The sequence below is a fragment of the Trichosurus vulpecula genome, chromosome 2 (genome assembly GCF_011100635.1).
Source record: "Trichosurus vulpecula isolate mTriVul1 chromosome 2, mTriVul1.pri, whole genome shotgun sequence".
NCBI classification, from domain to species: Eukaryota; Metazoa; Chordata; class Mammalia; order Diprotodontia; family Phalangeridae; genus Trichosurus; species Trichosurus vulpecula.
This window is the reverse complement of record NC_050574.1, coordinates 431,749,569-431,810,516: the sequence shown is the minus strand read 5'-3', so window position 1 is coordinate 431,810,516 and position 60,948 is coordinate 431,749,569. Positions and strand designations below refer to the sequence as shown.

Sequence of the window (60,948 nt, the reverse complement as noted above, 5' to 3'; positions counted from 1 at the left end):
GGAGGCTGCCAAGATGTCTGGGTTTTTTCTGTCATAAACATAATACAAACAACAAGGAAAGAGAAGTTCCATTATTCAAGCTAGTGCTTAAACAAGGGAGTCATAAAACAATAAGATAATGACAAGGTCCGGTGGGCCTGGTCCTTATTAGAAGAATGTTCCCAGTCAGCTAAACCCGGAAGGAGAGCTTCGAGTTCACTCAGAGAACATGCAAAGCATGTCTATTACGCCAACCAGGGTGCCTTTTCTGATTGGTTAGAACAGTTTTTGGCTCTCTTTGAGCATTGGAGGGGCTCAAATGATCCTCAGTAGTTACATGGATTTTATTTTAGGTAAATGCATATAAATTTCTCATGAAAATTCAGCATCTATCAGAAGATAGATATTAGTACAATTCTGTATCATGGACGTGGTATTTTTTTTGCAGTTTTCTATAGGTAATTTGAAACATTTAATTAGAATTTAAATATGTAGTTCAAAAGCTAAGAAAAGTCACCAAATCCTGTCTATATGACTTTTTAAAATCAGACTCCTTAAATATATGGTTATTTTATGGCACTATATGCAGAAATTACAAAAGTGTTTTTTTTATTTCAAAACTGCTGAATGGAAGATAAGCACTTAAGATGTGTTATAATTCCTTAAGGAAGATTAGAGGTATATGACTTTTTAAAAAAACTGTGAATATTGAGTAACAGTTTTAGCAATTTTTGTGTAGTTCCAAAATGGAAAAGATGTCTGAAATGTTCATGCAATTTCATGCATTACAGCTTTCTATAGAGTAGACAAAAGACTACCTTCTGCTAAGAAAGAAAAGAAAGAATGAAAGAGAAAAAGAAAGGAAGGAAGGAAATAAGGAAGGAAGAAAAAGAAAGAACAAAGAATAGGCTTGCCTTACTTTAAAGAAACTGATATAAAAATGTGGATTAAAAAACATTAGGTGATACCTCCTTTACAAAAAGATTTGCTATAGAATTTCTATAAATTATAAGCCCCTCTAATGCATTTTAGATGATTTGGTATACAAACTCTGATATGAACATAATTTTTAGGAAAGCACTTGACATTTGTGCCATAACACAGAAAACAACATTTAATGCAAAAGTGAGATATAGTTAATAATTAGAGGTATCAACACACTACTAATGTTCTATTTATCAGCAAATTAGAGGTATCAACAAACAACATTCTGTTCACTCCTTTTTATCTATATAACATCAGAGCCAGATCTGGCACTGAAAAATTCAGTCAGCTGAGTTAGTGGTTGATTCATACCCCTCCACACACACTGGACTGATGACTTCACTTGCCTCCCACAGAGTTCCACTGCAGAAAGGATTCTTGGCACATCTGGATGACCTGATTTGTCCTATCAGCAACAGGCTAAAAGTAAGACTCTCAAATCCATGCCCCGCTTTTTTTTGCTCCATCGAATAGAGTGACAATAGCAACAGGCACAAAGCTCCATCATTCAGGGAACACAGGGCTGAAAACTAAAGGAGCATCTGCTTAGAACATCAAGGCTGAAACTTGACCTTGAGTCTCCATAAAGGGAGACCATAGTCTCCATAAATCAAGAAACAAATATTAGGGAATTTGTTCATCACAGGACTATGTGTCATTGTTTTGCGAAAGACAACCATTTATCACCTCCAATAAAGTCTTTTGCTTTCCAAAGAGTTGTCATTCTCTGAAAATATTGACTGAGGGTGGGGCCTCCACTTGGCAGTGTGCAACTCTAGCATATTCTCTCTAACTCAAGGGCAGTAAGGACAAAATGAATTAGCGATCACAATTTAGTGATTGCAATAAAAAGAGACATTAATGCTCTTGGTGATTAACTCCTGTTGTGTATTCACACAATATTTTCAAAAGTAGTAAAGTAAAACAAAGGATTTTTATTGCTGGTTTTGGCTGTCAAAATTCATCACTGCTAAAATCTAAAGAAGTGTGGAGAATTTAGGTACTTTCAAACAAACTCACAAATTATGGCAATCCATACTGGAGTTTACAAGGAAAAGATCAATGAATGATGAAATGGAAAAGCATTTACTGAACAATTACTACTTGCCTAGCATTGTACTAAACTCTGTGGGTACAAAAAGAAAAGTGAGTCAGTCTCTTCTCTCAAGGAGCTCTCATTCTAATTAGGAGAGACAACACACAAAGGGCTGAGAGAAAGGCTGGCTAGTACTTACAGTCTAGTGGGCAAAACACCAGAATAATCATAAGCTTTGGAAATAATTACTTGGAAATTATGTTATTGATACCAGGAAAATACAAATAAGGGATAAAGAAAAAAACTTATTGTTGCGAGAGAGAAAGAGAGGAAGAGAGGGAGGGAGAGAGAGAAGGAGGGAGGGAGAGAGAAAGAGAGAGAGAGAGAGAGAGAGAGAGAGAGAGAGAGAGAGAGAGAGAGAGAGAGAGAGAGAGAGAGAGAGAGAGAGAGAGAGAGAGAGAATTAGCAGACTGTTATTGTTTGAAAGAAAATGAGTGAGGAAGAGATTAAATTCTTGGATGACAGATTCAGAATAGGTTACAAATGTAGTTAGATACAGCCAGGTACATTCATAATAGCTGAGAATCATGTTATAGTTCTCACCCACCACCAGCTCCCACAAACATCTTGGGGTGGATTCCCCACCGGGTAAGGCATTGTAACATGTGGGAAAAGGATTGGACTTGAAGTAAAAAAAATAAATCTCTGACACTGTTGCCTTTAAATGTGCATGTAAATGCGCTGTGCCTCAGTGTAGATGTAGATGAGAGTAGGAGTGCTTATGTCATGGACCTGTAAGAATCTATGGATAGAATATACACAAGGCACCACGAAAACACCAAAATGTTGTGTAAATGTTAACCCTTTATTTGGTTGGAGCAATTATTGTTGGAAATAACTTCTAAGACTCTTTTGTACTATTTCAATAAGATTAATTTTACAAGAGATTCAGATTAAAGATATATGTTGAATATGGATCACTTCCAAAAAATTGAAATGCTTCAAGAACTTAAATTAAAATGTAAAAATTACGTTTCCGTACTGTGTTTCTAGAACCCGGCGCAGTGACTGACACGTTTTTGTTGTTCAGGTGTTTTTCAGTCATCTTTTCTGACTCTTCATGACCCCATTTGGGGTTTTCTTGGCAGAGATACTTGATTCGTTTGCCATTTCCTTCTCTAAATCATTTTACCAATGAGGAAACTGAGGCAAACAGGGGCAAGCGACTTGCCCAAGGTCACATAGCTGGTAAGGCCAGATGTGAACTCAGGAAGAGGAATCTTCCTGACTCCAGGCCCAGCACTCTACTGCACCACCTAGCTGCCCCTAGTGAACATCTCAGAAATGCTTTTAGATTGATTCGTGGTATATGCTTTCTTATGTTTTCAAGCTTTATTCGTATGAGGAGAAATCAATTATGATCTTCCAACAAGGCTCAATGGAACATAAAACTATATATCCAAGTAATATCTTTGACTTTCAATTTCAACTATCTTCAATTATTTTTAAGTGCCACTTTACGTCATTGCTCTATCGGAAAATAGCTAACATGACTGGCTTCTTGAAAGGCCTTTACACCTACAGGAAGATAGAATTACTGCCTGCTAAGCACTGTCAAAAAATGAAAAGCTTGTAAATTTAGATGACATGTTCTTCCATTTCACATGCGCCCACCGCAGCCTAGAAATAGTACACTTGGAGTGCTCATAACATTTCCACCCACCTCAACTATTCTTCATTTAATGCCTATGCCTCTCAAATTCTTGGAATTAATATTATAAAACCAAGCAAGGTTGAGAATGAGGGAGTTCCATTCAGCAAATGTCTCTCAAGTGTTTGCTCAGCACAAGACAGTATACTAGGCACTACTGATGTGAAGCAAGATGCCCTACAGACCATGCTACTCAGGAACTTATCAGATGAACATATTATATGGTTAAGCTTTCATAATAAACAGCAAGTGTTAAAATTAAATAAACAGTGTTATTGAGGAAAGTATAATTTCAAAAAAATTTAAAGGATAAAATTTGGCATCTTTACCTCCCAATATCAAAGGGGTGGTACTCCAGAATAATATTCAAGAAACAGCCTCAAAATTTTCTTTTTTCCACTTAATAGTATTTTACTTTTTCTAATTACATGTAAAGATAGTTTTTAACATTCACTTTTATAAGATTTTAAATTCCAAATTTTTTCCCCTCCCCAAGACAGCAAGCAACACGATATAGCCTACACATGTACAATGTAGACCAAGCTGCCTGAACAGGGACCTAGCTAGTTGGGTAACTCAGCTCGTGCTCTCTCTCTCCCTCCCTTTCCCTCTCCTTCTCCTCCCCAAAGGAAGGCAAGTTTTGATGGCCAGAAGCGGTCCGCTTAACTTGAGGTTTATTGGCTAGATTTCTTCCTTCCTTCCTTTCTTTCTTTTTTTTCCTTCCTTCCTTTCTTTTTCTCTTTCTCTCTCTTCCTTCTTTCCTTTTTCTTCTTTAACAAAACCTTAAACCCAGTTCTCCCTGAAGCTTATAGATTGGACCACAATCAGTCCCTACCCAAGCTCCACTTAATGGCTGTGTTTTGGGCCCCTCTGCCTTGGAGTGAATGTCAGCAGTAACTGTTTCTCTTTGGAACAGCAACCCTGAAGGCTTTCCCCTCCCAGCTGGATTTTTTTTCTTTTTTCTAAAGACTCATTTCTTAAAGAGGCCTATTCACTGAATGGGCGTTACCTCACTCTAAGTGAGTATATGAAAAGGCCTTAACCTAAAAGCACCAGGGTCTCTCATTGCCTCCTGGGTCATTTCCAGTCATCCTGATGAATATCTGGTCACTGAACCCAGATGGCTCTGGAGGAGAAAGTAAGGCTGGTGACCTTGCACAGCCCTCTGTCACTCAAATCAAAGTCAACTGCAAGTCATGTCATCATTTCCCTGATGCCATGGTCCTCTTCAAAAATGAAGGACAAACACATGTTAAAAATATTTACATATTAGTCATGTCATGAATGAAGAATCAGAACAAAAGAGCAAAACCACAAAAAAGAAAAAGAAAATATTATGCTTTGACCTACATTCAAACTCCATAATTCTTTCTCTGGCTGTGGATAACATTTTCCATCATGAGTTTTTTGGAATTGTCTGATCATTGTATTACTGAGAAGAGCTAAGTCTATCGAAGTCGGTCATTGTACCATGTTGCTGTTGCTTTGTACAATGTTATCCTGGTTCTGCTCACTTCACTCAGGATCAGTCCATGTAAGTCTTTCCAGGTTTTTCTGAAACCTACCTGGTCATCTTATTTCTTATAACACAATAGTATTCCATTACATTCATAAACCACAACTTGTTCAGCCGTTCCCCAATTGATGGGCATCCCCTCAATTTCCAATTCTTTGACACCACAATAAGAGTTGCTATAAATACTTTTGTACATGTGGGTCCTTTTCCCTTTTTTATGATCTCTTTGGGATACAGACTTAGTAGTGGTATTGCTGGATCAAAGTGTATGCAGTTTTATAGCCCTTTGGGCATAGATCCAAATTGTTCTCCAGAATGGTTGGATCAGTTTACAACTCCACCAACAATGCATTAGTGTTCCAATTTTCCCACATCTTCTCCAACATTTATCATGTTCCTTTTTTGTCATATTAGCCAATTGGATAGGTGTGAGGTGGTACCTCAGAGTTGTTTTAATTTGCATTTGGAAGAATCCATTTAAACCATACAGGAATGTATGGGAGTGTATCTATACAGAGGAAGCTGGTAGATCTGATTGCTGAGCTGCCATTGGTGACATATGAAAGATTGTGGAGAATGGAAGGAAGGAAAGAAACCACTATTAATTGAATGTCGACTATGCACCAAGCATTGTGCTAAGCACTTTTCAAATACCATCTCATTTTATTCTCACAACAATTCTGGGCAGTAAGTGCTATTGTATAAGGTCTGCACTTTAAAAATGAAGTTAGGTAGACAAAGCTTAAGTGATTTGCCCAGAGTCTCACAGCTATTAAGCATCTAAGGTCATATTTGAGCTCAGAACTTCCTGGCTCTGGACCCAGCACTATCTCCACTGTTCCACCTAGCTACCTGATTGGGAGAGGTACCACAAAACGAAGCACAAACCTGGTCTTGATTTTCAAAAGATGAAAGAGAATGGAATCGACAATAAGTCTGATTTTGATTGTACCCCTGATACTTGCTACCTGTGAGGCCTTAGTCAAATCACTTAATAAGCTGCCTAGGGTTCAGTTTCTTTCTCTATAAAGTGAATGGTTTGGAATAGATGATCTTCCGGTTGTAGCTTTAAGATTCTTGGAATCCTAATAAAATTTTATAACATATTATTAAAGATATGTTTAGTGAATATTTAAAAGAAAAATGGTGAGCAAAGAAAGGGAATCAAGAAAGCAATAAAAAGGAGGACCCATTTGAGATTAGATAACAGTGACCTACCTCATAAACAAATTAATGAAACAAGGAAGAAATTACATATCAAATATATGGATAGGGGAAGAGTTCCATGACCAAACAAGGGATAGAAAGGCTCACAGAAGAAAAATATAACTTCGATTATGTGACATTTTAAAAGTTTTTTAGCAGAAACAACTCTAATATAGCTAAAATTAGAAGAGGAATAATTAATTGGAGGAATAATATTTGCAGCAAGTTTCTCTGATAAAGTTCTCATAAAAGGAGCTGATTCAAATTTAAGAGCCACTTCTCAAAGGATAAATGCTCTAAGGATATGAACAGGAAGTTCTCAAGGGAGAAACTCAGGCTATCTATAGCCATATGGAAAAAAATGCTCTAAAACACAAAGAATTAGAAAAATGCAAATTAAAACAATCCTGGGGTTCTATCTCACACACATCACCTTGCCAAAGATGACATTTAAAAAAGAAAAGAAAATGAGGAGTGTTGTAGCTGCCCTAAAACAGATTTATTGATACCCTCTTAGTGGAGTTGTGACAGAGTCCAACCATTCTGGATGACACTTTGGAATTATACACAAAAAGATGCTGCATAGGACATGTCACTATTTATACTGCTACTAAGCCTATACCCCAATATCAAAGAAAGAGGAAAAGGTCCTATATGCACAAAAAGAATTTATAGCAGCTCTTTTTGTAGTAGCAAAAAAAAAAACACTGGAAACTAAGGGGATGCCCCTCAACTGGGGAATAGCTGAACAAATATTGGGATAGAAATGTAATGGAATACTATTGTGCTATAAGAAATGCAGAAAAAGAATTTCTAAGAGATGGGGAAGGACTTGTATAAATGTATGCAAATGAAATTGAGCTGGACTAGAAGAATTTATAATATAACATCAATATTAAAACAATTTTGAAAGACTTGATAACTGATCAACAAAATGACGAACCATAGTGCGCACAAATGAAAAATGAACTAAAGGGTAAACCTGCATGAGGGGTACCTAGAGCTACCGGGTTCAAAGGGAGAAAGAGGACAAGAGTAGAGAAGGAGGAACAGATGTTGTCACGTGGCAAATCCTGAGCTGCTCCTTAAAGGATGAGTAAAATTTCAACTGGTAGAAACGTTCCATGCTCAGGAAACAACGTGAGTTATCTGAGGCTCTTTCCAGGATGACAGAAGAACAGATTTAAAGTGAGCAGCAATCAGATGCCTTCCAGTCCAGCCCCCTCATTTTAAAAATGAGGAAACTGAAGTCCACAGAACTGAAGTGACTGCTAGAGGAGCGAGTGATAGAGGTGGTATTGGAAGCCAAGTCTCCTGATTCCAAATTCAGTGTTCTTTCCATGCTACCTTTCATTCTCCAACATCTGATCTATTTTTAATTCCTCATTTTATATCAGAGATTCTCAGACATCTTTTTTGGTCCCGGTACCCCTTGGCTTCCAATATACCTTACCATACACCTTATTCTACATGAAAGGAAATAAACTGTAGAGTTTGCTGTGCATATGCACATAAGAAATAAAATAAATTTAATTATTATTTAATTAATAATCTTTCATAGGGGCAGCTAGGTGGCACAGTAGATAGAACGCTGGACCTGGCATCAGGAAGACTCATCTTCCTGAGTTCAAATCTGGCCTCAGACACTTACTAGCTGTGTGACCCCTGAAAAGTCACTTAACCCTGATGGCCTCAGTTCCTCATCTGTGAAATGGGCTGGAGAAGGAAATGGCAAGCCCCTCTAGTGTCTTTGCCAAGAAAATCCTAAATGAGGTCACGAAGAGCCAGACACAACTGAAACTATTCAACAACAAAAAATTTTCACAAAGAAAACTTTATTTGATGCACAGTACTTTTTAGTGATAAAGTTGTAAAATGTCTGTCAGAACACAGTCAAATAAATTAATGAGATCCTTAATTCTTTTTCTTGTCAAGTAAAAGTTTTATTCTTGGTATACTTTTTGAAAGAGATACCCCTACTTTATTTTTACTTTGGATGTGATTAAGAACAGAGCTAAAAATACTGATTCACAGAGAGCCAAAGCAACAAGACAGCCTAAGGGAGAGACAGGAGGTGGCAGATTAAGCTATATCTACTATCATCTCTGCTCAGAACCTGTTTGAAACAGCCTGAACCCCAGAGCCCCAGGAATGGCATTGCTCCTCAAAACCAGCTTCCAGCTGCCTGCTTCCAGCTCAGCTCTTACACCCATCATTATGGGGAGCAACCCCTGAGAGAAAGGGGCCCGCCATTACCGCTACTACTAACAGACAACTATAGATGAACTGCAGTGAATCTTGAGGATAGCCCCCCCTCAACATACACCCAGACCACATCAGTCCTGCTTCTACCCTGGCCCTGCACAGCCAAGTTCCTGAGAAGCAAGTCCTGTGGGTATGAGACCTGCCCATTTCCTTTCTACAGACCTAGAAAGGAAAGTTTTCATCATTAAAATCAAATGGCTCAACATTAGAAACCAATGTGGTTTTATATTAATGAAAGTGACATTAAAAGATACATTACTATCTGTTTTGCTTCTGCATCGGGCAGAATATGGAGACTTTCTTTTCGACTTGTAGCTGAAACCTCTTTGTTTTTCCCCTTCATTTGAGAATTTTGAGAGCAAGGATTATCTTGCTTTTCTATTTGTATCACCCGAATTTAGCCCGGTGCTTTGCACAAAATAAATCCTTTACATTCATTAATTGAAGCAGGAAAAATGAAAGACTTGTGAACACACTTATCCCATTCTTATGGATGAGATTTGTTTCTCCAAGGGTTCACCCAAATTTTGTAACTTCGTTGATAAGAAATCAATTTGAAGTTTCTCATTGCTGCAAAGACCAATTAGCTCATCTTTCACTGAGTATTTGTTACTGAACTTTTGTATCTCAATATGAAAATGGTCTCATTATCCAAATGTCATTCATTTGGGTTTGGTCAATAGGAATTATTCCTTAAACTATTTTAATTTTTTCAGATGCTCTATAATGTTCCCTCTCTTGCCCACTTTGCTTCAAACTCCTCCCCATCCCCTCTGCAATTCACTTTTTTTCAGTAATTCTACCATTTTTTGGATAATATAGGTGGATTTTTTGTTGGTTTTTTTTTAGTATTTAATGTGACCCCTTGACAACTTTCTTATATCCCTGGGGGTACATTTACTCCTGGTTAGAGCCCTCTATTTTACATCTTCTATAACTTCTCATGGGTTTATTACTTTTCCATTCCCATAAAGTGATCATGGTTCAAGTATTTGTCTTACTTATATTGCTATCACATTCCTTTTGCTGAAATGTCTGCTGCCATTTTTTTTTGCATTTTTAGTCAGCTCTGAGAAGCTACCTTGATGATTTTAATTTACTCACCATTTTGAACAAGTTCCTTCAACTCTGGCATCACTTTAAGTGGTCTATCCCAGATTATATTTACTTTTTCATCTACCCTTGCTTAAAGCTGTGCGAGTAGGCAAAAGAATTGACGTTGGAATTTAAATCTTTTGATGTAAAACCCAGTGCTTGTTCAACAAGATCACTGGAGTCTTTCTTTAAACCAAACACATCAATCTTATGTTAAGACTCCTGACTCATTGCCACTTTGAATAGTTTCATATCCTGGTTTCTCAGGTTACCTAAATCAATATGTAAAGTAGTGTGTCTTTCTGATTTGGAAATTGTTAATAACAGAAAAGGACAGAAATCATAACAGCTGTGAAACACTAAGAAAGCAGTTCACAGAGAAAAGATGTTTAGAATAAATATGACTGGTGTTCCACTTCCCTGAATCAAACTGGTATATGACTGATATGAGGCCTTTGATGTTGATATCTGGGAAATTCTAATATCTAGAACTACTTGGTAACTATGGGACAAATATATACTGCCTAATTGTTGCTTGGCTGGAAGAAATATGGTTTTTGGTTTCTCACTTTGAGATAGCCCAAAGAGATCACAATGAGCTTCTTGAGAGCAGGGACAGTTTTTTGCCTCTTTCTGTATCCCCAAAACTTAGCACAGAATCTGGCATATAGTAGGCACTCAATAAATGCTTATTGACTGACAAGAAACCTTGTTTTGAAGAAGTAGAGTTGTCTAAGACCAGACCTGCACATAGGTCAGAACAGATCTCAGAGCTGAGTCTGAGAAGAATCTTCACAGATAGGATGAAGAAGGAGCCTCAGAATTGGGTCACAGAAAGATCTCAGAGCCTATACTGCCAATAGGTGCCCAGAAAACTTGGCTGAAATTGGAAAGGCTTTGCCCTGGAACGTTATAGAGTTGCCAGAAGGAATAAAACGTCTCTATGACACTGTTCTCTCCTGGTTTTCCTTCTTTCTGTACTGGTTTTTAATCCATGTGAGGACCACTAAACATTGGTATGCCCCAAGGTTTTGGGCCCTTTTCTCCCTCACTTTTAGAGATTCTTAAACTTTTTCTTCTTCTGTGGACTCCTCTGGAATTCTGGTGAACCCTACTGACCTTTTCTCAGGATTACATTTTTTAATAATTGAACGAAATTATCAATTTCAGTTAAAAGTTAGTGAAAATAAAGATGTGATTTTTCTAATCCACTTTCTGGACCGCCTAAGGGACCAGGTTAAGAGCCCCTGCTCTGTAACACTATATCATTTGGTGATCTTATCAGTTCCCATGGGCTCAGTTATCACTTTATGCAGATGATTTTCAGATCTATATATCCAGCCCTAACCTCTCTCCAGAGCTACAGTCCCAAATCACCAGTTTCTTTTGGACATCTCAAATTGAATATGCATCTCAAACTCTACATGTCCAAAACAGAACTCATTATCATCTCCCCCCAAAAGTTTCCCCCCTCTAAATTTCCCCACTACAGTTGAGTACACTATTACATTCACAAATTACCTTGGTTCATCATCTTAGCGTCATTCTTGACTTCTTATTCTCACTCACATCACACAATCAATATATTGTCAAGCCTTCCTCCGGAGACCTGGTTCAAGTTCCACTCACAAGAATACTGAGGCTATGTGACCCTGGTCACATTACTTAATATCTCAGCTCCCCCAGGCAACTCTCTAAGACTTGCAAAAACAGTTACAGACCTGAATTAGCATAAAGGAATTCCCTATACCAATGAAATCACCAGTCTGGAGAAAAACAAAAAGAAAACACAAAAACTACTAAAAATTTTCAAGGAAGGTAAGAAATAGAAGTAGAACCCCATTTGAGGTAGCCTCCTAACTTGTACTCACACTCGTGGGCTGGGTATCCAGAAGAGCAACTACACACTATGGGTCTGGGCCCTTAAAAATTGGGTTCATGAGCCTTCTTAGTGTGCTTTGCATGAATAGTCAGTGAACAGACAAAATTAGCTTTTAAAAAGCCATTTTTAAAGATGGTTTAGCAAGAATGGTAGCTATGAAACATTCTCCCACATAAACCTGGAGGATACTTACCCACAAATGCAAATGATAAGAGTGGGCACCAAACTAAAGTACAATAGTGGTAGAGTACATTGTAGGAAAACATCTATGACCGAGGCTACTCATTTCTCTGGCACTTTAGGGCCTCTAAGAGCTTTACCTCCTGGTTGAGTTGTCACGAAAGGTAATTCTCAATTGTCAGAGGTCATATTCCTTGAAGTTGCTTCTTACTTAGAATGACTGCTTCTTCGCTTTCTCTCTCAACTGTACCTTGAACTCTCTTGAAGCAACAAATTCTCAAAGTTCTAGAATAAGTTCTCCTTTTGGGTGAGTAGTTACAGTGCTAGATGCTCCAGATGACTGTGGCAGGGAAGAGGAAAGGAAAATCCCCTCTCCCTCCCAAACTAATGATTCTCTTTTGAGGACTAGGTTCTTCCTCCACTTTTGACTCCCAACCTGGATGCTCCTGGACCAACAAACTCTAAAACTCTGAATGTGTGACAACCTTTTGGGCCATAATGCTAGATGCTATAACAGATGCAGAGAGTGGGGGAAAGAGGGCAAATCTACTTCTCCTTCCTCAAAAGGGAAAGAATTGGGTTCTGCCAACTGCTGATTCATTCTGAAACTGACTGTATTTTTAAGGGTAGGTTGAAGGGGGTTATAGCAAATCATTACTTGCCCAACGATAATGTTCCTTTATGACAGAGAGAGAGAGAGAGACAGAGAGAGAGAGAGAGACAGAGAGAGAGAGAGAAATGTTTAGACTTCCTAAAGAAATAAGAGGTTAACACATTAACCTCATCATTTGTGATTACTTCCTGTGAATGCATCAACTCAGTTTGGAAGGTGGAAGGAGACAGCATATAGTGCTACTATATGAGTATTAAATAGAGTAATGTTCCCTCCTTAAACATGTAAAAATTACAGTTCTCACAAAGCCACAGACTCCACGCAGCCAGGAGCACTACTCCTGGGAGGCTCTGCATGTCCTAGAACCTGAGGGTTTCATGAAGCTTCAATCTAGCAATCATATCAATTAAAGCACTCTGCTTTGTACACAGTAGAACTGAATAATTTTTGTTTAATGAACAGTAGTACTTGTGGCAGGGTTTGTAGAAGAAGGAAACTTTGAGCTAGGCCTAAAAAGATGAATGCATTAGAAAAAAAAAGTATAAGAATTATAGGATTGCAGCTAGGAGGAATGTTAGAAGGTATCCAGTCCAACCTTCTTATGCTATAAATGAAAAAAAATTAGGTCTGAACAAGGTAAAGTGACTCTTTTAGTCACACATACAGAAATGACAGAAACAGGCTTTGAACCTGTTCCTCTGATCTCAAATCCAAGACTCTTTTCACTGCACCACTTCATTTTAGGAAAAGTTGAGGGAAGCTGCAGGAGCAACCTGAAACTAGAATCAAAGGCTGAATTAATAAGGCATGCATGGACAACAATAAGAAGCCAGTCTAGCTAGAGCTGGAAAATGGCATGGTATAACAGAAACAAACCACAGAACAACTGGATTCTAACGTCAGCTTCCTTGCCTTCAGATTCTTCAAATAGCAGTTCCTGGATGACTTCACAATTTTATCTCCTCTATACACACTTGGTCAATTCTGGCTGCGGTCTCCTATTCCTTTTTTATCAAATGCCAAGATTTCAACATGTATTTGTCTGTAGAGGCAAGATGGATTCCAGAGTTGAATAGTAGGGTTGACAAAGGAGATTGGGCTGGATTACTTTTCAGAAATTTCTGTGAAGGCAAAGGTCCATATATTCTGTTACTGATAAGTGACAGCAAGACACAGAATGCAACAACCCCTGAAGAATGAAAAATGAGTGTCACTCTGAGGAAAATAGAGAGGTAGATGATGGGTTTAAGCACTCTGGCTGTAACATATAACCAATGAGGAATTCCAAAGACCAGAAGTAAAACATGTGATTGAGGAAAGGTATAATAGGAAGATTAGGTGGGTTGGTCATGTGGTAAGATTGAAGGATGACAGACAGAATCCTAGAGTGATACCCTCCTAGTGTCAAGGAAAAGCAAGGAAAGCCTCTGGCACATTGGATAAACCTCCTAGGATGAACTTTGGGGAGTTTACAAGAGTTCCACATGGGCAAGCATGGATAGGCTGTGACCTGAATCACTGGAGGGAACCCCTGAATCAGCCGGATTTGAACATAACTATGACAAAATAGCCATTGGCCAGTGAGTGATTTCCAGGTAGTTTTGGAGGTTGGAGTCAGGAAGATTTGAGTTCAAATAGCACCTCAGATACTTCCTGGTTCTGTGACCCTGGGAAAATCACTGAACTTATGTGAGTAATAATAGCATCTGCCTCATGGAGTGGTTGTTTCAGGATTAAATGAGATAATATTTGTAAAATGCTTAGCACATAGTAAGTTTCTCATAATTGTTTTTCCTCTCCCTTCTTTTCCTTTCCCCATGCATAGCGATCTTAATTTGCTTTGGAGACTACCCAGTATTTGAGGGGGGAGGAGTGGGGCTGAGTTATCTCTAAAATTCAATAGGGATATAAATTCCATAGCATCCTAGAGAAATCATTGATTTGCTAATGGTTCAGCTCTTTGAACATGGATGTTAACAACAATCACGGAGGCGTGGACGCTTCTCCTCATATCTACACTCATATCATGACAATCGATGACAGTTTCCAGTGCAGAGGATATAATTATTCATCATTCTTAGCACTTAGAGTGAGGTATCTCAAAAAAGTTTCAGATAAATTATCTAGATGATGATAAACCATTCACAAATTTAGGCAACGATTTCTGCCTTGCTTAAAAATTTTCTTGAACATAAAACCTAAGAGAAAAAAAACCTACCCATGTTTTTATGTTTTTCAGTGACCTTACAGTTTGATAAAAGAAAGGAAGAAATACTGTACATCATTTTTCACCTGCCTAAATGATTCATAGCAGGTATTACAAGTCTGTTCTCCTACCTAATGCCTGAAAATCCAAGCTCTGTAATTCTTCCCTGTAGCTCTTTTCACCTATATTGGGTCATCAGAAAATACCATTCACGACCAAGTCATTCAGTAAGAGACTCAGTCAAAACTAAATTGCATGCAAAAGAAGACTAAGATAAAAACCTTTGCTCTTAAGAAGCTTCAGATTTTTTAGATTTGACTGACAGCATATTAGTCAGGTACTGACTAGTACAATATACCCTATAAGTGTTCTGGGAGCTCAGAGAAGGAAGAGAAAGATCAACAAGGCCTGGAACCCCATGCAAAAGGGAGTGTTGAGAATCAGGTCCATGGAAATTAAATCTAAAATGCCGGAAGGGGTATTCCTCAACTACCTTAAAGTTAATTTTTAAGTTTTTTTAGAAAAAAATGTACTGGATTCATTTTTTCAGAAGAAACCATGCTATAAATGGTGGTTAGGTTCTCAGGCCAGGACAGAAAAGGATATTTAACTCATAACGTGTCTTAAGTATAGAACTGTAATAATGCCTAACAACCCTATGGGATAGTGTTTCTATGAGGAAAGACATTGAGTGATAGCTTGAGATGACAAGGAACAGATCATCCCTCCATGGTGGTGGGAATGGGAACTTGCCCAGCTCCGAGTCACTGATAGTGGCCTTGGTGAATTGGGGCATGGCCTTCCAATAGGAAGGGAGTAAGTGGAGCAAAGCCAAGGAAAATAGGATTCAGAACACTGAAGGTGGGAGTGGGGTGGGGGGGGGGTGGGGGGGGAGGGTGACCCCTTTGACTGTTAGGGTTTACAGTGGACAGAATGCTAGACCTAAAGTCAGGAAGATCCAAGTTCACATCCTACTTCAGACACTTATGAACTAAGTGACTCTGGGCAAGTCACTTAACCCCCATCTGCCTCACTTGGTATCTTCATCTGTACAATAGGGTAACAATAGAACCTACCACCAGGGTTGCTATGAGTATTAAATGAGATGATGCACGTAAAGTGTTTTTCAGACCATACAATTTGCTACCTATCATTATCATTATTATTATTGTTGTTGTTATTATTATTATTATTATTTTTATTATTAGGCAGCTAGATGGCACAATGGACAGAGCACCAGACCTGGAATCAGGGAGACCCAAGTTCAAATCCAGCTTCACTTACTAGCTGTGTGACTCCGGGCAAGTCACTTAACCCTGTTTGCCTCCATTTCTTCATTTGTAAAATGAGCTGGAGAAGGAAATGGCAAATCACTCCAGTATCTTTGCAAAGAAAATCCCAAATGGGGTCACGAAGAGTTGGACGCAACTGAGATGACTAAACAACATTATTATTGGTTCAAAAGTGACTTCTCCCTAATAGACTCCTTTAAATCCTCTATTTTCATTGCGTAGGAGTCAGTGATCATTTGTGTGTTTGCACTAAGCTAAAAATTTCCCCCAAGAGTCCATGGGTTTGATAGCCTCCATTCTTTGTCTTTTTTCCTCATTCATTTCTTTTCTGGAACATTGTGTGTTGATTCCAATCTTCCAAGCACTGTCGTGGCCATTTCCAGAAAAGATTTCCATCTGGAAAAAGTACTGGCTGGCCCTTCAGAGATTTGGAGTAAAATCTCATGAACAGTGGAAGGAAGCAGTCACAGAGTTAAAAAACTAGATCTTCTTTTAAGGACCCTGAATCTTAGGAGAAGAATATGGGCAGCTTTCTTTCCCCTGAAAATCTGTGGGATTTAGCACCCAGAACAAATAATTGGTGGAAGAATGGTGCCACTCCATCTCTTGAAGGACCATTATTAGATAACTGGTGATATAGGAGGTTGTTTTGTTCGATTATGAAAACTTTTTAATAAGGTTTTGGCTTTTTTTCCCTTTCTCATTGGTGAAGAAGAGGGGAGGGAGAAAAAATGCTAGTTAATTGAAAAATAAAATTTACTTTAAAATACATAATAGGTATAGAAAATGGGAAAATCTTAGCAATTATAATATATTCAAAACCAGATTGTAACTACACCCTGGATGTGGCTATCCCACACCTATCTCCGAGGAAACCTTCTCCTCACCATAGTTAAAGAAAAGAGTGTCTGACCAATCACTCAATAGTTCCTGGGGTGACCTCTACTCTCTGCCCTTTCACTTCTTCCCTTAAACTTCTGTAATCTGAATTTTGCTCCACTGGGGATGTACTTTCCATTTATATCATCATTTCTAAGGAATTAACTGCTGCCTAAAACACTGTTTTGTCTCATGTGGTTTTTGGGGAGAACCAATTAATGATGCCCAGTGGGGTATCCCTGTGTTAACTCCCAAAGACATTTGTATGTCTCAACCAACTGCCTAATCACTCACTTTCCTGTTTTTTTCAGGTACCAGGGATCAACTCATTTGTTTTCATGCTTCAAACACCTGTTGCTTCTGAGTAGGCTTTTTCTCATCCCCACCCTGTCCCCCCCGAACAGAATGCATTCTTGCCCACAGCCCTTTTCATATTTTCTTGCTAGCAGCCCAGAGTAAAATGTCAAAAAATAAAAAGACTCCTTCCTATACCCTACTTCCTTTTTATTTTCTCCTTAGCAAAAGAAAGCCAAAGTAATACATAGGTATAACATGTGGGGTTTCTTTGTAAGCAGTAGACCAAACACTGATTTTATTCTGATATTTCTTGTCTCATTGAATTACCGAATTCTGTTTGCTTCACTCTAAGGTTTTCCATCTTCTGTTCTAATCTCTTTATTCTCTTTCCAAGTGCTTGAAATTAATTCTTTACCCTGCTGCACCTTGAGGTGCTAGATGAGGATGAGGATGACCTGGAGGTGTTCATCAAGGATGCCTTCCTGATGGACATGAATTCTTATTGTCCTTTGATGTCAACATTCTCTTTGGCTGTGATAAACCAATCCAAGTTTGAAGATGAGCCAGACTTGAAGGGTATTTTCATTACAGTTGATGGTCCCAAAAGCCACATTACTACAATTGAAACTTTCATCAATGACAGTTACAACTAAGACATCTTGGGGTGAATTGGATCCTAGTGAATCTGAAGTTTGAAGATATTATCAAGATTTCCTTTGGTTAAAGGGAAAACTTAAAGAAGTACATCCCACCCTCATTATTCCTCCTTTGCCAGAAAAATTCATAATGAAAGGCATGGTTGAAGGGTTTAATGATGACTTCATTGAGACTTGAAGAAAGGCATTACATAAATTCTTAAATAGAATTGCTGATCACCCAATTAACTTTTAATGAAGATTCAAAGTTTTTCCAAGGCTAGGAACTCTCTTTACACAAGAAACAAGGTCCTGGATTGCTTAGCAGGATGGGGCAGACAGTCAGAGCTGTAGCATCCTCAGTGAGAGGAGTTAAAAACCACCCAGATGAGTTGACTGAAATGAATGATTATGTGGGAACATTTAGCCAGGGGATACATTTCATAGACAAAATATCTCATAGGATTTGTAAGGAAGAAAAGGAGAATTTTGAGGAAATGAAGAAATATGGACCAATCTACACCTGATGGTCAGCATCAGAAAAGGATCTGGCTGACACCCTGGAAGGTGTGGCCAGCTGCATTGACAAGTGTTGTGAGACACTGCTTACAATTTCTGAGACACTGCTTACAATTGTACATGAATATGTTCTTTATAGTGAAATGTTAATGGGAGTTATGGAAAGAGGAGCCCAAATTCAAGCTGAACTGGATTCCAGAGTTGAAGCTTTGACCTACAAAAAGGCTGAAAGGAGTTGCTTACAGAAGAGATGGGAAAATTTGTTGTTGTTGTTGTGTTTGTCCTTCAGTTTTGAAGAGGACCATGGCATCAGGGAAATGATGACATGATTTGCAGTTGACTTTGATTTGAGTGAGGGAGGGCTGTGCAAGGCTGTGCAAGCCTCACTTTTTCCTCCACAGCCATCTAGGTCCAGTGACCTGATATTCATCAGGATGACTGGAGATGACCCAGGATGCATTGGGAGACCCTGGCCCTTTTAGGCTCAGGCCTTTTCATGTACTCACTTAGAGTGAGGTAGCATCCATTAAGTGAACAGGCCTCTTTAAGAAGTGAGTCAAGAGATGGCCCTTTCGATTAGAAAAAAGAAAAAAAAATCAAGCTGGGAGGAGAGACCCTCAGGGTTGCTGTTTCAAAGAGAAGCAGTTACCATTGACATTCACTCTAAGCCAGGAGGGCCCAAAATACCACCATTAAGTGAAGCTTGGGCAGGGACCTATTGCGGTCCAATCTTTGTCATCATTTTCCTGATGTCATGCTCCTCTTCGAAAATGAAGGACAAACACAACCTGTGAGTAGACCCAGCTGCCCGAATGGGGACCCAGCTACTTATGTTACTCAGCTTGTTCTTTCCCTAGCCTTCTCTTTCTCTTCTCCAAAGGAAGGTAAATTTTGATGGCCAGAAGCTGCCTACTTAACTTAGGGTTTACTGGCTAGATTTCTTTCCATCTTTCCTCCCTTCCTCCCTTCTTCCCTTCCTCCCTCTCTCTCTCTCTCTCTCTCTCTCTCTCTCTCTCTCTCTCTCTCTCTCTCTCTCTTTCTCTCTCCCTCCCTCCCTCCTTCCCTCTCCCTCTCTCACAAAACCTTGAACCCAGCTCATTGGGAAAACTAGAAGATAAGGTGGAATGTGCTAATAATGCTTTGAAAGCTGATGGGGACAAATGGAAACAAAACATACAAAATGATATGAAGTTGGCATTTACAGATATGGCTGAGAAAAATATCATCTACTATGAACAGTGCCTTGCCACTGGGAGTCTTTCCTTACAGCTCAAACCAACTTTCATCTGGAAGAAATATCTGAAGATAAACCTTGAGCATACTTAAGGATTTCTGCCTAACCTTTGGTAATGTAGCGCCTACCAACCAAAGACATTCTTTATGGAGTGGGGTGCCTTTATTATAACTAGGTGAAAATGTAGTCACTGTATCTGCAAAGTTAATCTGAAAACTCAGATACTCCAGGGTTCTCACTTGCATTTTGATCATGGAATACATACATACATACATGCATGCATGCATACATATGTATGTGTGTACCTATGTGTGTATCTGTCTATCTAGCTTAGTTTTAATTAATTTATTCCAACATTTTTGTCTGTAAGTACTTGTATATGCTAATTGTTTTCTCAAAATTCTGCAATTAGAATGTGACATTTTTAAAAAGGTTGTAAAGGATCCAATGAATAAAAAAGTTTAATGAGAAAAAAAATGCCAGCTTCAAACTGTTTCTTCCTGAAAAAAGGTTCCCCAGGGGCAGCTAGGTGGCGCAGCGAGTAGAGCACTGGCCCTGGAATCAGGAGGACCTGAGTTCAAATGTGAACTCAGACACTTGACACACTTACTAGCTGTGTGACCTTGGGCAAGTCACTTAACCCTAATTGCCCTGCCCTCCTCGCTACAAAAATAAAAAAAAAATAAACAAATTTATAAAAAAGAGAAAAACCTTTATTTTTTATCGGTGAGTTTTTTATTTAATTTATTTAATATTTTTAGTTTTCAGCATTGATTTTCAACAAGTTTGAATTACAAATATTCTCCCCATTTCTACCCTCCCCCCCACTCCAAGATGGCATATATTGCAGTTGCTCCGTTCCCCAGTCAGCCCTCCCTTCTGTCACCCCACTTCCCCCTCACCCCATCCTCTTTTCCCTTACTTTCTTGTAGGGCAAGATAAATTTCTATGTGCCAGTGCCTGTATATCTTATTTCCTAGTTGCATGCAAAAACTTTTTTTTTCAACATCTATTTTAAAACTTTGAGTTCGGAATTCTCTCCCCTCTTCCCTCCCCACCCACCCTCCCTAAGAAGGCAAGCAATTCAACATAGGCCACATGTGTAACGTTACTCATGTTGTGAAAGACTAACTATATTTTGCTCCTTCCTATCCCATCCCCCTTTATTCAATTTTCTCCCTTGACCCTGTCGCTTTTTAAAAGTGTTTGCTTTTGATTACCTCCTCTCCCTATCTGCCCTCCCTTCTATCATCCCCCCTTTTTTATCTCCTTCCTCCTTCTTTCCTATAGGGTAAGATACCCAGTTGAGTGCGTATGTTATTCCCTCCTCAGGTCAAATCTTATGAGAGCAAGATTCACTCATTCCCCCTCACCTGCCCCCTCTTCCCTTCCTACAGAACTGCTTTTTCTTGCCACTTTTATGTGAGATAATTTACCCCATTCTATCTCTCCCTTTTTCCCTCTCTCAATATATTCCCCTCTCATCCCTTAATTTGATTTTATTTTTTATATATCATCCCTTCATATTCAACTCACCCTGCACCCTCTGTCTATACACACACACAAACACACACACGCATATATATATATACACACACACATACATTTATATATATATGTATGTATGTATGTATGTATGTATGTATATTCCCTTCAGCTACCCTAATACTGAGGTCTCATAAATTATACATATCATCTTTCCACATAGGAATGTAAACAAAACAGTTCAGCTTTAGTAAGTCCCTTATTGATTTCTCTTTGTTGTTTACCTTCTCATGCTTCTCTTGATTCTTGTGTTTGAAAGTCACATTTTCCATTCAGTTCTGGTGTTTTTCACTGAGAAAGCTGGAAAGTCCTCTATTTTATTGAAAATCCATATTTTGCCTTGGAGCATGATACTCAGTTTTGCTGGGTAGGTAATTCTTGGTTTTAATCCTAACTCTGTTGACCTCCAGAATATCGCATTCCAAGCCCTTCGATCTCTTAATGTAGAAGTTGCCAGATCTTGGATTATTCTGATTGTGTTTCCACAATACTCAAATTGTTTCTTTCTGGCTACTTGCAGTACTTTCTCCTTGATCTAGGAGCTCTGGAATTTGGTGACAATATTCCTAGGAGTTTTCTTTTTGGGATCTTTTCAGGAGGCAATTGGTGGATTCTTTCAATTTCTATTTTACCCTCTGGCTGTAGAATATCAGGGCAGTTCTCCTTGATAATTTCTTGAAAGATGATATCTAGGTTGTTTTTTTGATCATGGCTTTCCAGTAGTCCAAGAATTTTTACATTATCTCTCCCGGATCTATTTTCCAGGTCAGTGGTTTTTCCAGTGAAATATTTCACATTGTCTTCCATTTTTTTCATTCCTTTGGTTCTGTTTTATAATATCCTGATTTCTCATAAAGTCACTAGCTTCCACTTGCTCCAATCTCATTTTTAAGGTAGTATTTTCTTCAGTGGTCTTTTGGACCTCCTTTTCCTTTTGGCTAGTTTTGCCTTTCAAGGCATTCTTCTCCTCATTGGCTTTGGAGCTCTTCTGCCATTTGAGTTAGTCTATTTTTTAAGCTGTTATTTTCTTCAGTATTTTTTGGGTCTCCTTTAGCAAGTCATTGACTTGTTTTTCATGGTTTTCTTGCATCCTTCTCATTTCTCTTCCCAATTTTTTCTCTACTTTTCTAACTTGCTTTGCCAAATCCTTTTTGAGCTCTTCCATGGCCTGAAAGCAGTTCATGTTTTTCTTGGAGGCTTTTGATGTAGGCTCTTTGAGGTTGTTGACTTCTTCTGGCTATATGTTTTGGTCTTCTTTGTCACCAAAGAAAGATTCCAAAGTCTGAGTCTGAATCTGAGTCCATCTTGGCTGCCTGGCCATGCTCCCAGCCACCTTACTTGAGCCTTGAATTTTTCATCAGGGTATGACTGCTCGTAGAATATAGAGTACTTTGTTCCAAGCTTGAGGGGCTGTGCTGTTGTTTTCAGAGCTATTTCTGCACAGCAAGCTCTGCCACACCAGTGCTCCTCTTCCCCCAAGAACCCCCAACTCAGACTGGACTGAGATCTAAGCTGGCTCTGCACTCCTGCTCAGATCTGCCACTTAATTCCTCCCACCAGGTGGGCCTGGGGCTGGAAGCTACTGCAGCTGTAGTTCTGTAAGCAGAATTGCATCACCTCTGCTGCCCATGGGGTGGTGGTGGAACCATGAACTCCTTTCACTCTGCCCCCCACAGTTTTTCCCACTAACCTTCTCTGTTGTCTTTGGAATTTGTGGGTTGAGAAGTCTGGTAACTGCCACAGCTCACTGATTCAGGGTGCTAGGGCCTGTTCCACCCGGCTCCCGGTCTGGTTGGTCCAGGCGTGGCCCATGATGGTCTGTGCTCCGCTCTGCTCCCAGTTCCATGTGACAGACCCTTCCCAGTGACCATCCAGGCTGTCCTGGGCTAGAGCCCTCCTTCCCTCTGCTATTTTGCGGGTTCTGCAGTTCTAGAATTTGTTCAGAGCCATTTTATAGGTGTTTGGAGGGACCTGGGGGCGGAGCTCACACAAGTCCCTACTTTCCAGCCACCATCTTGGCTCTGCCCCCTGAAAAACCTTTATTTAAAAGAAAGGTTCCCCAAGTCTTCAAAGTTACTACAGCATCATCCTGGACCAGAGAATATCTGTTCTTGCTCCAAGAATTGGCAAGGTTGGAAAGGAAAAGCCCCATTATACCCTCATAATCCAGGGATGCTCTAGAATTCACAGAACTGTTAAGGGGACTGAGACCCAACCACAGGCTAGAGGTTTTGATTTGGTGAACACCAAAGCCAGAGGAGTAAAAGAAGTCACAAAAAAACAAAGAAAAGGAAAGATTGTAGAGAGCAAACAGAAGAGTTTGAAAAAGCCATTTATTTATTATTATTATTATTTTAGATCGCAATGTATTGTATAATTGATAATAAACAACATAAATCTTGCTTTATTTTTAAAATAACCTGTACTTTTGAGTACTTTCAAGAATATATTTGGGAAACTAGGATAAGGAGGTGAAGAAGAACCAGAAAAATGCTTAAAGGCATCCCTAAATTGTCATTTCAACTCCCAGGCTAACAGATTGATAGGAATCTGCCATTTCCTCTGGTGAGTAAGAAATAAATAACAAGGAGAAACAAGCAGCTATAGTAATAATAAATCAAAATTAATATAAAATCTGAGACATTTCATAAATGTCTGAATGAATCATTCCTTTTCCTCCCAGTTTTTTTGAAGATGTAAGCAGAATATTCCTGACCTTCAAGCTTTCTAGTGTTTACTGTTTGCTTTTGTTACTCTACCTTACATTTATAAAATATTTTTGTTTAATCCTATAAAATGGAGGCAGGCAGTGTTTTAATTGATGCAAATGCTGTAGTCTCACTATCCTGTCGTCTGAGCTTATAGGCACTCTGTGACCGGCGTCAAAAGATGGACAGATTAATGTAACAGATGTAACAGATTAATGAAGGCCATTTAATGATAATAATAAATGTATTGAGATCTAGCAGTTATTGGCTTTAAGAGAAAGGGGAAGGAATAACATAATCTCTTCCTCAAAAAAATTCTTTTATATTGGTCTCAGAAGGATGATGTGAGTCATTGAGTATCACTTCCTCCTCCCAATCTAAAACTAATAAAAAGGTTGGGACATCACTATGACACAGACTATCTCTTAGTCATCAACTGCATAAACCTGGCAACTCTGAAACTCAGAATATTGAAAGGTTTGAGCCCCAAAACATTGTTACCCCAGCTCCAGTAGAATATATAGGTCCATTGTATGGTAGGTCACAGGCATAATGAAAAGAGGGTACTTCTTTCCATTCCATGAACCAAATAATTAAAATCTCAGAGTGGTGCATTATTTTTTTAAATTTTATTTAGCATTTTATTTTTCCTCAATTACATTTAAAAACAATTTTTAACATTTGTTTTAAAAACAAATTCTCTCTCTTCCTTCATCTGCATCCTTCCTCACTGAGAAGGCAAGCAATTGGAAATAGGTGTTTAGTCACATAAAACATAATTCGTAATAGTCATGTTCTAAAAGAAAAAAACAGACAAAAAACTCAAGAAAAATAAAGAAAGTAAAAAAATTATGCTTCAATATGTATTCAGACATCATGAGTTCTTTCTCTGCGGATGGATAGCATTTTTCTTCATAAGTCATTCAGAGTTGCATTGGCTCATTGTATTACTGAGAATAGCTAAGTCATTCACAGCTGATCATTGCGCAATATTGCTGTTACTTTGTACACAGGACATTTCACTTTGCATCAGCTTGTGTAAATCTTTTCAGGTTTTTCTGACAGCATTCTGCTCATCATTTCCTATAGCACAATAGTGTTCCATCCCAATCACATACCACAATTTGTTCAGCCATTCCCAAATTTCCAATTCTTTGCCACCAGAAAAGAGCTGCTAGAAATATTTCTGTATATATAGGTCCTTTTCCTTTTTGTTTTTTATTTCTTTTTGGATACAAATCTAGTAGTGGTATTGCTAGGTCAAAGGGTGTGTCTGCAGGGTTTTATTGTCCTTTGGGTATAGTTCCAAATTGCTCTAAAGAATGGTTGAATCAATTCACAACTAGAGTTACAGAATAGAGTTCTGTAAGAATAGAGTTACTATTCTTACAGAAACAGAGAAAATCCATTACCCCCACCCCAAACCTCCAGTAAAGAAAGACATGGGACTACGTTAGTTTTCAAATAACTGTTTTGTGTCATAAATAGGCACCACAATTAAATGCAGCAAGTGATTATGCAGAGAAAGATAAGCTAGAATGGTGTTATAACAGAAGAGAGAATAGCAAATTCCATATCTCTAAACTCTATGATGATCTGGCTTCCAACTTCATCACTGAACTGATAACTGCTGTCTTTAAACTCAACAACAAAAGTTTAATTACCCTATTTAATGGTCTTTTTTCAGTCCTCAACCTTCTTGATCTCTCCACTGTATTAGACATTACTGAGGAAGCCAGGTAGCAGAGTGGCTAGAGCACTAGACCAAGTCAGGGAAGACTTTAATTCAAATCTGGCCTCAGAAATTTATTGGCTGTGTGACCCTGGGCAAGTCACTTTACCTCTGTCTATTTCAGTCTCTTCATTGGTAAAATAAAAATAATAATAGGACCTACTTTCAAGGATTATTGTGAGAATAAAAATGAGTTATGTGTAAAGTACTTTGTAAACTTTAACACACTATAAAATTATTATTATTAATTATTGACTACTTTCTTCTTTTGGTTATTCTCACCTTTCTGAATTTTTATGTACTGCTCACTTCTAGTTCTTCTCCAACCACTCTGATCTCTCATTTTCACTCTAGTATATTGTCCACATTACATTCCCTAATGGGGTGTTCCCTAAGACCCTGTTCTGAACCTTTTTTCTCTTCTTTCTCTACAATCTCTCATCAGCACAGCACCAAAAGTGCCTATTGGACATTTCAGGTTGGTTGTCCCAAAGAGATTTCAAACTCAGTATTTCCAAAATAATACCCATTATCTTTCTCCACAAACCTATCCCTCTTCCAAATTTCCCCATTTCTGTCAAAAGTAGCGCCATTCCTCCAGTCTCCCAGTTTTGTAACTTTGGTATTATATTCTCAACTGCTCACTCACCCTCTCCCCACTTGCCAGATTTTGCTGTTTCTATCTTTACATCTCTCACATCTCACTCTTTAGTCTGAGCCCTCGTTACTTTTTGCATAGACAATTACAATGTAATCCTCCTTCAAATGGTCTCTCTGCCTCATACCTCAACACTCCACTCCATTCTCCACACTTCTGCCATCTGATTTTCCTTTGTCACAGATCTGTCTGTCACTCCCCTCCTCAAACTGTAGGGTTTCCCTAGTGCCTCTAGGATAAAATATAAACTCCTTTTGCTTTTAACGCTCTTCAAAGTCTGGCACCAATCTATCTTTACAGCCTCCATCATACATTACTCTCCCTTCCATACTCTACAGTCCAGACAAACCGGTCTTCCTTTTGTTCCTCACACATGATACTCTGTCTCTGTACTTTTTCGTCATCCCTCATGCCTATGATACAATCCCTACTCACCTCTACAAGAAACAACTTAAGTACTACTTTATCTCATATGAGATAAGATTTTTAAAGTCCCAGTACCTGGGCATAGCAGACACTCAGTAAATGCATATTTCCTTTCCTTCCTCTTCTCTTTCCCTTCCCCTTCTACAACTTTCCTGACCCCGCCCCCAGCTACTTGTGCCCTCCTTCCCTAATTACCCTGTATTCATTCTGAATTTATTCTATATATGTATATATATTGATATTAATATTCTCATATATGTACATGTTGTCTCCCCAATAGAAAGTTAGTTCCTTGAGACCAGGAATTGTTTCTTTTTTTGTATCCACTTTGTATATCACATAGTAGGTGCTTAATAAATACTTGTTGGCTGATTGATCATAATTGAGAGAGAGTTTGGTATAGGGGAAGAATTTCTGAACTTGGAGCCAAATGACCTGGGTAAAAATCCTGTCTGTGACACGTGCTAACTGATGCAGGTCATTGAACAAGTCATAGGAGTTTAGGATTATAAATTTCGGGTTGGAAGGACCTTAGAGGTCACCTAGTTCAATCTCTTTATTTTACCTGCTGCCCATGATCACACTAGTAGCAAGAGGCAGAGCCAGGATCTGAACCATAATAACCTGACTTCTTTGATTCTATAACCAATGCTTCTTCTACTATGCTACTCTTAACCTTTCTGAATTCCAGTTTTCTCATATGTAAAATGATGATAATTCTTAATCAGTTATACCTCACAGGGTTGTAATGAGGTATATGCTTTGTAAACCTTAAAAATCATGTAAAAATAGAGATTAATATTATTGCAAGTACTAGTAAATATTTGTGCCTACTATGTGTAAGACACTAGATACCAAGTTCTAGGTACTAAGGCTACAAAAAGGAATAAAATAGGATCCAATCAGTTCTGGGCATTCAGTCACCATAGTGCCCAGGAACTTTATTACCATGCCTTGTATTTTATATTCAACCTTACCTGAATCAGAGAACTTTGTATCTCTCTCAGCTAGTGTGGAGCTCTGCATGTACTTCATAAATGGTTATGACATATTATACCACATGACTCCCGCTAGACTATAAATTCCTTGAGGACAAGGACAATGTTTTTTTTACCATCTTTGTCTCCATAACATTTAGCATAATACTTTGCGTGTAGTAGGCACTTTAAAAATGTTTGCCTAATAACGTTGAATAGTGGGTAAGGTATAAGGTTGGGAAGATATGTTGGATAGAACAGCCAACTCTGCCAGAGTCTGAGTCTTAACTGAATGAAGTGTGAACCTCCTCTTGCTGTTTTCAAGCCTAGAAATAAATAAGTTTCCAGAAAAGCTGAGAATTTCTAAAAACTACAGAAATAAGAAACTACAACTAAATCTGGATTGGCCATGGGCTGGCTAATTATGCCATTTCTAGATTTTCATTGACACACATGAGGAGGAGGTGTAGCGACACAATACCAACAATAACACAGAGCCATATGGACCAAGTACTATGCTGGCAAAACATCTGATTTGCTTTTGATCCTATGTTTTAGTTATGTCACCAATGTTTGATCTCATAAGCGACCATATGCTTTTTTGGAGAGCTACATTATGTTGAATTTTTATTAGTTTACTCTTGCTTTCACTTGTTCCCAAACAAGCACTCAAAAATAAGTTTACTATTCTAACACTTCATTTTTTTCACCCAAAACTAAAAATGTCCCCTCAAAATCATATATGACTGTCATGGTTACCAGCATTTGAGGAATGTTAATATCAGCCAACCTGAGCAAAAGTCCAAATTCAGTACATGAATGTAGTATGGAGGGGACTCTGGTTTCTCAAAAACACCAACATCTACCCTGGAAAGGCTTTAAAATAGGCCTATTGTCTAAGGAACAGTCTAGCTAACTATAGAGAATGAATGAAAGAATGAATGAATGAATAAGTGAAAAAAACTTCTATTAAGCATTTGCTGATTCTATTAAGCACTTAATCAGCTGTAGTATACAAGGGACTAGGGAGAGAGAGAGAGGAATAGAGAAGGAGAGAAAAGGAGAGAAAGAGAGAGACAGACAGAGAAGAGAAAGACAGAGAGAGAGAGAGAGAGTGAGAGAGAGAGAGAGAGAGAGAGAGAGAGATTGTCTGTCCCAGCAAGGAACTGACATTCTGAAAGAGGACAACGGACAATGGCACATATAGAGGAGTGGGGGCCAGGGGAGGGTAAAGCAGCAGAAATGGTAAAGTGGTTAAAGGGAAGTTTATTATCACACTCTTTCTAAAGCGATGGTAGCACTGATTTGATGACTGTTCTCAGAACAAGAGGTAGAAAGGGATAAGGAAAGTGGACAACATGACTGCACAGCAGGATTGTAGAATGATTAGATAGCTGGGCATGGCTAGATGTAGTGAGCTCTTCTCCTCAATTGAGGAAGGGGAAGGAAGGAAGGAAGGAAGGAAGGAAGGAAGGAAGGAAGGAAGGAAGGAAGGAAGGAAGGAAGAACTGCATTGCTCAACTGGAACTGGACAGTTGGGTCTCCAGTGGGGCAGCTTGGACTACTCACAGGTTGTTGTTTGTCCTTCATTCTCGAAGAGACCATGACATCAGGAAAATGATGCCATGACTTAGAAGTGAATTGGATTTAAGTGAGGCACAGCTGTGCAAAGTCACCAGCCTTACTTTCTTCTCTGGAGCCCTCTACGTCCAGTGGCAAGATATAGATCAGGATGATTGGAGATGGTCCCACTGTAACTCCTATAGGGAGGGTGCAGGAGGCAGGCATGGTAGCCTAGATACCATAGCAAGAAAATGGTATAGTTGGATGACTGAAGCTGTCTAAGTGTTGAAGTTTTTAGCCATGGCAACCCACAATATAGGCAAAAACACAAAGCAGACTTCTATCTTATACAACTCGGCTAATTTCTATATGGACAGTAGCAGAGCAGTAGAAAACAGGGAAAAGGACATTGACAATTATATAGTTCTAGACAGAAACATATTTTAACTGTTGATACTTTGTTAAACATCCAACAAGTTGACACACTACTAGAAACTAAATCACCTCCAGATTTATATCATCAGAATTAATTTCCTCATGCACCCAAAGTTAACAAGAAAAATCAGCTTAAAGGTTATTTTGTCATCTTGCCCCACACAACTCATAATAAGCATAAACAGACCAACATGAAGATATATGTCAAAATCCACTGAAAAGGATGATAACATAGAGAAATTCTATGATAAATTTGACAAGATTCTCTAAACTAAATCAACATATGCCCTAACATTGAGACATCTGAAAGTAATAATGGTCCAGGATAGATAAACTAACCAACAAACAGACAGATAGATAACATATAGATTTACGGATAGATAAATAAAAGCATTTATATAGTGCTTTCCCAATAATCATAATGATAAAGTAAGGATGTATACTTCATTATTATTTGATGTTGATCTACAAGAGCAATAAGACAGGAGAAAGAGAGTTAATGTGTAAAAATTGGTGAAAAGGATATAAAACTATCCCTAATTGATGGTGATTTTACTTAGAAGATTTCAGGGAATCAGCAAAGATACTGAGATAATTAATAGCTTCGGCAAAGTTATACACCACAAAATAATACCACAAAATTATCAGCATTTTTGTATAATAACAATTAAATTCAAAATGAAATAATAGAAAGGGAAATATCATTTAAAATGACTCTGTAATACATGAAATATTTATGGCAACTCCATAATACATAAAAAATTTGTGGCCTAATCAGCCAAGCATACAAAATTTTTGTATAGATTCAATTTAGAAGTGTTCCTTAAAGAAATAAAGATCAACTTTAATAGCTAGAGTAATATTCAGTGCTCATGGTTTGACCATGCCAACATAATAAAAATAACAATACTACAAAAGTTAATTTATAATTTTAATATTCTTCCAATCAAACTGTCAAGGCAACACTATTCAGAACTTGATAAAATAATAACAAAATTCATTTAAGAAACCAAAGATCTAGAATATCAGGGAAATAATGAAAAAGGTAGAAATGAAGGGGGAATAGGAATTCAAGGCCTCAAACCATATTATACAGCAGGAATCATCAAGCAATTTTGCATTAGTTTAAAAATAGAGAAGTAGACCAGTAGAAAAGATGAGCAATGGGAGAATAAGAAGTGATGAAATTCAATAACTCAGTGTTCACTAAATATGAAGCTTTGCTTAGTAAAGAACTCACTATCTAATAAGAATTGCTGGGAAAAATACAAAGTCATCTGGAAGAAATTAGGCTTAAACCAACATTTTATACTATACTCCATAATCTTTTCAAAATAGATATTCTAAATGGTTATTAAAGTTCATATCATAAAAATTTAGAAGTTCATCATATGCCTTCCACAACTATAAATAGGAGATTATTCTTATTCAAATGAGGAATAGAGTCGTTTATGAAAGATAAAATAAATAATTTTCATTCCTGAAATTGAAAAGTTTCTACAGAAACAAAATTACTATACTTTATCCTAATAAGAAGAGAAGTTGTCAAATGTGGAAAAAATCTTTGTCAAATTCCTTAGTTAAGAGTTTAGACTCTAAGACATACAGAGAACATATGCATACACATATATGAAAAATATTTATAACACATATATAATGTGTACATTTATACAATGTTTAAATGTGTACATATGTCTATATAAAACCAAAAGCCATTCCCCAATAGACAAGTGACCAAAGGATATGAACAAATAGCTCTCAAAAGAATTAGAAACTCTTAACTATTATATGAAAAATTCCTTCAAATCACTAATAAGAAAAGAAACCCAAATCAAAACAACCCTGAGATTTCACCTTACAAATGGGCAAAGATAGTACCATTAACACTGAAGAAGTCGTTGCAAGAGAGGCACAGTAGTACAGTGTTGACTTAACACAACCATTTTGGACATCGGTTTGGAGTTATGCAAATAATGGGACTGAAACAATCTGTACCCTTTGACTCAGATATTTCACTTCTAGGTCCACATCCAAAGGAAGTCATTTATTAAAAAAAGTTCCTATATACACCAAAATATTTATAGCAGTACCTTTTGTGGTAGCAAAAAATTGAAAATAAAGTAGATGCTCACCTACTGGGGAATAGCTAAACACAAGCATAACAGAATACTATTATGCTATAATAAATGACAAATATGATGAATGCAGAAAAGTATGGAAATATTTAAATGAACTAAAGCAGAGTATACGGAATTTTTAAAACATATATGTGTATATGTATATATATATATATATATATATATATATACACACACACACACATACATACATAATGATTATAACCATGTAAACAACCACCACAAAATGATCAAAAGTGAACGCTAAAAACTTACAAGAAACAAGCATGGCCCCAAAGAAGGGCCATTAGAAGATACCTATCTCCACTCCTTTGTGGATGTGGGAGGTTCACAATTGTGGGATATTGCATATATTCTCAGAGGATTTTTTGATACATTGTTTAGTTTTGCTGATTAGTTTTTTTTTCTCTTCTTCCTTTTTCTTTTAAAAATATTCTTAGTTATATGGAATGGCTTTCTGGGAGAGGAAGGGGAGATGGGGGAAATTTAGGCAACATAAAAGAAAATATACCAATAAAATTCACTTTTTTTAAAAAAAAGAATCAGTTTTTTGTGCTTTGTCAGATCATTAATTGGCCATAATAAGATAAAAAATAAATACTATTTTTTTAAAGAAAAGATAAATATAAAAGGCAACACTACATGTAATTAATTACAGAACACTCAACCTAAGCTATCTTTAAATTTTATTTTTTTTTAGTTTTGCAAGCTTAAAGATAACAGCTGTATCAACATCCAAACATCAAATCTCCTTATCCAGCAGAAGTATGTGGCAAAGACTGCGAGTTCCTCGATGAGGGAAGGGATTGTTGTTTGCCTTTCTTTGTATCCCCAGTGTTCAGCACACTGCCTGGCACATAGTAGGTCCTTAACAAAAGCTTAATGACTGACCTACTGACAGAGACGGGCAACATTAGCTGAGGCAACAAGCAGCATCACCTCACAAAGCAGCAAAAAGCAGTTGAGAAGAAAAATGAAGTTGCTAAAAGGTAAGTCCCATTCTTCTGAGTTCATTTGTAGATGAAACTGGAAATGAAACAATAGACTTGGATTGAGATATACCTGCTGGCATTTTTATATTGATCTTTTTCATCAGAAACATCAATAAAACCACTAGACTTGAACTTTCTCATTCCAGGAAGTCCCTATATATAGTATAAGGACTTGAAATAATCCCTAGCTCCAAATAAATATATACAGAAGAAATCCGTGCTAGAAGCAACACAATTTTAATGGCATTTAGGTATCTAAAAGAATGAAAGATTCCTAAAGAAAGGAAAATAAAGTAGAAAGTATTTCTAAAAAAATGAGTGGGTGGGAGAGGGGGCACCCAAAAGGGTATCAGCAACTAATAACCCATATGGTGGAGGTATTCTTTCCAGTGATGCACATCACATCCTATCTAATTCTTTCTTATTATTTGGCATTTTTGTCTATACCCTCCCAAGAATGGGCAGTGAGGTGGTACAGTGGATAGAGTGCCAGGCCTGGAGTCAGGAAAATTTATCTTCCTGAATTCAAATCTGGCCTCAGACACTTACTAGCTATGTGACCCTGGGAAAGTCACTTAACCATGTTTGCCTCAGTTTCCTCATCTGTAAAATGAGTTGGAGAAGAAAATAGCAAACCACCCCAACATCTTTGCCAAGAAAACCCCAAATGGGGTCATGAAGAGTCAGACACAACTGAAACAACTGAACAAAAACTCCCCAAAACTGGGCACCTGGCAATGCTTAGCTTGGAGAACAGAAAACTGTGGCAAGGTATGAGAGCTATCTTCAGGTTTTTGAAAGACAGTCAAGTGGAAAGGGAATTAGATTTGTTTTTGTACTTGTCCTTTTTTTGGCCTCCAGAGGGTCAAACCAGAGGTGATGGCTGGAAATTGCAAAGAGGTAAATTTAAGCTTGATCAAATGAGATAATACATGTAAAGTGCTTTGCAAACCTTAAAGTCTTATATAAATATAAAGTCTTAAATTATGTCAGCGCAAACTATTTTTTAAAAAAATTGGAATATTTTTATTGTGGATTTTCCTGTTTTCCCAGATTTTAACCATATAGTACAATTTATTTTTGTGTGTGAAGTTTAGATTCAGTCAAAGGGGTGCACTTGAACACCTAGAGGGCCACATGTGGCCTCGAGGTCACAGATTCCCCACACCTGGTTCCCAAGGGAAAAGAATATGGCTTTTGCCATTGCCTTGCTCCTCCCCTCATGAAGAGATTTTGTCTTTTTACTACCTTTGCTGCACCTTTCCCTCTCTCATGCCACGCCCTTTTAGGTAGATTAGTGTTTTCTCCTCCTTTTCTTTGTCCTACTGTCATAAACATGCAAGCTTCCATATGGAACTCTTTGGGTTCCACAGGCATGTTCATTTCTCTTGTAATAAACCTAGTTTTACCTAAGTTTCACGAAGCTGCGATTGCCTGTTGGCAATATCACCCTTATTGATGTTTTGTAGAGATAAGAACATACCCTGGATAGACACATCAATATTTTTCTGGTGATGCTACATGGATGAGAATTATGGAATCCAGTAGTCTCCGAATGATCAAAATTGTTGATGACCCGGAGGGTAATGGAGAGTCAGAAGTAGACTGTGGTATACATTTCAAATAATAAGTGACAGGGTAATGGACATAAAAGTGACCATTCAGGAAATGTATGAGCAGAATAGAAGGTGGGCTGGCCAGGAAGCAAGCAACAAAAGTTGTAAATAAGAAACTGAGCCTATAAATATGTATAAACAGAAGAATACAATAAATGCAAGGGATAAATACTGTGGATTAAGAGAGAAACCAAGAAGAAGTAAGTTTACAACATACACAAGCAGAACCTCAGTTTTTTTTCCTAATGGCTTGCCATAAAGGCACTGAAAATGGTGGAAGAAATCAAAGAAGAGACAAAAAATGAAATTGTTAGTGAAATAGGAACTCTGGAGGAGAAAAATAAAAATTAAAAACTCAGAATTGATGGTAGAAAATCCTACCCAAGTAGTGAGCTCCCTAAAAAAAATAGAAGAGAGCAAACAGAACTCAATAACTCCAACAGACAAGAAATATTAGAACAAAGTCAGAAGACTGGGAAAAGGAAAGAAGAGAAAAGAAAAGAAAAAAAAGAAAATGTAATGTATCTACTATTTTAAAAACTGATCTGGAAAACAGATTAAGAAGAGATGATTTGACAATCCTCAGACTCCCTAGAAACCATGACTAAAGAGATTACAACCTACCTTTAACTCAGTCTTAGAAAGTTGCCTGAGGTTCAGAGGAGCTAAGGGCCTTATCCATAGTCATGCAACCAGAATCAATTCTAGCCTTTTATCCACCACACTAGCCCTTTAAAAGGCAAAAAAAGAGAAACATTTAACCAAACCAAACAACATGAAACAAAACCAGAAAACCCTGATAAATGTTTCTGCAAAACCTCGCATTTGACTAGGCCTACGGGGAAAAACTACAAATGATAAATGAAGGTTCCACATCAAAACTTTCACCAATGGTATTGTGCTTTCACTCATTTCCTTTCCATGCAGCTGTTACATTCAGTGGCAGCACTGTTCTCTCTCGTCCAATTAGCATAGTGTGACTCAGAGCAGGACAGACACTATAAAGGACAGCTATAGCATTCACAAGTATAAGGGTTTTTTTTGTCACTTTGTAATCTGCATCCATGATTAAGTATATTATAATGCTATTGGAAAGGATGGGCAGGGAATAGCAAGGAAACTGCTAAGAATTAGCCTGTAAGCCCTCTAGAATTGATTGATGATCTCTTTTGGGCTTAAGACACACAGTCAATAAATACGGCCCATATCTTCAGGTGAGGTAAGGGAATTTTCTCTTCCTTCATATCCTTCACTCATAAAGAAAGATGTGTAATACTCTGTTATTTGCTCTTACTGTGACTTCCTTGTGTACCTATACAGGAGAAATATAAGGGTCAAATTCCCTGTTTACATAGTCCAGTGTATCTTAGGTATATATTATTGAATCACCTGGTATCATTCACATGAAACTTGCCAGCCCATATACAGAAGGAAGAAAAGTCATGGCCCTTTTTGTCAAAGAAAGACTCACAGGAACATAAATTTAGTGTTGGAGGGGACGCTCTTTTTACAGATGAAGAAATAGAGGTCTGGAGGAGTTAAGTAGTCACACAGGAAGAAAATGGCAGGATTATTATTTATACTATGGTTATTTGACTCCAAAACAGGTATTCTTTCCACTGCCCCATGGAAGGAGTATTTGAGACACCCGTGTCTGATGTGCCTGTCCTATGATGACAGGCCAGATAAGTCTGGCTGTAGGATCATGGCCAAAAGAGTTTGGAATCTCAGAAATGCTGATTGGTCAACATAAAGCTGGAAGCCATTTTATTGCTTAAGTTCAGAATTTAAAAAAAAAACAAACTAGAAGCTATAGAACTGATTTGGAGGGCAAAAATTCCATGTTGTATTTTCTTGATCCAAGGGCCAAACCAACCCCCAGTTATTTTGTATGGAAGACAGGGGTAGGGGTGATTTGGTAGTTATTGTCACCTAAATGCTGAAACAACCTCCAAATATTCTGGATAGAGGATGGGAGTGTGGGGAGGTCAGTGATCTAGTTATAATGACTGAAGAAGTTTTTATTGAAAATGTAGAATTTTGGCTAAGATAAGTAGGTTTGACTGCCCCAACCCTCATTTCCTACCTCTAGCATAAACCTTTATGTTTGCTATTTATAATAAAATTTAGGGATGGAAGGTACCTTTCTGGCCTACCCTCATTTTACAAGTAAGGAAACTGAGTCAGAGAGAAGTAAAATCATCTATTCAAGGACATGAGGATGCTTAACAGCATAGTCAGGAATCCGAATCTGTGAACCTCCAGTCTAAACTTCAGACAAGTAATTTCTCTCCTCTGCATCTTAGCTTTTCTCTGTCAGTTAACACAGTTCAGAAGCTGGACAGATCACTTTTGATTGAAGAGAAGGGTTTGAGGGGATTGGGGAAGGGGATGACATTTGGGCTTTGCCTCAGAGAAAGGGAAGGATTTCAACATGAGGAGATGGAATTTAGCGGGAGGGGGTCAACATTTCAGGAGGAAAGGGCTGCCTTCACAAAGACTCAGGAGGAAGGAAGAGGGATCATGTGGGCCATGGAGAACAGTTCCGCTTTCGAGGACCCTGGAAGGGAGTGAAGATGAGGAGAGAGAGGCAGACTGCCATGATTACAGAGGACCTTAAAGGCTAAGCTGAAGAATTTGTCCTTCATAGAGGTTGAAAAGGTATGATCATATCCGTGGTTTACAAAGATTAGACAGGCAGCATCGTGCAGAGTGTACATGAACTTGGACAGACTCGGGGAGATGGTGGAGGATGGAAGGGCCTGGCGGGCTATGGTGCGTGGAATAATAAAGGGTCAGACTTGACCGAACAGCAACAATTGTCCAGAGGTGGGGAGGCCAGTTAGGGGGCTATTGCAATGACCCAAGCAAGAGGCCTTAAGATGGGGGCTGTAAAAATTGAAAGGAAGGAATGACAAAAATAATAGCTAATGCTTATATAGCACTTACTGCACGGACTGGGCACTGTGCTGAGCAGTTCACAATGGTCATCTCATTTGAGCCTCAAGGGGGAGGTGCTATTAATATCCCCATTTTACAGATGAGGAAACTGAGGCAAATAAAGGTTAAGTGACTTGCCCAGGATCATTAGTGTCTGAGGTGGGATTTGAACTCAGGTCTCCCCAACTTCAGACCTTGTGCTGTCCCCCCTGAGCGACCTAGCTGCCTATGGGATAAATGCAAAGCATGTTGTATGTGTGTATGTGGTGGGTGGTGGGGAGATCTTACAGAACTTAGTTTCAAAAGGGCAGTTGCTAAAAATCATAGGCTTTACTTGGGGAGCTGGGAACACGGGTAATTAGCTCATCTGCTTAGTCACTATGCTAATGAAGTTTGACACCCATGTGATGATCCCTTCATTTTCCTATTGTGTAAGGCTGAGGTTGATACTGTTAACTCTGGACCAGTTTCATAAACCCCTGTACTGGTCCAAAATGGGACTGGGTTAAGAGACCTTTCACAGGATTGTTCTGAGAAAAGTGCTTCTTAAACTGTGAGTTAATAAATACTAGTTAATGATAATAATCGGGCATCCCATGCTCAGCACTGATTAGGTTCTGGAAAAACAAAGTAGAGGCATGGTGTTTGCCCTTTAAAGGTTCATAATCTAGCTGGAGAACAGTTAGGGGGACGAAACAGGAGACAGTCAATGATGAAGTCCTAAGTGGTAGAGTGAAGCTTAACATCAGAGGAAAGAGATTAGAGACAGTTGGCTTCAGGTTTCATAAAGGAGGGTAGTGACTGTATGTAATCTAAACTTGATCTCTCCCAACATCTAGCACAGAGACATCCTTAATAAGTCTTTATTACAGTATACTAGAATTAAGTTACAATATCAAGAAGACAAAGCCTTACTAACATTATGAGAAATGGCGAATGAAAAATCAAAATAGCTAATGCTCACTTGGGGGCTCTGGTTTGGAATAATAATAAAAATATAAATTGACGTTACTTCATAGTAAGATTTCCACCATTTGTGGAGCTGACAACACCTAACCTGAAAGTTGCTTGAGAGGTGGAGAAAGCTATCTCTTATCTCAACTTGGTATCTCCTCTGGCCTCTAGCACAGCATTCTACACATGGAAGATATTTAATGAATTATGCTTTACTGTTGTATAATTGAATAAGAATTGAAATTCTTATCAAATATTCCCTTTATCAGTGTAACCCCACATGGTGAGACTCAGCTGCCTGAGTTTTCCCATAAATTGACATACGGTAGACTCCTCTGTGCTCTCGGTTTTTCACCAAATTGCTAAATGTAATACGGATACCAGCGGGGCACTGGAACACATTCATTGTCTATTGATTATCTCTCGATCTGACGCTACGATTGGCACCTGTCCTTTTCTGGTCATTCCTCTCTCTGATGATACACCTTAATTTTCCTTAGTAATTCTTCATTAGTAACATGCTGCATCCCATTCATTCCTACAATGAACCTTGTCATTGCTCTCTGTGTGACTCGGGACTTTGATTCTTTGGAGGTTATGGTAGGAGGAACGATATCTCTAAGAGCCCTTCTTGGTGGGCTGGGCTATCTTTTCATGGGGTCCTACCCCATACAAGCTAGTCTAGTTTTTCTTAAAGAGTATTGAAAAACACCATCCTCAAGATTTAATTAGCCCTAAGGAATAACTCTCCTTCCTTAGACTTGGGTCTGTTGGACCAGCATGGCCAACATAGAGGCAAGGAAGTTGTTTTGCCCTACATCAATCTTGCATCCTCACTTAACATCCTTTGCTTGCTTTGGCTAAGCAAACTTCCTTTTGTTAACTGTTAGGTAGTTTACAAGTATTTATTTTTGGTCTAGTCCTGAACCTTAACCAAACCAGACTAAACTGAGTCAGGCTTGGTTTACGACAAGAATAGTATTCCACTCTTTGTAGCCATACTGCACCACTAGAAGAATATCAATTAATTAATGTTAAATTAACTTAATAATTTAAGTCAAATGAAATAAATTAATGTTAAAAATATGTAATCCCCTATTTTGTGGGGTTTTTCTTTTACTCTGTATTTTCCTATCATCTCTAGGAGCCAAAAAAGGGGAGCAGGACTATGGAGGTGAATTGTCCAAAGTACGTAACATAAAATGAGATGCCTAAAAGTCATGTAGCCCTGGGACATTTAAAAACAAAAAATCTTTGTGCTTTGAAGAGAGATGCACCAGAAAACCATATACTAGACACTTTTTTGGAGCTCTACTCTCTAGGGACTGGCCTGTGAAGTATCTAGCATGGCCTTTTCCTCATTTTCTACCTGCCTACGCTATTTCTGGAATTCTTTGACTTCTTTTTGGTTTGTTTTTTTTTTTTCTTGGAGGGGAGAAGGGAAGGCAATTGGGGTTAAGTGACTTGCCCAAGGTCACACAGCTAGTAATTGCGTCAAGTATCTGAGGCAAGATTTGAACTCGGGTCCTTCTGACTCTAGCGCCGGTGCTCTACTCACTGCGCCACCTAGCTGCCCCAGAATTCTTTGACTTCTTTACCATGCCCCAGGAACCTCATCATTGGGGAACCTCAACAACCTACAAGATTTAACCTGAGTTGGTACTCATACCTCATCGCTACCCTTTACCCCTCTAAGTCAAGCATGGATGCATGAACTCCAAAACCTTCATTTAAGAAGAAGGCTTGAGAAAGGCCTCTCCATCCTCATATCCCACCTGGCTTTACTACTTTGGAACATCTCTGATTTCTCCACTATAGTACCCAGTAGCGTACCTTTCCCTCCCTCCACCCCTTTTCAGCTTTCTTCAGTGATCTGTTTTCCCCATTTGATTGCAAGCTCCTTGAGGGCAGGGATTGTCTTTCTTTTTTGTATTTGTATGTCCAGCACTCATCATGGTGCCTTGCACATAGTAGGTGCCTAATAAATGTTTATTGATTATTGACTATTGAGAAGGATGATGAAGGGCTCTTATAAAATAACTGAAGAGGCACTTGCTACAGAAGGTCCAGTCAGACATGGATATTGAAAGTGGTGAGCCAAGACAGAAACTGTCCCACTCCCTCTACCTTTTAGATCAAAATGTTTGAAGGGCAATCCTCTACCAATATGGTCTTTGGAAATACCTCACCAGGCACAGAAGAAGACTGAGTAAGTGGAAGTGAGATTGTTAGATTTCATTGGGAGCAATGGATTATTGGCTCCTCTGATGTTTTAGAACCAGAACCTTTAGCTTCATTTCCCTGTAGTCTTTTTAATCTACTTGTGAGTAAGGAATACCTTCCTGTCAAATGGAATTGGGAAAGAATCTAGAATCTTCCTATTACTGGAGCTGAGTCACTTGATAAACCATGAGTTATTGCAGGGACTGTATTCATGCCCTTACATAAGAACCTAGGAAGCACAAGGAAAAAAGCTAACCCTAATAAAACCTGGTATTTCATGTAGGCTCTAAGTGTTAGAGCTTAATCTCTAAGCACAATCAAGTGGCTCAATTAGATACAGCATCCCACTGGCATGGAAACTTGCTTTCAATGATCTAGCGAGTGAGCTGGGGCAGTTCTAGCCCACAACGCCACCTGGTGGCTTACTCCGATAGCACTTTGAGGAGGCACCTCTAGCACCATCTCCCAGTAAAATATTGGTCCTGCTTACATCAAACTGAGGCAGTGTTTCCCATAGCACACAATTTTTAAAAAACATTCTTCCCTCTCCCTCTCTCTCCCTCTCTCTCTCTCTCTCTCTCTCTCTCTCTCTCTCTCTCTCTCTCTCTCTCTCTCTCTCTCTCTCTCTCTCTTCCTCCCTCCCATCATATGTCTTATTTTCTCAACTTGTTATTTTTTTATCCTTTTCTGTACTGTCTACAAGGTCAACACATTCCTCTGAAGTTACAGAAGACGAAACTGAAGAGCTTCTTCCCCACCTCCTCTCCCCAACAGGCACCTAACTCAATAGCCTCCATCCTCCAGCTAAGTGCCATTCTGATGGCTCATCGTGGTATGGGGACAATCTTAGATTTTCAAAGTATTCTGCAGAGCCTGAGTTCTGACTGGTCCCGTGAGGCTAGAAAGACTTTGGGTGGCAGATTAGTAATGGTCTTCATGTCTCTTGTCCAATCAACAGCTGGGGGCCATCTCCAGTCATCCTGATCTATATCATGCCACTGGACTCAGATGGCTCTGAAGGAGAAAATGAGGCTGGTGACTTTGCACAGCCCTCCCTCACCTTCCCAGTGTCATGGTCCTCTTCTAGAACAAAGGACAAACAACATGAACAGCCTAAGATCCAAGAAGCTCACCAAAATGTTGTCCTCAGGGTGATGAATTTTGGGACCAGAGCAACCCATGAACAGCATCCACTAAGCTATAGAAGGATTGTGAGCTGTGTCTCTGAAAGGACCAACAAAACTATAGATCTCTGAAGTACTGAGAAATTCATCTGTAAATGCTTCCCTCTGTGGCTTAAGAAACATGCATTTTTCCCAAATTGCCCAACTGAATCTTGGGAATGTATTTTTATGCTCAGAGAGCCTAGTTCAGAACTGCTCATGTTATCTTGGGAATCTTTTCTTACCTAGTAAACTTGATCATTGTGCTAGCTGAGTATTCAAATCATTTCTTTTGTAAAAAAAAAAAACACCATTAACTAATAAATAAAACTAGAAGCTGGTTTTATTAAAAAAAACCAACAAAATAGACAAACCACTGGTTAATTTGATTTAAGGAAAGAAAGAAGAAAACCAAATTGCTAGTATCAAAAATGACAGGGTTGAATTCACCACCAATGAAGAGGAAATTAAGACAACTGTAAGGAGCTATTTTGCCCAATCATATGCCAATATATTTGACAATCTAAATAAAAGAGATGATTATGTACAAAAATATGTTACCCAGATTAACAGAAGAAATAAAATACTCAAATAGCCCAATTTTAGAAAAAGAAATTGAACAAGCCATCAATGAACCTCCTAAGAAAAAAATCCCCAGGACCAGATGGATTCACAAGTGAATTCCACCAAACATTTAAAGAACAATTAATCTTAATGCTATATAAACTATTCAGGAAAATAGGTGAAGAAAGAGCCCTACTAAATTCGTTTTATTACACAAATATGGTGCTGATACCCAAACCAAGAAGAGCCAAAACAGAGAAAGAAAATTATAGACCAATTTCCCTAATGAATATTGATGCAAAAATTTTAAATAAAATACTAGCAAAGAGACTACAGCAATATATCACAAGGATCATAATACACTATGAGCAGGTTGGATTTATACTAGGAAGGTAGGACTGGTTCAATGTTAGGAAAACCATCAGCATAACTGACCATATCAATAACAAAACCAACAAAAATAATGAGTATCTCAATAGATTTGATAAAACACAGCACCTATTCCTATTAAAAACATTAGAGAGCATAAGAATAAATGGAGCTTGCCTTAAAATAAGTAATATTTGTCCAAATGATTTCCTTCAATTATGGCTGTTTTCCGAATATAGCAAACTCTTTGCCAGAATTTAAATCTCCAGATTTTTTCAAAAACTAGAAAAATCCAAAACTGTTTTTAATATTATATGATGATTCCATGATATTGAGACGTTTACATATTTTAAATGAAAGAAAATTAAATTGTACTGAGTAGAAAGGGTCTCTGCCACTGGACTCTTTAATCCCTTCTCTATTACTTAACATATATCTCATATAGCTAACATACAACTACAGATGGTTTAAAATTAGCTGTATATCTACATCTTTATTTGATGACTCCCAAATATCTTTAAAAAAATTTTTCCAGAACAGCAAAAAGTGAGACTATAAATGAATCATTTTTCAAATAAATACACCAATATTCAACCATCTGAGAGTTGTTTATCAAAGTGGTCTCCAAAAAAGGGTGCACATTTACTTCTACAATATTCAAAACCTCTCTGGCAGTTCTTTTTTTCACAATGGTATTCAGATTCAGAGCTAGTCTCATTATTTCAATCACCTCATTTTTCTGACCAGAAACTTAGCTTGATCCCACCACATTCAAGAAATTTGACTCAACATGCCTTCTGACATTTTGCAAAAAATTAAATCTTCCCTGAAAAGATAAGGCTTCACCATTGCTGTGGATATTTAAAATAATGTGCTTGCTGCAGGCTTTTCAGAAAAGTCTAAAAGAGAAATTTTAACGTATTTTGAGTAACTTTTTTAAAAACAAAAATAACAGTCTCATTGGAATGTATATCATCTCCCAAGGTAGCTACTTTGAAAAGGTCAACTCTCACCTGAATATCTAAGTTCAGTTACATATGTGACTTAAAAAAATGAACCCTATTATTTTATAGACATACCTTCCATATCTACTACTGTTACCATTCATTCTATTAACATAATCACTTTACCTCTCTGAATCTCAGTTTCTTCCTCTGTAAAATAAAGAGTCTGGGATGGAGGTTTTCACTGATACACTCGGAGTTCAAATAATCCCTTTTCCCAAAATCAAAAATACCTCAGCCCTTCACTTCTCTTTTTGTATTATGTATAGTTAGTGAAAGACCATAATAGTCATTTCTCAACATCTGAGTTCCTTTCAAAATATACTCCTGGCCATGTGATCAAATGTTATGCATTTGCAATAATTTTCATCCTTCTTCAAACCAATTTTGGTCAGCTTTAGAAGGTTTACCACTGTGATTTAATTAAGCTACTGCAGGTTGTAAGAATGTTCTACCAAGAAGGCAATTCTTCCTGTTTCATAGAGACTACTATATCCAAAACAAAACGTACCAGGCAGGAATCAGAAGAGAAGTTAATTGACTAGAGGAAAATACTCTCCACCTTTTTTTCTGCCATCAATTGAAAGATACAATCATAGATTTTAATTTTTCCAGGGGGTGAGGGGAAGCTTTCCTTACATCCCTGTGGAGACCGGTTAATATCACAGGCATGACACTTTGATAAGAGATAAGAACACCTGTTGAAATTTCATCAAACCACAGGGCATTGATAATGAATCAATAATCCTAGAGAAAAGCTACAAATGTCCCTATTCTAGGGGACTATCACACCTTCCACAGCTATGCTTAACAATAATGGCACATGTTCACAGAATACTCATTTCTAGATACCCAACTGAGGTTATTTCAATCTTTCCCCACCTTTATGTTAAGAATGTTTACTGAAAGTAAAAAAAAAAAAAGAATGTTTAATGGAAGTATACTTCTCCACCTAGGAAAGGGGAGGGAGGGGGCAGGAGACAACAACACGGAGCATTATATTGTTAAAATGTTTCAAGAAACCAGAATTGGTCCTCATAGAGGGGCTTTGAAATATGTCTAAAAATAAAGAAATTAAGCTAACCACTTCAGTTTTGTTTATTTTATAAATTTCTGGAATAAGTTAAAACATTCACATGGATTGTTTTGCTGAATTACTTTAGCCTAACTGTAGCATTCACATCAATGGCAACCTGAGGGAAAACTGATCAACCTTTTCATCCTATAAATAACTGGAAGATTAGGTACACACAAAAGCAGACAACGTTCCTGGTAGAGAAAAAGTCCAAAAGTCTTATCTGTCTCCAGTAAAACACCCTGCACATCACAGAGCAAGGGGAAACCATCCAAGCGGAGGACTGGAGTTAATCTTAGGTCCCTGAGCCCACCTTCCTATATTGTTTAGAACATAAGGAGTTGGGGGGAGGAGGGATAGAGATGTGGCATAAAATCACTTTATTTCTCTCCACTTGAATAGAATACTCAGACATTTGAAGGTACCAGTGGCATAGTGAAACATACCAGCATCACATTTCACTCTGCCTAAGGATTTGTTTTGTTTCTAAACCTAACTTCCATCTCTCCTCTCTCTCTCTCTCTCTCTCTCTCTCTCTCTCTCTCTCTCTCTCTCTCTCTCTCTCTCTCACACACACACACACACACACACACACACACACACACACACACACACACACATATTTATCTTCGAGAGCTGGATCCAATAGTTATTTACCTGGACTTCACCTGGATTCTGGAGCGGGACTTGCCAAGACTCTGGAAGAGCTGTAGCTGTCACCTGGCTCCATCCTGCAGTAATGAGCCAGATAAATGCTGAAGACTTGGTGCGAATGGGGATCCGGAGCCCGGAGGAGAAATCCTGACTTCTGGAGCCCCGGGAGATCAGTGTGACTCACGCATTCCGAACCAGCCTTTTCCCACACAATGCCCGCCCCCCTCAGGTAACCTTACGGAGAGCCTAGAGAGAGCCGACTCCTCATTATCATAGGGCACTGGAAGCCTTCTTCCCACCAGCTTCTCCGCTCTCCTCCCTTCCCCAGCCTGGGGGCGGCCCTAGCAAAGCCAATAGAGCTAGGAAGCTTAGTCCTGAGGATGCTGCTGTCGCCCCACGAAACACACACAAACACACACACACACACACACTCACACAGCTTGACGCTTGAAGCTCAGTTAGCTCCTGTCTCTCTCTGCTCCCTCTCAGGACACCTTTGTAAACCCTTGCCCAGACGCTAGGGCATCACCTGGCAACCCTGGGGCCATCCCCTTCCAGGGATGCTCACCTGTGCCTCCCCACACACGCTGCGCAGCAGCATTGCCACGATCCGTGGCTGCCAACCGAGCCCCAAGCCCCTGGTCCTCACTTGCTCCTGAGCCTGTGTTCTCCCCCACTGACCACTGCAGCCGGCAGAGCAAGCTCAGGCCGCCCCAAGCTGGGCATTCCCTGGTAAGTCCCAGCCTTCTCTGTACCCAGTCTTTGCCCTGCTCCAGCGCCAAAGCATTAGCGCCGCCTGTGGTTCACATCCCCAGATCACAGTAGGAGCTGGCAACACCTCATGCTCGGGGAGCTTCCGTGCAAAGAGAACCAAAAGACAACACCTGGTACTTGAGAAGACTAAAAGGATGGGTTGAGGGATGAGCGTTGGACTATTCCTTTCAGGCACTTCTGGGCCGCTTGTGAGTTAGTGTGAATGTTATGCCTTGGAAAATGAAAGGAGGCCAGCAAAGACTGGTCACTAGAGGACCTGGAGTTAAGCGGCAATGCGGTTTGGGGTCTTCAGAGCATGAGAAAGGTGTTGGGAAAAGTCTGTCAAACATTGGCTTGTTTGCATTTTACAGGACATCAGGGACCTGGCACATGGAAAATTACTCTATCCTGATTTGTACACTTTGTAGACTGACAAGGATGTGAAGAAACAGAAAATAACGTGGATCCACAGAATTTGAGAGCTGAGACCTCATCAGCTATCTAGGCCAAATTATACTTGAAAAGAATCACTTCTATAACACACCCAAAAAGCTTTTGCTTGAATGCCGCTCCCTCTATTCAATCGGTCAATAACCACTTGTTAAATACCTAGTATATGCCATGCACTGCTTCGGGTGTACAAAAAATAGTTCATACTCTAAGAAGCTCGCAATCTAACAGGGAGACAACAACGTACAAACAGCATATGAGATAAATTGAAAACAATTAATAGAAAGAAGGCACTAGAATTAAAAGGGCTATTTAGAATTAGAAATTAGAAAATTAGAAAGGCTATCTAGATGGAGGGATTTTAAGCTAGGATTTGAAAAAATCTAGGGAAATCAGAAGACCGAGTTGATGAGAGAGAACATTCTAAGTAGGCGTGAAAGGCACTCAGGGAAAATTCTCTGAATCAGATTGTAGTATCTTGTTTGAAGAACATCAAGGAAAGTTATCTCAGAGTATGTGGGAGGGAGGGGAGGTATAAGGTTTAAAAAGACTGGGAAGGTGGGGGAGAGGCGGGAGAGCTTTGAAGGCCAAACAGAGGATTTTATGTTTGATCTTCAAGGTGATCAGAACCACTAGAGTTTACTGAGTAGCAGAGGAAACATGGTCATACTTGTGCTTTGGGAACGTCACTTTGACAGCTGAATGGAATCCATAGACCTGGGCAACAGATTAGATATGGGGAGCGAAAGAGAGTGAGTAGATAATGATACCTAGGTTGTAAATCTAGGCAACTGGGAGAATGGTGGCACCACTAAAATTAATAGGAAATTTAGAAAGGAGGAGAGTTTTAGGGGAAAGATAATGAGTTCGGTTTTGGATGTTGAGTTTGAGATGTCTAGGGGACATCCAAATTGAGAAGTCCAATAGGCAGGTGAGGATCTGAGACTGGAGGTCAACAGAGAGATTGGGTTGGATAAGCAGATTTGAGAATCATCAGTACCAAGGGAATAATTGAATCCATGGGAGCCAAAGAGATCAGCAAGAAAAATAGTATATAGAGAGAAGAGGGCCCAGGACAGAGCCTCAGGGGACACTCACTGTGAGGGGCCCTGATCTGGATAAAGATCTGGCAAAGGAGACTGACAAGGAGCAGTAATATAGGTAGGAAAAGAGCCAAGAGAGGGTAGCGTTGCACAGAACCAGAGACAAGAGAGTAGAGTCTATCTTTCTTGGAGTAGATGGCTTCTCATTGTCCAGCAATTACCCAGTAACAAACAAGTGACAGTGCATTGAGAGTTAACAATAATAGCTGGTATATTTACATGGCACTTCACGTATATTATCTCATTTGATCTTTCCAAGTTCCCTATGAGGTAGATGTTACTATTATCTCCATTTAAAAAATGAAGAAACTGAGGCTTGGAGAAATTAAATAACTTGTCTAGAGTCACACAACTACTAAATGTATGAGATAGGATTTGAATTCAGGTCTCCCTGACTTTATATACAACACTCTCTCCATTGTGCCTTCTAACTTCCTTGGAATTAGGATGTAGTCATTCTTTAACACGTTTCTGAAATTTTTTAACCTCTCCCCTTCTTTCTTCCTAAAATTTGCTTGGTTCAGCGTCTAGGCTTTCTCTATGAAAAACCCAACCTTAGCTAATGGTGAGTAATGAAACTCATTTTTTCCCTGTCTATAATCAGGTAAACTACATTTGCCTCATAATCAGAGAACAGTTCTCAGCAGTGTCTGAATTTTACAAGTTGTAAACCTAAAGTTCTTTGATTTTTCATATCCAGATCATGGGGTAGACCATGTTCTCCATTCAGCCCAGTGTTCCACTGCCAACGATCGTGCAGATGAACAGCTATGGTGTCCATACAGAACTCCAAAGGAGACTCATCTCAGCAACTGTCTCCCTTAGAATCCCAAGTCATATTTATGCCCCATGTAAGTAAACTGTCAAGGCTTACCACCTTTCACATGTATACTGTTCTTCATGTTTGAAGATGATAATTATAATTGTATTGTCATCTAGATATATGGCTACATTTTCAAAAAGCAGGAAGCATGGTATAGTGGATAGAGAGCAAGCCAAGGAGACCTGGGTTCAAGTCCTTCTTTTGACATATACTCGCTATAAGACATTGAGGAAAATTAAGTAACCTCTCATTGCTCTAGAAAACTGTCTAAGACTATAAGTTGCAGAGAAGGTGTCACGTTGAAAGAGGGAGTTTTCTCATGGGAATTCCCTATACTAATGAAATCTTAGGTCCAGACCAGACTAGCAGTCTCTGTACCACTATATAAAGTATATAACCAGATAACACATAGCTTGTCTACACAGAGATAAGGAACCAAAAATTCATCATTTATACCATATATAGTTTTGATATAATGATGTAATATTTGTTTCTGTAGTATGCAAGATTGTCTGTGGATGGGAGGATTGCACTCTCAGTCCTAGGGATAAAGTGTCACAGGATTATAATTCAAGGTTTTCAGTCAATCAATCAATCGATATTTACGAGCCTACCTACCATATGCTAGGCACAGTGCTATTTTCTGTAATAATTTCCCCACAATTTGCTCAAAATGTGATGAATTTTGTCCCTCTGTGGTAGTAACTTTGACACTTTGAGGGATGCATAATTTAATGTGGGAGGTTCCTCCACCAGTCACAGCTCTTCTATGCCTTCTTGTCCTCTGAAACCATTGTCTATTTCTTTCCATGGCCCTCTGTGCAATGCACCCATCTCTTGTTCTTCTAGTATCGTGGGGTACCCCATGTGCTGTTCAAACCACATCAAGCTAAAACTTTCAGTAGTGCTATGGGAGCTGGCCCAAAAACAGAGTAGCAAGGCAGACATAGAGGAGCAAGGAGAAGATTCAGAGCAAAGAAAATTTAAAAAAAAAGTGTGGAGGATGAAAAGGTGAGAGATAAATTACAGTTTGAAAAACTCAAGGGTTTTAGGATTTAGGAATGGCAACAGAGGATGTGACAAAACGAGAGGAAAATATAGAGCAGGAAGGCTTAAGTATTAACTGGTGTGTCAAAATTGTGTGGGTGTTGATTTCATGAAAATTATATAGCAAAAGAATGCTATGAGGGATGGTCCAGGGTGGGGCAAACTCCTTCCTTTCTGAAATTTTGTCTTCTATTGCTAGCATGTCAGTGTGTGTGTGTGTGTGTGTGTGTGTGTGTGTGTGAATGTGTGTGAGTGTGCACACATACTTCTGCCATCTATTGCTGTCCCAAGGTAGTATAGAGGAAAGAGCAACACAGTGGCTATCAGGGGAATTTAGTTCAAATCCTTCCTCCAGTGTTTACCTGGATGTCCTTGGGAAAGTCGCATATAATTTCTCTGAGCCTTAGATTCTTCAGCTAAGAAATGAGGTGGTTAGACTAGATGATCTCTATACTTTCTTCTTCACCTAGCTTGATTTCTCCTCCTGCCATTTCTTCTTAGGCATGGTATGAACGTTTAATGTTGTTCATGCCACAATTTGATTCGATAAGGGAGAGGTCCATATCCTAGAAAACAGAAACTAGGGGCATGTGATGTCTGTCTTTAAGTATTTGAAAGCCTGCTTTGTGTAAGAGAGCTCCTCCCCTCCCCTCCCCTCCCCTCCCCTTCCCTTCCCTCCCCTTCCCTTCCCTCCCCTCCCCTCCCCTCCCCTCCCCTCCCCTTCTCTCCCCTCTCCTCTCTTCTCTTTTATAGGTTTTGGGGAGTATAGAACAAAGAACGGAAGAGGGTATCTTCATGGGGTGGAGGGAAACATGATTGGTTACATAACTGAGACATGGGGAACAATATAGTTGGTTGGAAGTTTGGAAAGGAGGAGCTTGCAACAATCTCCTTCTCCCCTACCCACCTCCTACCCATGTGACTAAGAAGTGTTCATTGTTTGAGTCCACCTACAATAGTAGCCTAGACTTTTTGGATAGCAAAGCAGACATCCTTGAAGAATAGCTTGGCAGTGTAAAGGTAATAGGCCCATCTCCCTTATGGCAAACTGCATCCCCCAAGGCTAGCTAAATTCCTTGAGGCAAGAATAGAATAGTTATTAGCAAAAGAACCCATCACAGGCCAGCTGAATTTGAACTCCGTGGGGAGACAGAGACCCATGACTAAAGCAGTTACAGGATGAAATCAATTAATTATAAATAAGATCAATAAGAAAATTATACAGAATCATTCTTGCTCATTGCAACTCTACACCACCCCCATCCCCTTACTGGCCTCCTTACTGTTTATCAGAGAGGAAACTCCACATGTCAACTCTGGGCATTTTCACTGACTGTCCATGCCTGGAACTCCCTCCTTCCTCATCTCCACTGCCTGGCTTCCCTGGCTTCCTTTGAGTCCCAGTAATTCCCACCTTCTACAGGAAGCCTTTCCCTATTCATTCCCCTTTAATTCTAATTTTTTCTGTTGATTATGTCTTATTTATCCTGTATATGGCATGTTTGCATACAGTTGTTTGCATGTTGTCTCCTTCATCAGACTGTGAGCTCCGGATCTCTGATGCTTAGCACAATGCCTGGCATGTAGTAGGCACCTAAATGCACACGCTGAACATATACTGACTGACTCTATTGTAATTTGGTGCTGAGAACTGCCAAGGGTCACATATTATTGTACTTCATGTTTGAAAATCATGCTTCTACACACATCCAACTGTGTGGCTACATTAGCAGGAAGTATATCAGCCAGCACAGTATAGCAGAAATGAAGAAAAAACAAAAGATATTTCTCTGTATTGTCACCTGGGGCTGCTGAGAGGTAGAAAAGAAGAATCCTTTGGTATATGAATGGAATGGAATACTATCGTGCTTTGAGAAATGATGAGCAGGCAGATTTCAGAAAAACCTGGAAAGACTGATGCTGACTGAAGTGAGCAGAACCAGGAGAAGACTGTACACAATTACAGCAACATTGAGCAATGACTGACTTTGATAGACTTACCTCATCTTAGCAATGCAAGGATCTCAGACAACTCCAAAAGACTCGTGATGGAAAATGCTATCTACATCCAGAAAAAAAGAACTATGGAATCTGAATGCAGGTGGAAGCATACAATTTGCTCTCTTTTTCTTTTGTTGTTTTGTTTCTTCTTTCTCATGGTTCCTCCCATTGATTCTGGTTCTTTTTTACAACATGACTAATGTGAAAGTATGTTTAATATGAATGTATATGAAGAGCCTATATCAGATTGCATGATGTCTTGAGGAGGGGGGAGGGGAGGGAAGGGGAGAAAATTTTAAACTCAAAATTTTATGGAAGTGAATGTTGAAAACTAAAAATAAATAATTTTTTTTTTAAAAAAGAAGAATCCTGCCAAAAGGGCAAAGAGGGAGAGGCTTTTGCCGACTTTAAGATAAAAATCATTGCCTTTCTAACAAAGTAAGTCCATCTGAGCCCAGAAATAATTTGGAAGCAGAGCATCACAGAAGAAGCCTAATGGGTCTATGCCCAAAGAGGAGTCAGTCAAGCACAGTGTGGATCAGCTCACCTTAGCAGAGGAAGCATTTCTTCAATGCAAAAGCTGCATTCATTAAGGAACTTTTATGGGCAATTACTGAGACAGAAAGAGGGCCCAAAGTCTATCCATTCTAGATCTGTGTACTCCCTACGTGTATTTTGTGCCAATCTTAGACTTAGGGCTTGTGTTCACTCTCCTCATGCATACTATATGCATTGGTAGTGGAGTGTAATTGAAGTTAATAGGAAAATTGTTGCATAAATGTTATGTGTTTGCATTTTTGGTAAGTTTTTAAATGAAGATTGAGTATTATTAATGACTAATTTGTTAATGGGAAAAATACATTGTGAGGACTGATGAGCAATGGTGTTGGTGGAAATAGTTACCCACAAGAGATATCCCTAGAACCCTTAGAGTTAAAGAAGTAGCTGAGTGGCCACCTTTTGAGAAAAGGGGGCTGACAAGTGAAAATGTATGCAGTTGAGATGACTGAGTCAGCCCTAGCCCTGCTGGAGAGGGCTTGGAATTGGTACCATGCTACGGCCTACACATAGATACTATATTTTCTATGTGAATAGATTTGTCTTATTATACAAGCATGTAAAAGATCTGTGACTTCATAAGTATGGGGAAGGCCTACACTAAGTCCTAGGGAGCTGGCTGAGGCACAAAGAATGTTGAGGTTCAGAGAATGGACCAAAATCATACCTAACAAGTAAGAAAATTCAGTCTGAGTTATCAACTGACCAAGTATATAAATTACTATATGGTAGTCAGTTAGTCAACTAGAATTTACTGAGCATCTATTTGCCAGACACTATACTAAGTGCTGGACATTTCTTTTAAAACTTTTCTACTTAGTTTAGAAGGAAGACTAATGTAATATTCATTATTTGATAGAGATTAAACAACCAGTACTCCTAACACTGGCAATTTGTTTAAAATCTTTCAGGTATGCAAAAAACAAAAGCTAAAGGTTTATTCCAATGACATCAATCAGTTTTTTAATAAGTTAATATATTTATATTTAGTTTTCAACATTCACTTCCATAAGTTTTAAATTGTCTCCCCCTCCCCCTCCCCAAGATGGCATGCAATCCTATATAGGCTCTACATATATATTCCTATTAAACATATTTTCACATTAGTCATGTTGTATAGAAGAGTTAGAATGAATGGGACTAACCATGAGAAAGAAAAACATAAAACAAAACAGAAAAAGAAAATAGCCTGCTTTGATTTGCATTCAGACTCCGTATTTCTTTTTCTGGATGTAGTTGGCATTTTCCACTATGAGTCTTTTGAAATTGTTTTAGGTCCTTGCATTGCTGAAAAGAGCTAATTCTATCAAAGTCAGTCATCACACACTGTGGCTGTTTGTGTGTACAATGTTCACCTGGTTCTGCTCACTTCAGTCAGCATTGGTTCATATAAGTCTTTCCTGGTTTTTCTGAAGAAACCAATTAGTTTTGTGAACAAATGAAGCCATTCCCTCCTAGGCAGATAATTCTGTAATATGTTGAACTAGCATCAGTGGACTTATTTGGAAACAGTACCAGTGCCTCACATAAAATTGAGAGTGTGAAAAATAAAACTATAGTCAATTTGCAATATATTGAAATAATATGAACCCAGTTATCTTGTACCATAGTAGTTATCACAGGACCATATGAGAGCATGGAAAATAAATGCTAAGTTTAGAGGGAAGAGATCAACATGGACAGGAGTAGAAGATTCTAATAGGGGTTTTCATATTTCCAATCCATTGTTTTATATGATCAGAGTTGGGAGGCATAGCTTAAGACATAAAAGAATGTTGTATTTTCAAAGTCACTGTGGAATTTTCTTTTTTTAAACTTTTTTTCTATTTTTTCTTTTAAAAATTATGCATTCATAATCTGTCTCTCCCACTGCCTCTCATTCAACATCAACAACAACCATCTTCATATCAAAGTCTAGCAAAACAAATCCCCACATTATCTGTGCTTGCGAATCTATGTCTCTCTCTGCATTTAAACCTCTCTGGCCGGAGATGAGTAGAATATTCCATTCTCAGACTTCTGGTTTGTCACTCTATTAACTGGAGTTTTAAAGCCTTTCAAAGTTGTTTTTCTCTATAAGGTTGTTATTTTATGCATTTTTTTCTCCTTCTGCTCATTTGAATCTGCATCACTTATAGAGGTTTTCCCAAAGTCCCTGGGAACTATCCATTTTGTCATTTCTTATGGCACAGTAATATTCTATTACAATATATCACACACCATAATCCATATACCATAATTTGTTTAGCCACTGGAGGATAGCACCTTATTTTCCAATTTGGAGCTACTATGAAAAGAACTTCTATAAATATTCGGGTGTATGTAGTTCATTTTCATATTTCTTCTACCTCTTTGGTTTTTAGGCCTAGTAGTGATATAGCTGGTTTAAAGGGTATCTACAGTTTAGTACTTTTTGTTACCATGGAATTTTCCAGGAGCCTATGGAAATCCAAATCAAATTTTTAAGCAGTTGAAGTTTGTCTTTCACTACATCAAACTTTTGTGTCTTGTCTTCCATTCTCTTAGTTTCTTGCTCTCTACTGACTGCCATCAGCTTTCCTATATGTCACAAACAAAACTCTGCAAAAAGAGATGGCAAAAATACCCTATTTAAAATATCTCTGGACAGTATAAAATACTTGGAAGTATACCTGCCAAAACAAAGCCAGGAACTATATAAACAAAATTATAAAAGCTTTTTATATAAATAAAATCAGATTTAAATAACTGGAGAAATATTAATTATTCATGGATAGGCAGGGCCAATATAAGAGAAATGACGATTTTACCCAAACTAATTTATATACTCAATGCCCTCCCAATTAAATTACCATTTTTAACTGAATTAGAAAAAATAACAAAATTCATTTGGAAAAATGAAAAATCAAGAATATCAAAGGAAATAATGAAAAAATGTAAAGGAAGGAGGTTTAGCAGTACCAGATCTTAAACTATATTATAAGGCAGCAATTATCAAAACTATCTGGTGCTGGCTAAGAAATAGGAAGGCAGATCAATGGAACAGAGTAGACATACAATTTACAGCAGCTAACAAACATAATAACACTGTATTTGAAAAGTTTAAAGGCTTAAGATTTTGGGATAAGAATTCATTATTTGGTAAAAATTATTGGGAAAACTGGAAAGCAGTATAGTAGAAACTGTACATAGACCATTTATCAAGATAAGGTCAAAATGAATACATGACCTCAATAGAAAGAGATATTTTCCAAGAAAATTAGAAGAATGGAACATATTACTGATTAGACTTATGGACAGGTAAACAATTTATGAATAAACAAGAGATAGAGTTATGTGTAAAATGGATCATTTCGATTACATTAAATTAAAAAAGTTTTTATACAAATAAAACAAATGTAGCCAAAATCAGAAGGAAAGCAGAAAATTAGGGGAAAATCCTATAGCCAGTTTATCACTTAAAGTCTCATGTCTAAAACATGTAAAGAACTTTGTCAAGTCTGCAAGAATATGAGTCATTCCCCAATTGATAAATGGTCAAAGGATATGAACTGACAATTTTACAAAGAAATAATTTATAGTCAGGTGAAAAAAATGCTCTGAATCATTATTGATTAGAGAAATGTAAATTAAAACAACCTTGAGATATCATTTTAAACCTACTAGATTGGCTAAAATGATAGAAGGGGAAAGTGACACATGTTGGAGATGATATGGAAAAATTTGGACCCTAATTCATTGTTGGTGGAACTGATCTAACCATTTTGGAGAGCAATCTGAAATTATGCCCAATTATGCCCTTTGATCCAACAATACCACTACTTGGTCTATTTCCAAAGATCATTAGGGAAAAAGGAAAAGAAACTATGTTCCTTAATAAACCTATGTTCTATAATAAAATGTTTGTAGCAGCTCTCTTTATGGTGGCAAAGAAATGGAAATTGTAGGGATGCCCATGAATTGGGGTGTGACTGAACAAGTTGTGGTATATGATTGTGATGGAATATACTATGCTATAAGAAATGATGAGCTCAGTGATTTAAGAAAAATATGGAAAGACTTGCACAAAATAATGAAGAATTATATGAGCAGAACCAAGTGAACATCGTATCAGTAATATCAACATTGTTTTAGGAACAACTTTGAGCAAATGTTATGCTGACTATTATAAATACTCAAAGTAAGAAGAAAGGACATATGAATAAAGATGCTATCTGCATCCAGATAAAGAATTGATAAATAGAAGCATATATAGAACAGTTTATGTGCATATATATATATATATATGGATGTATGTATATATATGCATATATATATATGGATGTGTGTATATATATGCATATATATATATATATGTACGCACACACACATATACACCTATTTGTGTCTAATGGTAGCCATCTCTAGGGTGGGAGGAGGGGGAAGAAAAAAAAGAAATTTGCACGATAATGTTGTTGTATATTTCAAAGGCGCAGCAAGTTGTACATAATGAAGTTACAGTTTCATATGAAATCATCTTTTTTATCATACTATGTTATAGAAATGCTTGTTTTATTTCATAAACTAAAAACAATTAAAATAAATAAACAAATAACCACGTGCTCTTGTGTTCATTAAAGAGGTAGCATAGCATAGTGGATGGAGACCTGGTCTCAAAAACAAAACTTAAGTTCCAGGCTTATAGCTGACACATGCTAGCTGGGCGACTCTAGGCAAGTCACCTAACCTCTCAAAACTCCAGGCAGCTCTCCAAAATTTTAAGTTGAAAAGAGGATGCCAACCTATACTGGTGGAAGGAGCTACATTATGTAGGAATTCCCTATGCCAGTGACATCACAGGTTCATTCCCTATTCCCTAATGTGCTCATGTCTGCTAATGGCAGTATGTTGTATCACATATCCTGGAGAATACATTTGCATTTGAATACCTTAACTCAAAGGAGTGACTAATGTTACAGATTTCAGACTCTAGTTATGGAAAACCTGGAAAGATCTTTCTGGATAGGGATATCCTGTACCCTATAAATCATACTGCCTAGGGCCTAGCTCTGCCCTAGAGTTCTACACAACATTAAATTGTAGAGCAAAATCATCCACAATTATATCTCATAGTTCAACCAGTCTACTAGTGGTGATAAAATATGGTGATATGGACATGTTGCAGTGATGGATGATCCCAGGAGACCCCAAAATTTGCTATATGAAAGACACAGGGAGACATTCGAAACCAGGGAAGACTAAAGTTCAACAATAATTCAGTCTATTTATTGGATACTCACAGTAGGTGAATCACTGCACAGCTAGGACAAACTGAGTCAAGAATAAAATAGAAATAAAATAAACAGCCCTTGCCCTTGAAAAGGTTACAATTTAGTTCAACGGATAAGATATATGATGAAACAGAAAAAACACAAAATAAAATATAAACAATTAAAGTCAGGATAGAATAGTACAGAGGGAAATCAGAATAAGAAAGCATCACCATGGGATAAAATTGTACTGGGAAAGTTTCTTAGGTAGATGAATCTTGAAGTAGGCCTTAAAGGAAGTACAGGATTTGCATTAGGGGAGAGTAGAATAACAGAAGAGTTCTGAATTAACAAGCAATAGGAGTGAAGACCAAAAGGCCAAAAAAGGACAGTATATTAGGGTTGACAAGAAAGTTAACACTGTCAAAAGATGAGTTGGATGTTACTGAAGAGGAACAAAAGATAAGGCTGACACAATGTTCGTTGCTTTGAAAAGCTGAATTTATTCAAAATTTATTGAGTACCTACTAATTGCAAGGCATTGGTTTTTTGCCCACATGGAGTTCAACTACTTACTAGTGTATGTGTGTATGTGTGTGTGTGTGTGTATGTATGTATGTATATGTATGTATGTATATATACATACATATATATATATATAAAACATATACACACAAAAAATACAAAATAGAGTCTGACAAATTCATAAGAGAAATACAAAACCAATATTACAGTTCCGAGGAGGAAGGGAACACTTTCAATTGAAGGGGGTCAGGGAAAACGTCATGTACCCTGGAATGATAAGTAGAGTTTCAACAAGTAAAGACAAGATATACAAGGAAAGAAAGAAATATTCTAGCAATAGGAAATGGTAGAAGCAAAGAGGTAGAAAATTGTAGGCCGTTTTTAGAAAATGTAACATAGTCCAGTTTATTGGGAACACAGGATACGTAAAAGGAAGCAATGTGAGATTAAATGAGAAAGAATGGCATGAAATGAGTTTGGTTTTGGCAGGCTTCAGTGTACTATAAATTCTAAAACAAGCTGAAGGTTGCTGAGAAATAATAGCTGGTGTCAGATTAATCTGGTGTCTAGTCATCTCACAGGGTGAATCATTTTGAACATTGGTGTAGAGCAGCCAGTTCAGGGAAAAGGCAAAGTCAGCCAAGCATGGCAGCATACACCTTTAATCCCACTTATGAGGAAGCTGAGACCGGCAGATATCTTGAGCTCACGAGATACGAGCTTCAGTGGGCTACACTGTTCAGGTGTCTGCACTAAATGTGGCATGAATATGTCAAGCACTGCCAAGTGGGGGCCACCAGGTTGCCTACAGAGCAAGTAACTGACCCAGGTCAGAAACATGAGACCCAGAGCAGGTCAAAACTCCTGTGGGATATGGTGAAATTAGGCCCATGCACATCTAGCCTGAGCGAGATAGACAGAACTAGTTTTGAAAAGAAAATGAAAAGAAGAAGGAAAGAAGAGGGAAAGGGAAGGGAAAGGAGGGGAGGGAAGGAGAAAGTCACTAACAAAAATAGTTCTTGTAAATCAACAAGCAAACGTATTTGGAGGAGAGTTGGGATCATCTGTGCTACTAGTCAGACTTGAAGACACAGAAGCAACTAGCCAGTTGTATCCTCTTTGTACACAGTGATGGCACTACCAATGTAGCTGTTTCTCTGTTCTGCTGTCCAAATATAATAAATGACTGCAATGGCATGCTGTTCTTCATGTGCAGTTTCTCAGCTGCTTTAATTGCACAATGTATTAAATACTCTCATAATTGCACAGACAAAGGCAACATCCCATGCTAGCATTTAAATGAATGCAATTCAATCTAATGGCCTTTCCTAAGAGGGAGCATTACCACGTGATGAACATTTTCAATAACAGCTATTAAGTATGCCAAGTAACATTTCTGATGCATTTTCATAACACAGTATTTCTAGCTGAATGAAATTCTGCTCATGACACATCATTAGGGCTGAGTCTTTCTGCTTTCACACCTGGGTGTTTAAATAAGTATTTTGTTAATGTGTGAAATACACATTGAATTTCATTTTTAGGACTATCAAGTGTCCTGTCCTGTTCTCTCCTTTTATATAATGGGGCATTCTATCTATCCACCTTTTCATATGTACTAGATAGAGCTCTGGTTTTGTAGTCAGGAAGCCCAGAGTTCAAATCCAGCCTCATATACTTACTAGTTGTGCGACCCTGGGGTAATAACCCTTTCTAGTCTTAGCTTCCTTAGCTATAAAATGGAAATAAAATCGTCTACCAAACAAGGCTGTTGTATCAAATGAGATAACATACTGAAGTGCATTACACACTTTGAAGTGCTACATAAATGCCTGTGATAGTAGTACTAGTAGTGGTAATAGTATACTGAATACGAAGCTCCCACTGTGTGACCATCTTAGACATTGTACATTTACATTCTTAGCCGTGACATGGGAATTATCTCAGGAGAGTAGTACCAGGACACCACCAACAGCAATGCTGATAATCACCACTCCTCACCCTTCAAATTCCACATGACCCTTCACAGGGAAAAACAGATTATGATGGGAATGTTTCCCTACTAATAGAAATTCTCCTGTCCTTCCCAGTGGTACACAATGTCTTGTCATTCTCGTGTTGCCATTTAACTTTTCACTTCTGTCTCCCCAACCAGATCCTCGAGAACAGAGAATCATTTCTTCATTCAACAAACATGCATTAAGTGCTTATAATTGCAATGCCTTGGGGCAGATAGAAAGGGCCCTCCAGGAGCATTCAGAAACACTTTCTGCCTTGTGTTTGTGTCTCCCACAATACCTAGAATAGTGTCAAATCACCTACTAGGTACTCAATTAATATTTATTCAATTAATCCACAGACAACTTGCTTAATAGGCTATATTAGCTTAAATACAGGATGCTTTCCCCCCTCAAGACCAACTTGGGTAAAACCCTAAGTATGTTGCACTCTTACTAGTGTATGGTAGTGAATATGACATATTGTAGAAATATATGTGTATATGTATGTGTTTATGTTTCAGCATTTCCCTGTCCTGAAATATGTCAAAAATAAGCAGAGAAGTACAGAGAATATATAATTTGTTGCTGGAAGGCAGAAGCTAAATGTTTCTGTGAAGCTCATGAGATACAAAGAGAGCACTGGCACTTCTCTTTATGATAAAGCCCACTATATTTTGGGTTGCTCAAACCAAGAAGCCAAGTAAATGATTATTGAATATAGGAAAATTTGCCCATCTTAATAGGATGTTTGATCCATAATTATTTTTTCTTAGACTAGCCTGGCCAGTCCATGAGTTGAGGAAGTTAGTCATTGGCAAGTAATTAAGAAATTAAAGTAAAATATGAAACGTAATTAAAATAAAATATAATTATTGGACTATCCATTTGGAAAACAAATCTAGTCCTGCAAGGCTGCACATTTACATTAATAATTAGCAGTACAACATTTGCTATATTTTCTTCCAGATAGAAGCCAGAGACCTGTTAAATTGACAGCAGACTTCCACTAAGTTAGAACAAAGATTAAAAAACAAAAAAACTAAAGCTCAGTTAAAAACAGTTCTCTCTCACTGGACTCATTAAGTATCTATATGCTTTTGTAGATTTACCCAAGAACATGTTTTGGAAAGAGGTCAGGTTAGATGATCTCTATGGACCTTGACAATACTATAATTCTACAATTCTGTAATTTTAA

The 60,948-nt window shown here is 38.3% G+C and overlaps 1 pseudogene; it reads left to right on the top strand.

Moving 5' to 3' along the window:
* The first annotated feature begins 17,611 nt into the window (after positions 1-17,611).
* LOC118840375 lies at positions 17,612-19,611 on the top strand (annotated as a pseudogene).
* Positions 19,612-60,948: the final 41,337 nt, after the last annotated feature.